The sequence below is a fragment of the Pipistrellus kuhlii genome, unplaced genomic scaffold (genome assembly GCF_014108245.1).
Source record: "Pipistrellus kuhlii isolate mPipKuh1 unplaced genomic scaffold, mPipKuh1.p scaffold_m20_p_8, whole genome shotgun sequence".
In the NCBI taxonomy this organism is placed as follows: Eukaryota; Metazoa; Chordata; class Mammalia; order Chiroptera; family Vespertilionidae; genus Pipistrellus; species Pipistrellus kuhlii.
In genome coordinates this window covers 55,392,383-55,464,471 of record NW_023425584.1, presented here as the reverse complement: position 1 = coordinate 55,464,471, position 72,089 = coordinate 55,392,383, and the positions used below count along the sequence as shown (strand labels likewise).

Sequence of the window (72,089 nt, the reverse complement as noted above, 5' to 3'; positions counted from 1 at the left end):
AAATGTAAGTGAACACACATTTGATTTTAAGAAATAAAAATAGCCCGGCCAGGTCACTCAGTGGTTGAGTGTTGACCTATGAACCAGGAGGTCAAGGTTCAGTTCCCAATTGGGCATATGTCTGGGGTGGAAGCTCAACCTCTAGTTTGGGGGGTGCAGGAGGCACTTGATCAATGAGTCTCTGTCATAACTGATGTTTCTACCTTTCTCTCCCTCTTCCTCTTCTCTGAAATCAATATATTCATAAAAGAAATAAAAATATTGTGCTGTGCCTAGAATGAAGGAAAAATATTCTGAAGAGAAAACATAAACCTGACATACTGCATAATCCAAACTAGAAGAATCTTACAATTAAAACAAAAGGAAAGAGTTTACATTAAGTTCATTTGTCTATGGAATATATCAAAGTATTGGCAATGATAAGAGCTATTTAAATGCTCACACACTTTAGTAAGTGTACAACGACTATGCTTTCAGAAATACAACCTATTTTACTATTTAAAAATCAAGGTAAATGAATGTTTCATATATTCAAAGCTCTTTTTCTTTTCATTTCTCAAGGATACTCAACATTAGTGAGTAATTTCTATAAATTATTCTAGTATCATGAATATAAATTAAATAAGCCCAGAAGGTGAATTAATTTTTAAAATAAATTGGGGTCTTTCCAAATGACTCTTCACCTTTCAGAGAGCAGTTCTCTCTTTGAACTGTATTTCCAGGATCGAAGGCAAGTTCTCTTGTATTTAGAGAATGAAACAAAATAGTTGAATTTTAGAAGGATTATTATTGTCTATCATATTAACAGCAGGATAAATTTATTTAGTCTCAAATATATTTGTTTTCTAGCCAAATTAAAATTAATTTTGAGGTGTCAAAATTAGTTTAGTAATTTATATTGATTTCACTAAAATAGCTTCAAATGATATATCCAGAGACTTTCTGATTTTTTTTTCCTTTAAAGTCAGAATAAGTATTCATTCTTTGAAGAAAATACATCAATTATGGATTGTGCTTTATCTTCTTTTAAAATAAGTGAGCACATTTTGTCTTAACCACTCTCTATTTGACATCTATCATCTTATCAAGTATAATGTCATTATTTCTCATTGTTTTTGCGATTTCTCCATCACATTTTTTTTCTTCATTGGAACACAGTATCCAGGTGTTACTCTTACACGGTTTTTTGGTCTTGAACACAACAGTATTCCTCATATGAGTTGCTTTTCCTATCAATTCATCTCTTTTTTCTACAAATAACATTCTGGGTCCATAAATAGTGAACATTAAGATACCAATACCAGGTTGTGGTTTTATCTGTTTGTTTGTTTTTACTTGTAGCAAGAGGTTTGATAGATCTAACTGCAAAGTTTTACATGGTTTCTCTTGTGACAAATGTATTTGGAAGCCAGGAGTTGGCTAAGTCTGCAATTGTGAATTATACCAATGTAATTAACCTTTATTTGGCTGCTTATTTTGTTATTTCATTCTCATGACAAACATCTAATAGGTATTACATGAAGCTGAATATGTTGCAGTCATTCTCTCCTCTCACATGCTTATTCTAGAAATCAAATTGTCTCCTGTGCATGTAAAATTGGAATGTGAAATAAAAAGTGAAATATCAGGCAGTAAGGTATTACACATACTCCATTATTATAATAAATCATCCCCTTTTATTCTAAAAGGTAAACAAATGTACCCTCAAACCAACTAATTTAAGGTGCCTTTGCTAATAAGAAAGGGGAGTTTGAATCATGTTGTGATTGTTGTAACAGTACTGCTATATATTTTCCCTAGAAGCAGCACTGATATATATTCATTCAAATAAATTAATATGTATTTTTCTTTTTATTTGGGACAGCAAGTTCATAATAAGAATGAATGGAATACTCTACATAAAGTGAACCAATATACATTTAGGGACAAATAATCACTGAGAAGAATTTCACTTCAGAAAATAAATGCAGAAAAACTAATAAACTTAGAATATAATTCATTTGTAAACCCCTAATGACATGGTATAGAGAGGCAATGATCTTCAATGGCTGTCAATAACTTTATATAAATTACTGCTGGGAAAATTTATATTATAAGAAAAAGACTGACAACATCCAGATCACTGATGAATCTAAACAGTACTGAGATACGAAAAAATCACGTCATAGGATACTCTAACATATACATGCTTCCACATATAAATATGTAGTATACTTTAAAGAAATGAACCTGAATTAGACCTATTTAAAAGTGTATAGTAAATATAGAATATAGAAAATAGGTATTTAAAAAAAGAAATTGGCAAAATCTGTAATAAAGGCAATTTTACAAAACAAAATTCCCAGTTTATTTTCAATAAATAGTTGTGTGTTTTTTTAACAGTGTCTTGGTTTTCAGAGAGAGTATACCTACAGATTAAATAGATACAATGAGTTATTAACCATATGGCAAGTATAGACCTTGTTTTTATCCTGAATGGAATATACTATGAAAATATAATATAATCTGGGAAATTTGAACAGTGATTGAACATTTGGTAATGTTAGGTGATTATTGGTAACTTTTAGAGTTGGAATGTGTTATTTTTATTGTTAAAAAACAAAATCCTTATCTTTTAGAAATATATACTAGAGCATTCATATATTAGAAGGTATGATGCAAAGTTTTTGCTTTAAAATAACCTAAATACATCATGTTATGAGAAGGAAATGTTTGGGCATATAAAGATTAAAATATAGGGTGGGGCAAAGTAAGTTTATAGTTGTGGGCACACAAAACACAGAATTTATTCTTGTATTATTTATTAATTCTTAACTTATTTTCCATACAAACAACTATACACCTACTTTTGCCCCATCATGTATTATTGGACATGAAACATTAATTGGTTAAATTTACTAATGGGTACATAGGTATTCACTATTTCTTTCCTTACTATGTACTTGAAACATTCCTTAATGAAAATTAAATCTCAAAAAAGAGAAAAAAGCTGAAAATATATCTGTTTAAAATTTTAAATCCTATTTTAAAAATAATTCATGGGGAGTAATTATAACTAAGTTAAAAGGAAACTATTAATGTAAATTATGTGAACTGTTATTGCATTTAGGGAATTTGATAGCTTACTTACATAGTAGAGAAATAAACTCAAGTAGTGTGGAAATAATGAGGCTAAATACAAAAAATTCAATTATGGGAATGGAAAACAATGATGCAATGGATATCAACAGCATAAAAACATAAGAATCTCAGTAGATGATTACAATTTCTTTGCAAATTGAGAATAGAAGGACATTTCTTTAATTTGATAAAGTGAATATGCCAAAAACATATAGCATGTGTTAATCTTAATAAGGATCATTAAAAGTGGTCCCTTTAAAGCCAGGACCTAGGTGAGCATACTTATTATCACTGTTTCCAGACAATATTGAGCTGGAAATTTATCACTATGCCTCTAGCAAAGACAAATAAACAGTAGGGGGTGTGTAGGAGGCAGTCAATTGATATTTCTCCCTCACTGATGTTTCTTTTTCTCTCTCTCCATCCCCCTCTCTGAAATCAATAAAAACATACTTTAAAAAGTATTTGAAAGTAAAAAACTAAATTAATTATTTGCAGATAACATACTTATGTAACAAAAAACAAAACAAAACATATACAGAAAATATTCTATATATGCCCAAACATTTTTTCTCTAAAGAGTATCATTTCTCATTGACTATTAGGTTATTATAATAGTCAATGAGAAATGATACTCATTTCTAAATAAATGTTTTATGTTTTCCCTTTGTTTAGCAGTTTCCAGAATAATTAATTGGTTTGCAGCAAACCCAAATATGTATATAATTTTATTATGATTATTTTATTTACTATCGTGTTTCCCCAAAAATAAGACATCCCCTGAAAATAAGACCTAGTGCAACTTTGGGAGAAAAAATTAATATAAGACACTGTCTTATTTTGGGGAAAACAGGGTACTAGAGGTCTGATGCATGAAATGCATGCATGAGGGTGTCCCTTCAGCTCAGCCTGCATCTTCTGCAACCCAGGACCCCTCAGGGGATGTCTGACTGCCAGTTTAGGTGGGGATTGGACCTAAACCGGCGGATGGACATCCCTCACATAATCCGAGACCATTGGATCCTAATTGCTCATCTGCCTGCCTACGTGATCTTCCCTAACCGTCCCCTTGCCAACCTCATCACCCCCTAACCTCCTTTGCCTGCTTGTCTGATTGCCCCTAACTGACGCCCCCCCCCCCAACCCCGCCAATCTGATCACCCCTAACCACCTCTGCCTGCCAGCCTGATCGCCACTAGCTATCCACCCTGCTGGTCTGGTCACCCCCAACTGTCCCCCTCTGTTGGCCTGGTCACCCCAACCCCCCCACCAGCCTGGTCACCCCCAATTGCTCTCCCTACCAGCCTGGTTGCCCGACACAGCCTGCTGTTCAGTTATTTGATCATCCCTCACTAACCCCCTGCCAGCCTTATCACCCCACACAGCCTGGGTTGTCCATCCAGTTGTTTCATTTGTGACAGCCCCTAGCTTTTTATATATTAGTACTATTAAGAATCCATAGATTTTTAACATATTTTCTACCTTTGATTCTATTATAGTCTTCATCCTTTTTAATGTTTACATTAGCCTATATTTTAGTAGTGGGAACCCTTTCAATATGGCTCATGTGTACTTTTAATATAATCCCATAGTTTTGATTTTTGCCTTTCTACTCATAAAATATTCCAAGCCCATCTAGCATACTTCCTATCCCAGATCTAACATTATATATTTCTTCTGTCTGCCTCCCTTTAGTGGAAAATAGCATTTACAGTATATAATCTCAGCACTTAAAGATGCTCATTATTATTGGTCACTTTTTCTAGGCCTATTTAGAAAAAGATACATGTGAGGTTATCAGTAATGTCAATTCAGATTGCAGTGCTTTGTTCTGACCAGTGTGGCTCAGTTGGTTGGAGCACTGGCCCAGGCATGAAAAGTGGTGAGTTTGATTCCTGACAAGAGCATAAGCCAGGTTGTGGGGTTTGATCCCTGCCAGGGTCATGTAGGGGAGGTAACGAATCAGTTACTCCCTCCCATTGATGCTTTTTATCTCTTAAAAAAATAATGAAAAACATATCCCCTAGAGAGGACTAAAAAAAAGATATTATAGTGCTTTTACTAAGTTATTTGTTTTGTTCCTCTTGACCTTACATTTGTGGTCCCAATAACTTTAATATAAATACTCAGTAGATTTATCCACATGCATTTTACATTGTATCATCTTATTCTTAAAAATTACATTTTTAGGGAGGCTGGGCAGGGGTGGTAATAGAGGAATTGAGAAAAAATGAAATAACTTTGAAAAAAAATTTTTATATATAGTTTTATATAAATATGTACAATTTGAAAATATTACTATTAATATTATTGAAAACAGCTCAACGTATTAATGCATTTTTAACATTAAGATATATTCAAATATTTATATTGAATAACTGCTGTGTCTTAAAGGCACTTGAAATAATTCCTTTATACAAAATTAAATCATTATATATTAATCATAGTTATGTTACAGTCTCTGATAGTACCATCTCTGGGTCAAATCTGAGTCTAATTCTGTTGATTGCTTTTTCTCTTGACAATGGGTAATTTTTTCATGTGTTTTGGTGTGTCTCATAATTTTTTCCTCCTATAGCTATGGCAGCTTTCTTTTAAAAGTGTAAAATTGGTAGGAGAAGGGTTTTTTCCCTTCCCACACAACCAGATGGGTTTTTTTTCAATTTCCTACTTGTATTTTAAACATGTGATCAGATGTTAGTCACACAGCTACTTCCAGTTGCAATTGTACCTGAGAAGTGTAGTCTTTTCTCTAAGCAGCTAAAAAGTCAGATTTTATAATTAACAAAAAAGGGAGAAATTAATATTGGAGTAGTCAATTACCAGTCCCTGAAAAAAAAAAAAAAAAAATACCCTGCTAAGCACCTGTAAACATAACACAAAATAATTTTATTTCATTTTAATTTTGTTAAAATCTTTTGAGTAATTGTTACTTAATTCTTAATAACATTGTGGAACAGAAAAACAAATCCTTAACCTTAGTTTTATTTGTCATAAACCTCAGGCTTAAAAATTCTATGAGATGCCTAAGATGATACCATTTTTAAAGGTAAAATTACATAATCTTTATCTAGAGTTATATATAAAGAGAACTAAATCAGCGTTTATAAAAGCTGAATTTTTTTCAGTTTTTTCCTTATAATAGTTTAACGACCTCATGCTTCTCTGAGCTTCAATATTTGCATCTAAAAATAAGTATTATAAGTCTTGAAATTTTGAATTATAGATGAGAAAATGCAAGAAAAATGCTATGACAGGTAGAGAGTTCTGGAAAACAGTAAGCAATAGAATGGTAGGATGGAAGTTAATAAAATAAGCAAAATATGTGAAATACTGTGCAGATATTGTCAAGAGTGCTTTGGCAATTGATAAACATTTGTTAAAATATCAAAAATATGAATATTTGTAATAGGAACAATATTTTGTTTTTATTAATGTGCTTTTCGCTGCATTTTATGTGCATGGACTGTTAAATCTCTGGTATCCACCTGGCCCAGGGTTGTGGATAGGTGCTGTTAAATTAATTAAACAGGAGACCATTAGACTGAGGTGGCTCTAATGCTTTACCAGTCTGTGGATACACACAGAAATTTAAGCCAGAGTTGAGTTCCATAAATTCCTCAACATTAAAAAATTAAAACTTAAGAACAACCAATCACAAACAGCCAACTAGGTTTCTCAAATATGGTAACTGCTTAAGTTGTTAGCTAATCAACTAATTTCCTTGCTATGCTTCTGTCTGCCCTACAAAAGCCTTTTCCTTATCTCTTCCCGGCAGAGAACTGCTAACCATTTTTGGTTTGGTGCTGCTCAGTTTTAATCAATCTTTATACAAAATTTCAATGTACTCCAGTTATCTTTCAACAGCATATGAATTCAGTTTTTAAGATAAACTGGAAAAAGAAATAAAAAGAAACTTAAAATTCAGTTTCTAAACTAAAAATAATAAACAATAAATGAAATAAATGCCAGTATTTCTCTAGAATAGTGGTCGGCAAACTCATTAGTAAACAGAGCCAAATATCAACAGTACAACAATTGAAATTTCTTTTAAGAGCCACATTTTTTTTAATTTTAAACTTCTTCTAATGCCACTTGTTCAAAATAGACTCACCCAGGCTGTGGTATTTTGTGGAAGAGGCACACTCAAGGGGCCAAAGAGCTGCATGTGGCTCGTGAACCACAGTTTGTCAACCAAGGCTCTAGAAGAATAAGCTTTTATATTTCTTAACTTTCCATTTTACATATTGACAGCTAGTGTAGGCCACTAGTCCACAGCGTTTCTCCCATGGAATGGTTAGGATATCACTTCCTCTGATGACTGTTAGCCCGTGAAATTCATTATGCTAAATGGGAAGGGATTTGCAGAGAGAAAGCAGAAAACCTGAAACTCTCAACTTCCAACTGAGGAGTGTGGGAAAATGTGCCCAGATGTATGCGCTGCTCTTCTCTTACCCAAGTGCCAGATGGCAAATTATGCTAGTTAAGCCTAGAACAGTGGATCTCAAAGTATGGTTCCTACTCTCACAGCATTTTATTATGCATGGCATTTAAGAAACAGGCATAGCCCTAGCCTGCTTGGCTCAGTGGATAGAGAATTAGGCTGCGGACAAAAGGGTCCTAGGTTCAATTCCAGCCAAGGGCACATGTCTGGGTTGCAGGTTCGATCCTCAGGGGGGGACGTGCAGGAGGCAACCAATCAATGATTCTCTTTCATCATTGATATTTCTGTCTCTCCCTTTTCCTTCCTTTCTGAAATCAATAAAAGAATTATACTTTAAAATAAAAAGAAATATCTACATTTCTAATGAAGAGGGATGCAAAGAGCTGAAATCTCTCAGAGGAGTATGTCAGAAGTGGTTACTTCTCCACAGAAAAGCAGCCTGTGGCTGAGGGCTGCAAGATGGGCCTCCTGCACCAGGACTGGGTACTCCAATCGGATTTCAGGAATTAAGTACAGCTGACAAAAATCAGACGACGGAGGCTCCTACTGAGTTAAATAGTGTCCTCCAAAAATTCATGTCCACTCAGAACCTCAGAATGTGCCCTTGTTTAAAAAGTGGTTGTTTGTGTTATAATAATAGTTAAGATAAAGTCATAGTAGATTAAAGTGGCCCTAACTCCAATGACTGCTGTTTTATAAGAAGGCAATATGAAGAGACAGAGACATATAGAGAATTCAGTTACTTCAGGTAAAAAGTACTCTCAAAACCTGACAGACCTAGATTTTCAAGACAGACAGGAATGAATACCAAAGCATATCTTGTCAGAAGCAGTCATGTCTGACTAAATTAAAAAGAAACTAAGTACCAAATAGTATAGATAGCCTGGCTTGTGTGGCTCAGTGATTGAGCAATGCACCAATAAGTTACAGGTTCAATTCCCAGTCAGGGCACATGCTTAGGTTGTGAGCTCAATCCTCAGTAGGGGCATGCAGGAAGTAGCCAATCAATGATACTTTCTCATCATTGATGTTTCTAACTTTCCCTTTCCTTCCTCTCTGAAATCAATAAAAACACAATACTTTAAAATATGTTAATACTAAAGATCCAGTGCATGAAATTCATGCATGGGGGGAGGGGTGTTTGGGTCCCTCAGCCCAGCCTGCACCTTCTCCAATCTGGGATCCCTTTTACAATCCAGGACTGCTAGTTCCCAACTGCTTACCTGCCTTCCTGATTGCCCCTAACTGCTTCTGCCTGCCAGCCTGATCACCTCCTAACCACTCCCCTGCTAGCCTGATTGATGCCTAACTGCTCCCTTGCCAGCCTCTTTGACCCTAACTGTCCTCCCCTGCAAACCTGGTCACTCCCATTGACCTCCCTTGCTGGCCTGATCACCCACACTTCCTTCCCTTGCAGGCCTGGTCCCTCCCAACTGCCCTCCCCTGCTGGCCATCTTGTGGCAGCCATCTTGTGTCCACATGGGGGCAGCAATCTTTGACCATATGGTGGCAGCCATCTTGTGAGTTGCAGTGATGGAGTAATTTGCATATTACTCTTTAATTAGATAAGATATCCCAAATGTATGAAGCTTTCATGTATTGCCATTTGAAAAATCTGCATTGAGAATATATTCTTCATGATCACTTTTCTTTGCATGCACTGAGCTCTTATCAGGCCATGCATAGGAATTTTATAAAAGCAACTTCACAGGAATTCTCATATTTGTGGACTAAGTATTTCTTGACAATGTTTCAGTATCAAAATTCTTTGTGTAAGAAAATATATCTTGGCTATTGTCAAGCATTTGACTAGTGCAGCTTATGAAACTTGCAATCTCTCTTTTTTTTTTTTTAATGAGAGGAAAATAGCAGACTCATTAATTCTATGCTATGACTTCTCCCAGAAAATAACTTCCAGGTCCCTAAAGAATCAGTCTAGTTCTAGAAAGAAAGAAAAAATACACATAATTACTGTGAGACCTTATTAAGTTAGAATTTGTCACTGCATGAACTTAAAAAATTATTTCTTCAGAAAATTACATTAATTATACAGACTTCTAAATGGCCTTTAAGAGATTATAAAGCTGTTCTATAAATATCAATATTTGATAAATTCAGCACTTTACATTTCTCATTTGGCCAAATATATCAAATTGATAGGAATTTGGTGGATAGGAAACCATCAATTGATGAGTAGGTAACCATCCTCTTTAAATTATTTATAGACTCTCTCCTCCCTTTTGTTTCTGGAGAATTCATAATGCAGTAAATATTTTGGAGATTATTGGAAGTAATGGAAGGACCAAATATACTATAGACAGATAAACAGGAGCTCAAAAAGGAGAAAGCATGCATTAGTCTATAAAAAAACAAAACAAAAAACAAAAACAAAAAACTTAGGAAAGCCTCGATTGTGATATTCAGAGAATCTCAAATAACTATAAAAGACAATAATCAACTGTCACAATTTTGTACGGATTTAGTTTTTAACATTGAATGTTATTTATGTATACATTATGTTTCTTTCCTGCCTGGTGAGTTATTCCTGCATTCTGCCTGCAGAGTTCCTCTGCAGCCTCATGTTTTCCTCTTTCCCATAAATTCAGTAATCAGAGCCACCCCTCTTCATCGGACACACCATACGCAGCTCTCCATTTGTGTGCATGTAGTTTCTTTGCCTTGAAGGTACCATCACCTTCATCAAGTCAGCTGGATATACTTATTTTATTCTTCTAAAAGTACTCAAATACCACCTAGTCCATCATCCATCCCCTTACTTCTGGCTCTCCTTGATAAAATAGTTTAATTTCCAACCCTTACTTGTTTTCCATAACCATAATGTACGTGTGCTTTGTTTGCATTTATTTGTTACACATTTGTCTTTCTTATGCTAATTGAACAGTAATTATGTTTTGTATTCCATTTATATCTATACAGCCCTGTTTATTGTCTGACAAATGTTGCTGAACTAAAATGAAGAGTGCCAAAAATACATATTTAATTCTTAATGGTGGATAGGACACCATCCTTCTTAAATTACTGAGCAAGAGGGAGACTGCTATACTAGCTTTCTTATAGCATATGCTTCTGCATGAGTGTCCCTGGCTCCTTCCACCCACATCAGGCTTCAGGGAAGGGAGTGGTAACCACCACCAGTGGTTCTCAACCTTTCTAATGCTGGGATCCTTTCATACAGTTCCTCATGTTGTGGTAGCCCCCAACCATAAAATTATCTTCATTGCTACTTCATAACTGTAATTTTGCTACTGTTAATGAATCGTAATGTAAATACCTGTGTTTTCTGATGGTCTTAGGTGACCCTCTAGCATAGCTGTTCTCAACCATCGGAAAACAGAGATATTTGCATTACGATTCATTAACAGTAGCAAAATTACAGCTATGAAGTAGCAACAAAAAATAATTTTATGGTCGGGGGTTACCACAACATGAGGTACTGTATTAAAGCGTCGCGGCATTAAAAAGGTTGAGAACTGCAGTAGGCAGAGAGTCTTGCTCCCTCACCTTCCACCTTCTTCACAGATAATTTTATTAATTTTCTCTCTGGAATGCATAATCTCTCACAAGTATTCATCCTCTAAGAGCTTGACTAAAGTACTCCCCACTTTATCAATCAGATCACTTGTGAAAGTTAGAATGATTCATCTAGGAAAGATATGATACAGCCATACTTAACTCGCAGTTGACACTGTAAAGTGAAATTTCCATTGCTTTGTCTGCAGTCATTCTGCCATCCTAGCCAACAACAAACTGCAACCCTCCAGCTTCTTTTGAAAATGTCGTGTCGATCTTCATCAAATGTCACTCTTAATTCATGTAGCCAATGCTTGTTTTTTTCTTAAAAAGTATGTTGACCTTTTACCAACTTTTGAAAAAAAATTTTAGAAGTGATCTTAGAAAGGTATTGCTTTTAATTATTTTGCCTTTTATGTGTAAAGTACAGATAGTTTATTATGCAGTCTAATCCAGTCAAAAGGACACACTATTAGTTCTCATATTTACTTCCATTATTTATTCTGCTCTAGATATTTTACTGACCTTGTCCTAACTAAGCTTTATGGGAGAAAACTGTGAGTGATGATGAGGATGATGATGATGATAACTCAAAGGGAGAAAGGGAGGATGATGAACCACACATAACACTTTGCCTTTTACAAAGTAATTTCACATATATGCCCCTTAACCTTACAAATTGAGAGGTAGATGTTATTCTTCTCACTTCCTAATTAAAACAAAATCATTTCAGCAAGTTTGTGACACCTTTCAGAGCCCAGAGTGCTAGATGCAAAATTTGAATCTAAGTAAGTGTTACTGTGTTGGTGAGCTTTTTTTTTCTCTCCACTTCATGGTTCTTATTGCTTCAGAGTAAAAAACATAAATGAGTATCACTCTATTTTAATGTTCTTACTGGCAGCCCTCATGATATTTTACCACTAGATATTTCAGAATGCATCTCCTAAGAATAACCAAATACCTAACACACAGTCCAAGTTAAAATTCTTCTAATTGTACAAGTGATATTCTTTATTGCTTTACTTTCTAAAATCAAGGACCTAAAAATAAACACATGTGGGTCAAAAAATGTGAAGACATCTGGCAAAGCCACAGAATTGCCTCCCAATACAATTTATTTTGGAAGAAAATCTCATCTGACTTCAAATTAAAAAACTAAGCCACGTTCTGCAGACCAGTTTTTGTTCTTTTTTTTACTTATAATGTTAATATTTAACATATATGATACCTATGTTTATTTCTCAATTTTATCAAAAATTAGAGAAGGTAAAATAATATTACTGTTCAAATTGGATGAAAGCAATGTGTAAGTTTGATTTTCAAGTTATTGGTAAGTGTTATGAATTTTGAAATAAGAACAGTTGTGGTAGGACAAATTCTGTTTTTTAAAAATGCTGTTGACTAAATCTTATGATTATCTACTAATTTCCTTTTTTCAAAGACCAAATTTTTCAGTGAGAGTCAGTGGGAAAATATGAGATGCCTAAAAGCAAGTAGTTTTGCTTCTGAGCCACTAGCTCATCAAGACAGAAAGTAAGAGTTAGTATATAAGTCTCTCCTTTCAATGAAGCCATAACTAAGATTTCTCAGCACATGGAAAAGTAGAACCAGGCCTAGGCCCTGACATCTTGGAAAAAACTATCCAGTGTTTAGGAGATTAAAGAAGCCAACACCACTCCCCTTGCCATTGGCATACAGGCAAACTGGCCATGGGACTATATGATAACTTCTTATAACAAAGTGTGGCCTTCTACAAACATGTTATTTTCTGTTGTTTTCATTTTTCCTTTACATCTGTGACCTCAGTGTTTCTTGTTCTTTGCGACATCCATGAACTGATCTCTCAAATGGCTGCCCAGTAATTGGATTCTCCATTCCTATCCCTCCTCAAAAATTACTGGCAGGAAACATTTAAATTAATATCTGCATAAAAATGTAAAATGACTGACAAGTTTTAGATGCTAAGCCTAACTTTGGTGCAATTAATTGGAAATTGAAATCAAAGATTAGTCAACCCATAGCAAAGGTTTATTGGATAAGTAATTGTTATGACTTGCTGAGATCTTCATAGATCTTATACAATTCTAAATATTTTCCATGTTACTGTGTTAACTCCTGTCATCCTCATAACACTCGTGGGGTAGATACTATTGGAATTCACATTTTCAAGAAGATGTGATTAACATATTAAAAACAAAGGCAGAGCAAGGTTAAGTAATTTGCTGAAGATTCTTTTCAGAGCTAGCTAATGGCTGAGCCAGAATTCCAAGCCATTTTCTTCAGCATCTGTTTACTACAATATAATAACTATAATATACTGACTTTGGAAAGGCAAGAAGGAAAAATAATTTTTTCTTGCTTCTCCAGAAATGATATAATTTAAGCATTGTATTGTCTACTTCTAATTCCACCCCAGCCTTGTATTGGTATGTGTTTCTGTGTTCATATTAGGAAATTCAATAAATCTTCATCACATCCTTTGCTCATACTGACAATCATTCACAGAATAGACAATCACCAAGGTTTATCTACATGTCCTAGAATAAAATTTTTCTACACTATTAATGTGTACTAGCTTTAACTGGAGAATAACTGGATACAGTCATGAATTATGAAAGGCATTTATAGATTGAAAGTCATTATTTTAGTATTCAATGGCAGTAATCCCCTCCTGGATTTGTTCTCCCACTTTCTCAAAAAAAAAATTCTCATTTATCTGCACTTGATATAGAATGCAAAGTTGTTCTGAAAATAAAAAGTTCCAAAATAACACATAGCTGTTATATTATCCATATCATTACTACCACATTTATTTTCTAAAAATGTCACAATACATATTTCTAAAATAAAATATGTACTTATCAAATGAGCATATTTTAAAATATATCAGTATTAGAGATTTAAAAAATAATATTAAAATAATTTAAGAGTATATAAAGTATGTAAGCTATCTTTAAAATTTTGACACTTGAAGCTTATATAATCTTTCACTATTCCTCAACTAGAAGTGCAGGCATCAGAAAAGTAATTATTATATAAATATAGAAAAAGCTAATATTATCTAACTAGAAACCAATTTTAATACTTTTCCGTAGAAATAAGTAGTTCTGGAGAATATTAGCTCATTCACTAAGATAACTGGAGGACATGGGATGATTAACTAATGTAACCATTTTAGCATTTCTATCTTTTTTCTTTGTATTCTTATAAAAATGTCACTAGCAAAAATATATTATATGGTCAAACTGTATGTGTAAGTAACACAACTCTGGCTGACAATCAGAAACACTTTCAAAATGTTTTAAATGCAGAACCTCAGGCCGAAACCTGTTTGGCTCAGTGGACAGAGCTTTGGTCTGTGGACTGAGAGGTCCCGGGTTCGATTCTGGTCAGGGGCATGTGCCTTGGTTGCCAGCAAATCCCTAGGAGGTATGAAGGAGGCAGCTCATTGATGTTTCTAACTCTCTATCCTTCTCTCTTCCTCTCTGTAAAAAAAAATCAATAAAAATATATTTTTTTAAAAATGTAGAACCTCAGGATCTCTTCTATTCATACAGCAGTAGGCCAGAAAACTTAAATGTATAAGAAATCCTCATAGATGACTAATGATCAGCAAAACTGGAAGGCACTCTGTAAGTAGGCTAATACACTATAGAGGAATTTTATTAAGTTGTTTAATTCAATTCATGTTTAATATTTCAGTTATAAAAATATACATTTATCAATTAATTGTTGTTCTCTAATAACTACTGCCAGGAAAAGACTTTCAAAGTTTGTCACCATACTAAATATAAGAGACCTCAAAATGCACTCATTTTTATTAATTTTAAACACATCAAAATTTACTGATAGGCAGGCAGAATTAGGGGATGCCATTTTTAACTAATACTGTGCACACTTTCAATAGTATACATATAGATCACATCTAACAGATATACTGGCAGGCCTTTGGTATCTTCCCATTATTGGACCATATCTAGCCTTTAGCTCTTGCATACATGGGGGGGCTTGGGGAGGAGTATATCTGATTTTTTGCAGGAACATATATTCACAGAAATTAGAACTTAAAAATAAAAAGGTGACAGGCCATGGAAGTAGACATCACTAAAACTAGTTAACAGAATACTGTATATTTAATGAAACTGGCACAATAGAAACAAGGCTGTAATTGAAGTTCTAGAAGCATGGAGATATTTATTGGAAGATTAACTCAGGAGAGCATTGTGTTTGTAGAAGGAACACTGGGGATGGGACAGTGGTGGGTGCCCTGGCTCCTGCCACTGAGTGGGGAATTAGGTCACAGCTCTTGACTTGTTTATTAAATGCACTTTTGTGGATAGACATACTATAAGAAATAAAGTAGACAAGGGAAAATATATGTGAAATCTGATAAAAGATATAAAACTATCTCATTATAGTTGTTATTTATATAGATGTAAACCTCATATGGCTATAAGGTCATAAAATTACATCTTATCAAAAACTATTGGATACATTTATCAGACCCATCCTATATATTAAAAGGCTAATATGCAAATTGTCTCCTCGACCAGGAGTTCGACCAGGGGTTGGGTAGGCCAGCCAACCACACCCAGCCCCTCCCCCTGGCTGGCCTCAAACCCAATCAGCCCCTCCCACCACACGATCAGGGGTGAGACCAGTTAGCCAACCTCCAGCATCCCCGCCCCTTGGCCAGCCCAGCCCAATCAGCCCCGATTGGGGCAGGCTAGCTAGATCCCACCTGTGCATGAATTCATGCACTGCACCTCTAGTTTTTTAATAATCACATTTGTTTGTATTTAGGTATGTTAGCCTAACTCAAAAACAGTTGATACAAACTACTACTTTATCATATTTGTTCATTCTATCAATCAAAAAGAAGAAAACTATACTGAATACTGATATGTAACAAGAAACGTGCTAATGCAGCACATAAAACAAGCAGGGTGCCTATCTTTGATAACTAAATACCAAGTTTGAGAGATAAAAGTAAAACCAATAATTACCAAGCAATTAAAAGTGTGACAAGTGCTACAAAGGAAAAGAATAGAAGAATAGTTGCTATGAAGGTGTCAAGAGAGGATAGAAAGAGCTATAAGAAGTTGAAGAACATCTCCATGGTAAATGGCATTCAAATTAATAAATTGAGACTGTGAAGAGGCACAGGAGTTAATCAACCAGGGGATAAGAGGAGAGAAAGCACTGCAGAGAGATGAAACAACACATGTAAAGAATGAGAAGTGGGAAGGTTTAGATGGAGACTCAAAACAACTGGCTTACAATTGATTTGAACATCACTTGCCAATAGTGGATGTCAAAATCAATTATGTATGTTCTTAATGGCCTTCCAATTTTTCTCCTTACTCTCTCCTCCCTCATTTCTGCTTCCTTTAATACCTTCTCATATAAATTTTTTGTCTCAGGCTCCGCTTTCAGGGAAACACAGATTTTAAGCTATATTATCAAAGCCTCAGGGAATAAATTGGTAAGTATTTACATAGGCACAACCATTTAGCATATAGCATGTCAGAACATTCATATTAGAAAATTATTTTAACTATTTCCTTTCTATCATATGAATGAATTTTTACAGTATGTTAGCCAGTAGGAACAAAAATCACCAGAATGATAAAATGCATGAAGAGTTTAAATTTTATTGTTATTGAGATACACTTGGAGTAATTATAAAAGATTAAAGTGTTACTCTAACCATCTGCAATAAATATGTAACTCAGACAATGTTGCAATATGTATGCCACTCATATAGGAGCTAAATCAATATTTCGAATGAAGAAAATCCAAATCAGATCAACAATCACCTGCTGTTCTAGCCAACAGTGCCTAGATGCTTTCGGAGAATCCTATTACATAATGGCCTAACATTACAAAGCTCAATTATATTTATATCCTTTTAGTAGTGTCTTTTATTGCTTAAAGTCAAATAGAGACAATCCATTACCAGAAATAAAATCTTCTTAACTATATGATTAAGCATATTTAAACCTTAGTGAAAATAATGCAAAATCGTTTCTTGTTTATTGCTCTTTGACACCAATAAATCTCTCTTAAATGGTGTTAGGGAAGACCTGGTGTTTTTCTCCCCCATCTCTCCCCATACTGTTTCCCTGGATTTTATGTCCCTTTACTCTACAACACAAACACTCTTTTGTTGTCTTGCTTTTAGCCACTGGTTAGGGTTTCAACTCCAAGATTAGAGCAGATTTTTTTGGATAAAGATTGGTGTTGTGAAGACAGGTCTTTCCGCGCCCTGTCCATAGATAGTACATGAGGAACACAGCCTGCCTCATCCAGCTTAGGAAAGACATCCACCATGCTCAGTAATATACTTTATATCACTTTCTGTGTATTAATTCCAAAATATCTACTAGTGCGTAATTGTCAAACACTGAAACCTCAAATTAGATTCTGGGTAAGTGGCTCTCCCATTTGAATGAAAGATATTTAAAAGACAAAGATAAATTTCTTACTAACATTGTTTGCCTTGTAACAAAACTCTATCAGTCTATCAAGTAATGACCATTTTATTATAGCACTAGAGGCCTGGTACATGAAAATTCATGCACTGGAGAGTGGGTCCCTCAGTCTAGCCTTCCCCCTCTCAAATCTGGGAGCCCTCAGAGATGGGAGGCAACCCAGCAATCAGGGGAAGGTGATGCCCCCATCACACCTCTGCTGCTACTACTGGCAGCACAAGCCTCTGCCAGCCCTATTACCTGAGCCTTGGGCAGTCCTGGGTGGCTGGGCAGCCTCTATTCAAGGCTTGCCTGCACCTCGTGCCAGCCCTGGGCAATTGAGGGGCTGAAGGGACTGAGGTACTCTGGAGGCAGGTGCAAGGCAAGGCCAGGCCTACCTCAGGGCAGGTCTGGCCTTGCTGCATGCCTGCCACCCCAGCGGGGCTGAGGGAACTGGCTGCCACCATCTTTGAGGCTGTGGGCACCACCATCTTGGCATAGGAGTCAATTAGCTTATTCCCTCTTTATTAGATAGGATCAATAAAAATTTCCCAGCTCCTGGAAGAGAAAGAGGGAAAATAAAATCATACCCTAATATAACTTTCCCCAAGTGTACCAACCCTTTGGATGATTACAAAATGCATTGATTTCCTTAAATAACCTCTTTAAATATTAGAGAGGCTCTGGAGATAACCCCTGATATATCTAGATTGTCTTTACAGGATATATCTGCTCATTACAGATTAATGAGATATTGGATTGGTCTCCTGGTGGCCTCAGTTTGGAACTGATACTTGTTCCTTTATTTTATTATCCAAAATGTACCTCCATCCTCAGTAATACGCTGTATCCATAAAACTGTCCATGTCCTAATTCCTAGGGCTTAAGTGTCTAACACTGAAACCTGAGGAAGGGGGCTTGCCTGAGTGAAGTCAGGTGTGTTACACAGCTTAAGGTCTAAAAACACAAGGTTTCTGCCTCAAATAATTCTCTCAACCTCTTATCTACTACCCAGCTTAGGGAAGACATTCACCATGTTCTCTACCAGAAGGGACCATTAGCTCTTTTTTATGTCCTTGCTTGAGCAATAAGGGCTAATATGTAGAGTGTCCCAAAAAAATGTATACACATACTTGGAATAACTATAAAGGCTGTGTTTATTAAAATGCATTTCATTTCATTTCTAAAATTGAACTATCAGCTGTTAAAAGTGTATATACATTTTTTTTTGGAACATCTTGTAGTTAAGACTGTGCAAGGCAGATGGAATTCCCAATGTCAGCCAGATATCCTGGAGAAAAGTTGCTGATAATTTTGCATAAACTTAAAAAAAAAACATTTAAGAAAGGGTCTTGCCCTAACCAGTTTGGCTTAGTAGATAGAACGTCGGCCTGGGGACTGAAGGGTCCCAGGTTCAATTCCAATCAAGGGCATGTACCTTGGTTGCAGGCACATCCCCAATAAAGGGTGTGCAAGAGGCAGCTGATCGATATTTCTAATTGTCTATCTCTCTCCATTTTCCTCTATAAAAAAAAATCAATAAAATATATTTTTAAAAGAAAAAGAAAGGGTCTTACTCTTCAAATCTATTTATCTTTGTAAAGTTGGTGGGTCAAGGCCAGAGGGTAAGAATATCTTTCTGGATCTGTGTTTAATATATCTCCTCAATGATAGTAGAGGAGATTGGAGGAAGATCATTCTTTTAGAGATACAGACAGTTGGAATCTATGTGTACAGGTAGAAGAAAGATGACTTGCTCTGAAGAACACCAGAGATTCAGGATGTGGAGACTGTCACTATGTAGAGAATTGGGGTTAATGACAGTATGAAAAAATGCAAGGAAGTGGAGGCTGAAGGTCCATACTGAATTAGTTGACCTTTTTTCTACTCAGTTTACAGGTGCCCAATCTCATTCCCTCTCCACCCTTCACCTTCCCCCATCCCACAGGCAAGAAAGAGTATGTCTAGGGATAGAGAATCTAAGAAAGAGTAATACCTATTCTGAGAACTTACAGCTATCAGAAATGAAGAAGATAAATGTGGAATAGGATATTAAAATGGAAATAGTGGTATGTGCATAAAGAAAGAATATTCAAATATTAAACCTACTATGCTAACCAGAAAACATCTAAAAGCAGCCACCTTAGCCGAAACTGGTTTGGCTCAGGGGATAGAGTGCAGGCTGTGGACTCAAGGGTCCCGGATTTGATTCCGGTCAAGGGCATGTACCTTGGTTGCAGGCATATCCCCAGTAGGGGGTGTGCAAGAGGCAGCTGATCGATGACTCTCATCAATCTTTCTAACTCTCTATCTCTCTCCCTTCCTCCCTGAAAAAAAAATCAATAAAATATATTTTAAAATAATAAAAAATAAATAAAAGCAGCCATCTTGGAGAACCACCTTCTACTTCAATTGATGGATTCAACAGGGCAAAGGAACTGTGACTTTTTGTTTTTATTAGCAAGGCTGTCCTCAACAACCTGATGATCCTTTCTTAATTTTGATTGTACATATTAAGCAATATGCTTGTTAATTGCTTGAGGAATGCCAGGCACTATTCACCATCTCCCTATATCTCCATAATTCTTTGTAGGTCAAACATCCTTGGCTTTGACCTTGTAGTGAATTGCAATGATTTCCTCCACAGTTAAATGCTGTTACCAGCCTCTGTTTAGGGTATCTAACCATCTCCTACTTCTTAAGTCTAGGCCCGTGGTTGGCAAACTGTGGCTAATAAGCCATATGCAGCTCTTTGGCCTCTTGAATGTGGCTCTTCCACAAAATGCCATGGCCCGGGAGAGTCACTTTTGAAGAAGTGGCATTAGAATAAGTTTAAGTTTAAAAAGTCTGGCTCTCAAAAGAAATTTCAATCGCTGTACTGTTGATATTTGGCTCTGTTGACTAATGAGTTTGCCAGCCACTGGTCTAGGCTTCCAATTGCTTTTATTGTCAGCCCTGGCCTAGAAAGCAGGCCACTACAGAACTTAGTGATGCTGGTGTCCTCAGCACTAACTCATCATTGCTTTGGAAAAGGATGCAGAGTGAAACATAATCTTTTTGGATTTTCTAACTTTCATACCATATGAATTCCTAATACATGCAGGCCTATCTACACCTCCTTTCTTCTATAGTCTGTCACATCAAATCTACTATTTTTATCTTGATTTCCCTATTCACTCCAACTTATCCTTTAGCTCTTCCCACAAATGCCAATTACTCAAGGAAATGTGTTAGACAGTGTTCAGTTCTTCTTCCACAGGATTATACATATCCAGTACTGTAGTGCCCAAAAGCAACTTGAGGTTAGGCTCTATGTCTGCCTTATTCATTGTTAGTTATGGTTCTAAAAGAGAGCACAGTGCCAGAGACCTAATAAATAATAAAGATTTGTTTACAGAATTAGTTAATACAGTTTGACACTATGACTTTTGTCTAGTAAACCTGCACATGAATCAATGTGCCAGTAGGTCATGGCTTCCCTCCTGTAGCTCTCTGCCCACTGACCCACCCACCCCCATCTCATAGCTTGCTGCCCTAACCCCTCCTGAAGCTCTCTGCTACCACTTGTATTGTAGTTCACTGCCCCACTCTCCTGCAGACCTGTGATCTGGTTGTTAGGTGGTAGGTTGTTACACCTCACAGGGTAATGGATAATTAACATATTCCTCTCTTATTATATAGGATATTCCTTAATACAATGTAATAGCCTCATCAGAAAACAAAACAAGAGGTAACTTAAATATATATTCAGTAGATTTAGTGACAAATTTTCATGCATCTGTAGTGTGACTAGACACTACAACATCCTCTAACACTACTTTTGAGAGCTAGCTATATATATCATATAAACGTCATCTGTTATTTTATTAAGTTTACAGGCTTTTAATTTAGGATATGACAGCATTGTCACCATTGCTTAAAAGTGTACAACTCCTCACATTATCTAAAATGACACTGTGATGAACTGGCTGTCTTACTCATTTTCTATGACTGTCCAATGAGTCATAATATTTCCTGTAAAAAATCTTTTGTCTCATTTTTACTAACTAAATGCTTAAACAGCTGATTTTTTATGGAAATGAAAACATGCTGAAAGTGGTTTGAAAGTCTGTGTAAACCTAGTCTATTTTATAAGGTACAATTATTTAGGGTGAATTTTCCATAGTATTATGTCAACAGAACAAATTATTTCATTTTATTTAATACAGTTATACTCTGCCTAAATATGTGCTTATGTATGTACCACTATGTATACATATACACACATACAGTTGTAATTATATATTCAAAATAACATTATTTTCTTTCTTTTAGCATCCACTCTGAAAATCCTATGCAAACATTGAATCTATCCTTCAATTTGTGGAGAGAATATTCATTCTGGTGTTTCTCTTTGAAACTATTAACTGGAAATCTAGTGCCCACCCTTTTTTCACTTATCTTAGGTCAATTCAACCTATAATAAAGAGATGGCCTCTGGAATTTGCCTTCTTTTGTTTTATATATATGTCCTATGGTGAATCTCCAAGTTTATTGCATTTGAAATATTATTTTCCAGGACTTTATAATTACAAATACAGGCAAACCATGTACAACTGCATACAAATTATGGCTTAGATCATTGATTTGTTCCAGCATCAGCCATATCATCACATTGTGCTATTATCCCAAAGGGCATGCTGACCTATCTGATTTAATTTTCTATTCTGATTTAAATTTCTATTCTGAAAGGGCTTTTTTAGCCAATATTTAACAAAATTTTCAATTAGGAGTTAAAAAATATGTTTTAGTATTTATTTCTTCATGAATGTAACTGTACAATCTAGTTTTAGTTTAGTTTGTTTTTCTTCAGGCATATCAATGATCCAGTTAGAAATCCATAAAAAAGCAATCTGTTGGAAGGTTGATTATCCTGTGTGAAATTTGACTGTCATGGTTATTTAGTAGGTCATCCGTGCTTATCTAGAAGAACACTGAAGATAAAATTGGCTGTGTTATTTCAAATTGTTCCCAAAGGTCAAGAATAATATTTTCAACTGAGTATTTAAGTCTATCATTTTAAAAGCATTACTTACTCATTTGAATTAATAATACACGTTGATAGATACATATATATGTAATATTTATCATTGACATAAAGTAGAGCTGTCACAGATTTTTGTGTGTTTTCTAACTATTTCTGACACCTCTGGAAACTACTTAGGATGATAGCAGTCAGAGCAGATAATGGAACTCTAAATTTTATAGTCAAAGACTATATTATTTAAAAAGAGAAAATAAATTTTTAGAGGATGTATTAAGATAAAATTATCAGTGAAGTTGCACATAGTGATAAGTAAAAGTTAACAAAGGCCTGTTCTTCCTTATGTTGATTGACCTGAATCTTCCTAAAATTTCCCATGTAAAACAGACATAGTCTTATATATCATAATGAAAATTATTGATCTAAAATCTCTATTTTAAAATGATTCCCATTAGAGACTCCGTTCCCAGTAGTTTTATTGAGGGCTGGTCATGTAGATGCTCACTGTCTAGCATGTACCAAAATCCCAGACTCCCAAAGGAAAGCAGGTGCTTAATGTATATATAACAACAGAGTGTTGATAGCCAGAGCGAAAGGGAAGTGGGAGTAAGTGGAGGTGAACACAGGGGGAGCAATAGGGATGGAAGAGACTTTGCTTTGATTGATGGGCACATGATGCAGTGTGAAGATGAAGTTTTGTTGAGTTGTACAGTTGAACCCTGCATGGTTTTGTGAACCACTGTCACCTCCCCCAAAAAAATTCAATTTAAAAATGTCATCAGGAATAAAACAAGGATGCCCATTCTTGCTACTTCTATTCAACAGAGTATTAGAAATCCTAGTACAGCAATTAAACATAAAATAAATCCAAATCAGAAAGAAAGTAGTGAAACTGTCACTATTTGCAAATGACACAATACTGTAGACATCCCTAAGACTTCAGCAAAAATCTGCTAGAACTATATAAATGAATTTAGCAAAGTTTCAGGTTATAACATAAATATATATATAACCTATATATACAGATAATCAATTTATAAAAAAGGAGCCAAGAGCAAGCAATGGAGAAAGGAAATAATGTTAGAAAAACTGGACAGCTACATGCAAAGAATGAAACTACACCATTGTCTTACACTATACACACACACAAAAAAAATAACAAGAGGGATTAAAGATTTGAATATAAAACCTGAAATCTTAAAATTTATAGAAGCAAATATGGACAGTAATTTCCTTGGCATCTGTTTTAGTAATGTTTTTGTTGATCTGTGTGCCAATCCTGAGTAATTTAACTTTCTTTTTTGTTTGTTCGTCTATAAATCTATACACTCAAGGTCTCACCTTCTAAGCCAAGCATCTTATAAAGATGTTTTTCTAAACAAAAAACAATTTGGTGCTACCTACTGAGATACATTTTTTGTGAGTGTTCAGATTTTGTAGGATTTAAAAAAAAATACATTTTATTGATTTTTACAGAGAGGAAGGGAGAGAGTTAGAAACATCAATGAAAGAGAAACATCGACCAGCTGCCTCTTGCACAACCCCTACTGGGGATGTGCCTGCAACCAAGGTACATGCCCTTGACCAGAATCGAACCAGGGACCCTTCAGTCCACAGGCTGACACTCTAGCCACTGAGCCAAACCGGTTAGGGCATAAGTAGGATTCTTAAGATAGAACTTGTTTCTGCCTTTCATGCATGTCTTTATTTCCTTTCTTTTCCTTTTCCTATGAAAACTGCTAGAGATAAATACCATTTTATAAAATTCTTTACCTGTGGTTTGATTGCAAATTCAATGATAAGAGCTATTAATTATTATGTATTTTTTAAAAGGAAAAAGAATATAGTCAGGAGTTTTGAAACAGAATGACATATCCAAGTAATTGGCAATTTGGGCCTAAATCACTGTATTGAGTAGAATTCTTGGGACAAGTCTGATATAGTGGCAAAATATGTCAAGATCTATTAGTGCTGTTGTAGAAATGAAAATGCCCTTAAGCCAGGCATTTTGCTCTTATTGACATAAAAAGGCTATAAAAAGTATGTGTTTTCATTATATCTTGTCCACTTACTATGTGGTTAAGGTAAATTGCTTATCTCCATTGAACCTCACTATCTTCATTTGTAAAACCAAAACAATATCTACTTCAGAAGATTCAATCATATAATGTATATAAATAGTGCCTGGTAGAATTTTTACTATATACCTAAATCCAATTAAAGTTAACTGAACCTAACATTTTTTTTTCCTCCTCAGGGGCAAATAACCCAGGAAAATGCTCTGATAGTGCATGGTCCCAATTTTAACAACTCAAAGTTATGCCATCAAGCATATATTAGTCACCTGCTATGGACAAATAATTGCACTAAACAATATAGGCAATCACAAAGAAATCAGTCATTGACTTACTTATTTTTAAAAAATTGTTTTCTAAGGTAAGCCTTTTCTACTTTAAAATAGTTGCACTTCTGTTCAAATATCTCTTCAAACAACTTGTATTTTGAGGATGGTCTTGAATCATTTTTTTATTGTACAATTAAGCTTTTATGTTTTGCACTGCAGGGTCAATGATATACAAACTATTTCTACTTTAATTTCAACTTCAGAAACACTTTTCAAGTAACAGCAGATACATTTAGTTACTTTTTAGGACAATATAATTCTTAACATCTTGTAACACAGTGAACTGAATTTTTGTTCTACAATATTATGTTTAGTATTGCTATGCTTCTACTCTTTAAAACTATCACCACTACTTTTTATTTTTCTTTGCCTACATGCTGTATGCCATTGTTAATAGTACTCTTGCTATACAAATCTGTAAGATGCTAACAAAATTTTACCTTGGATGTTTTTGTATACTAGTATTTAAACTTTTGAATTGTTGAAGGGCCATAAATATTAAGAAAATATCACTTAAATATTTTATTAATTATCACACATAGTCCTGTCCTTCAAAGATCCAATCTAGTAAAACATCTAGGCATTTAAAAGCAAGGAGACCTGATATGGGACTTAAAAATTAAGTGCAACCATATGCCATATTAGTCAGATTATTTAGTGTGTTATCCTTCATCTGACTTTTGGCCCTGAGACCCACAATCTATCAATAGTATGTACTCTCATGACCTCTTCATCAATCCTTATATTTTCAGTGTAGTGTATAAAACTCACTGATTATCTGGGCTTCAATGTCTTCCAAACTATGGTTAGACTTTATTCTGGCCAAATCACTCCCTTCCAGCTAAGTAATTACCCTTTCAAGAATTGAAATGCCAATCAAATTTCTACTCTCAGCTGACTGCTTCTACATTCTAGTCTTCAGTGTTAGCTCTGACTCCACACTCACCACCTCATCCCTTACCCCTTCCCCCCATACCACACCATTCCACGTGGGCATTTTTAAAATGTGTTGTTTGTAAAAATATGGATATATGAATTTTAAAAAGCGATCCTTATTTGATTTTGAAATTAAAGGTTTAATCTTTAACAGAGTCACATGCTCCTGATTATCTTGGCATACATACTATTATATCTAGGACTAAAGGCCTAGTGCACCAATTTGTGCCCCTTGAAAGGAACTGCGACTGCCAGTCTGTGATGGGCACAGGGGTGGGTCTGAGCCCATCCTCCATGCCCATGCCCATCTCCTCCTGCCACAGATGTGAGTGGGGCTGGTGCTGTCAGTGGGTATGAGCTGCAGCTGCTACCCCAACTGCCTCTTAGGAGCTGGGGGAGGTGGAGAAGCCCTCAGAGGTGATAAAGGATGGCAGCTGCCACTCACACCCACTGATGGCACTAAGCAATCAGGACCGGCGCTGGGCACCAGCAGTAGGTGGGGTGGTGGCTCCAGTTCCAGAAGCAGGTGCGAGTGGGGCCAGCACCAGCAACAGGTGTGGGTGCTGGCAGCAGATTCAAGTGCCCGGCAGAACCATTGTATGTGTGTGCAAAAAATTTTTAGTAACCATCAGAGATTCACCCCAATGACAGAGTCCGGCACCCTGCCTGGGTCTGGCACCCCTACTCACATGCTCTATCATCCCACCATGGCCGATGCCCACCTAGTTCCATGCTCTGCCATCTGCTGACAATGCTTGCACATGCCCCCTGACAGTCAGCGCCCATCATATCAACCAGTTGTTCAGCTGTTCAATCTATTTGCATACTAGGGTTTTAGATAGAGATAGATAGATAGATAGATAGATAGATAGATAGATATAATTTTAAGCTTCACCATACTGACAAAATGGAATCACAACAATACAGTTTTCTTCTTTGTCACATCTTGATTGGCAGCTACTCCAATGCAAATACTGCTGACTTTACTTCTAAATTATTGTACTACTTTTTAGCTCAAATTTAAATTATCAAAAAGTTATAATCAGCTGAGTAGCATTGACATGCTAATGGGAGGTTAGTTATAACAAGGCACTTTAATCTGAATAAGCATTTTATGAAGTAAGGGTATAGCATTGGATTAATATGCTTTGATTTGGCTCACAGGATTGAGGCCAAAAACCAATGTGATGTGGGTGGGAGGCTAGGAAGCTACTTTAGGCTCCATCTCAAGCTTGACTCACCTCTATGGACAAAGCGGAATATTACTAATAGAACCAAGGTACATACTGTTTCATCCTTTTATAAAACTACTAGATGCCCCTTGCACAAAATTTGTGCACCGAGTGGGGGTTCCTTCAGCCCAGCCTGCACCCACTCCAATCGGGGACCCCTTGCGGATGTCCAACTGCCAGTTTAGGCAGATCCCTCTGGTCTCGCAACCTGGGAACACTGGCTTCTATCTACTCACCTGCCTGCCTGTCTGATTGCCCCTAACTGCCCTCTCCTGCCATCCTGGTGCCCCCAACTACCCGCCCCTGCTGACCTGATCTCGGCCACAATGGCCGGCCAATCTTGCCTCCCAACTGCCCTCCTCTCCTGGCCAATTTGATTCTGATTGGTCGGTTTCTATGCTAGTCAGCGTCAAAAGCTCCGCCACCTAGGCAGCCATTGGCTCTTCTCAGCACCCACATTTGGTTCTGATTGGTGAGTTCCTATGCCAGTCAGCATCTCTGGGCCTATCAATGGGGCCTGATCAGAAAGGCAGGGCTGATCAGCAGTTCTAGTGGAGGCCTGGAAAGAAATGGAGGCGGCTGCTGGCCAGACTAGGAGAAAAAGAGAGAGACAAGTGCTAATCAAAAGCTGCCTCAGAGGGAATGAATCAGTCCCTGCTTCTCTCTTCAGGCCTCTCTCTGGCCCTGATTTGTAGCCCCCTCAGCAGTCAATGTTGGGCACAGCACTTGCAGTGGAAGCAGTTGGTGCTGGGTTGCTATGGCAACCCAGCATTGACTGTAGGACTGACTTCGGGTTGGTCAAGCTTTGGTTGTTACTGGTCATTACAATCCAGCGTTTTTATATATTAGGATAGAATAAGTCAGTACCCAATAATATGCACTTATGGTAGCTATTATTTATTTATAATCCAAACGTCAACTATGTTCTTCTTGCTTCTAATGATTAAGATGAAGTCGCCTCTAGAAACTTGCCTTTCATTTTTTAGCAGAAAATCCAACCCATGTTCTTGCAAAACTTTCTCTGAATCCATAAAGATTTTGTGACCTCAAGACCTCCTCAGGATCTGATTTCCTGATTCTGCCAATATCTTATTTTCAGTTCCGGGTTTTGCAGTTGTTTATCTCTATCCTGGCATTAACTCAGATATGAAACTGAAATTCTGACTTTGATTTTCACAAAGGGGAAATGTGTAAGATTTATTAAAGATGTGCAGAAGATTCATGCCATAGCAAAGACCTAGGGTTTATAAAGTGGTTTTGTTCTTTCTCTTACAGAGTTAGTATTTAATACTTTCAGTGAGTTTTGTGCCAATTTTCAAATTGTATATCATCCTGAGATCTACATTCTTTGGTAGCTCTGAGCCCCAGGACACTATGAACTAATACATCACTCAGGTTCTTTCATCCACTTGCTCCTTGTTGCATTTGGCCAATAGAAGGCACAAGCCAGAGAATTCAGAGCATAGTAGAAAGAGAGCCGATAATTCATTCCCCTGCTCACTCTCCATCTTCCGGCAAATGCTACAATACTCTACCAAAGCCCACAGGTCCAGCTACACAGCCCTTTTAAGCAAGGGTGCTAAAAGCTTAATGTTGCTACTACATTCTGGGTGTTTTACCACCCCTGATGAATTCTCTTGATCAAAGTTTTGAAAATAGTCCCTTCATTAAGCAATTTTTAATTTTTTTAGTGTATCAACCATTTCCTTCTAGTAACCTTCCTAATAACTACAAGCACTAAAAAGACTTAAACTTATTTCTAATTCCAGTTTTCCAGGGAAGAAGCTGAAGCTCAGAGAATTTAGTGCCTTGTCCAAATCATTCAACCCCTAAAAAGAAGATTCAGAATATAATTGTGTAAGTGTGTATGTGTGTGTTGTTTCCAAAGTCTACACGGTTTCTTATCATAGCAGGCTTCCTCTTACTGTTGTATAATGCAGACAATTGTCTTCAATAATACACATGCCCTAATAGCAAGTGTTTATGCTTTTAAATAATTTTCTAAAACACTGTCCTATTGCTTCTACAAACTTTTTTTTAAATATATTGTATTAATTTTTACAGAGGGGAAGGGAGAGGGATAGAGAATTAGAAATATCAATGAGAGAGAAACATTGATCAGGTGCCTCCTGCACACCTCCTACTGGGGATGTGCCTGCAAGCAAGGTACATGCCCTTGGCCAGAATCAAACCTGGGACCTTTCAGTTTGCAAGCCTATGCTCTATCCACTGAACCAAACCAGTTAGGGTTGCTTCTACAAACTTCTTGATATGTAAAAGTTGAATAACAATGAAAGATCCATGCGAAGTTTCTATAACCATGAGGCAGCCACACAATTTATACTGAAGAAATAAGAAATAAATAATTTAAGTTTTTTTTTAAATACATAAAGTCTGGGCCAGAGTATATATATCTCTATCTGAATGGAGCTAATTCTAAAGACAGGATTCTGTAAAGCTTTCTCAGTCAATCAATAACTGGCATTGAAAACAAAAATCTGTTTGTAAAAATTATTTCTAGCTGCCCATCACTTTACCAAGAAAAATTTAGAAATAAGTGTTGAAATTAAATGCAAATACAAGTACTAGAATGTCAATAAAAGACATTCTTGAAGATGATATCAAATTTGCTTTTATTAGGATCCGCCAAGGAAATCAAGCATAATGCTACATAATAAAAGCCCAGTGACCAAAACGGCAGAACAACCAGAATGACCAAAGATCAGAGCGACACAACAACCCCTTACCTGGGCTGGCCCTGTCCCCTAGCAAGCAGGTAGGGGCTATCACACAGGCAGGCAGAGTGGTTAGGGGTAATGAGGCAGGCAGGCAGTGGTTAGGAGCAATGAGGCAGACAGGCAGAGCCCCTCGATCAATGATCTCAAAGAGAGAGACCCAGGCCGCCTGTCACAGCCTGCAGGAGGGACACTTGGTGGCTGTGACATGAGGTGCTGGCAGCTATGAACGCTGGTGCCATGGCAAATCCTGAACAGGCACAGTGCCTGCAGCCTGGCCCAGGCCCTGCACCACTTCTACACCCGGCTTCTGCAGGCAAAACTGCCACTCCTCCTGCTATGATGCCTGGGCAGATCCCAGACCCTTCCATGACTGCAGGCTCCCTCTCCCCAGCTCAGCCCTGACTGCAGAGGAGCTCCACAACACTGGGGTCATGATGGCCCCTTTGCACTTCCTGGAGGTGAAATAAGGCAGGAGGTCTCAATCTGTGAAAAGTGAGCTAGACAAGGAAGAGGAGCGGAGGAAAAGGTGCCAGGAAAAGAACAAATGGCAGCAGCCTGATGCTGAAACAAGAAGAAGGAGCAGAAGGAGTGTCTGCAGCGGGAATCTGAGTGGCTGGAGCTCATGAATGCGGAGCTAAAAACCCAGATGGAGAAGCTGAAGCAGGAGCAGCAGCAGCTCAACCTGATGCTCAACCGGCATCACCCCACCTGCATTGACAGGACTGACAGCATTAAGACCCCCCAACTCAGAAGTCAACCCACTGCTGAGCAGCTGGAGAAGAAGTGGCCATGGGTTGGGAAGAGGAAGAGGAGGAGGAGATGAGGACAAGGAGGAGGAGGAGTGTCCCAGAGGGCTCTTCCTTGCTGCATGAAAAACTCTTCAATGAGGCTCGGCACAGCCAGCATTGACCAACTATTTTGTGAAACTCAGATCAGCCGCACCAGGGGAAGAAACCCAGGCTGATGAAACCCAGAACCAAGTGCTGAGACAAGCAGTCCAGTGGGGAGTGTGTTCTGCCTGGGACCAGGCTTTCAGGAGGCAGGACAGAGGCTCTGGTCTGGAGAGACGCCCAACCAGGCAGCTGTGGGCACTACTCTGGCCTCTCTGTCAGGGCACCCACCCAAAGGAATTTTGAGTTGCCAGGAAAAGCCACAAGTTGTAATCAAAATTAAGCTGAGTATAAAATTCAGAATAATGAAACTGCAATCTGTCTGCCCCTATCCCTGTCCCTGACCCTGACCCTGATTCTAACCCTGACCCTGATCCTGATGCAAGGTTGGAGAAGGGCACAGTGCCAGGCCCTGCTGTACCCACCCACTGTGGTTCAGCTCAGTTCTACCCGGAGTGGCAGCTGCGGCACACCTCACTGGAGTTGCTGTGGGCACGAGACACGGGCGCCCTTCCAAAGCACATACTCACTGAATGTTTACAGACTGGTGGTCCTGGTAGAGCTTTCAATTGCACATGTTTTTATACTTGCTTTTTTAAAAATATTTTTCACACACAAAAAAAAGATTTTATAGAAGCAATATATAAATGGATTTCTACAATCACTCAATGTGATAGAGTATAAATTATGCTATGGTTTGTTACAAACAGATAGTCATCAATTATGGCTGTTGCATGTAACTTCTAAATATTGTAATCTCTGGGTGTTGGGGGTGGCAGGGGCAGAGGTGCAGGGCACTTCCATCCTGGTAAACCCTTCATAGTACTCAGTTCTGTATTGCTCAGTAAACATTACTCTTACTAAAAAAAAAAAAAAAAAAAAAGGAGGCTCAGGCTACCTGGCTGGTGGCGCTGAGCGGGTGGGTGGGGCCTCCCTCTGTGGGGTAATTGGTCTGTGGGCCCCACCATTGATCGCCCCACAGGAGGCCCACACCACTGGCCAGCGATGCTATGGCGGGTGTGCAGAGACAGCCAGTGATCACCTAACAGAGGGAGGCTCAGGCCAGCCAAGCAATTACACCCCATGCCTGTCACTTGCAGAGGGAGGCAACCAGTGGCAGGAGAGAGGAGGGAGGCAGTGGAGGGGTAGGGCAAACAGACAGCAGCCAGGGGAAAAAGACCCGATAGGCTCTGCTCTCAGGCCAGTCCTAGGAATCCAGCCTGAGGGGTCCCAGATTGTGAGAGGGTACAGGCCAGGCTGAGGAAGCCCCCCAAGTGCACGAATTTTCATACACTGGGCCCCTACTTTAAAAAAAAATTAAAATAAAGTCATCAAGGTTGATTTCAGGAGTGTGAAATGAAACTTGGTCTACTTAATTGTCCAAGAACACAGGCTAGGTCACCATTCTTCACACAACTATTGAACAAATAAATGTCTTGCTAACAAACTACCAAAGCCAGATTTTAGAAATGTGTAAAATTAAAACTGGTTTCTTCAGATTTTCTCAGTCAAACTGAGTGTCCCCCAGTGCCGTGGTCAGCAAACTGCCCCTTGTGAGCAACTTGTGGCTCTTTGGCCCCTTGAGTGTGTCTCTCCCACAAAATATGACATCCTGGGTCTGTTTTGAAGAAGTGGTATTAGAAGTAGTTTAAAAAATTTGGCTCTCAAAAGAAATTTCATTTGTTGTACTGTTGATATTTGGCTTTGCTAATTAGTTTGCTGACCACTGCCCCAGTGTATTAATGTTCTCACTTTTCTCTAACTTCCATGTTTAATTTTACATAAAGTGGTTTAATTTATAAATTTAGTTGATAAATTAGCCATTTTACTATGTCCATTTTTGTTACTTTACATATATCACATGAAAATACTGTTTCTTAATACTTTTAGAGGAAAAATGAATTCCTCCTCTTTTGCTGATAGTTCCAGTTACCAATATATATGTACCTTTCAATATATACAAATACCTTTAAAAAATTCACCTAACTGATTTTAATAGCAGCTCTTGATTAGATAGTTAGTTCTCTATATAGATTTCAGTGACTTTTAGATATTTGTTTTTAGTAAATATATTTTTAGACATTTGGGGGGAAATAGAAATTTAAAGATAACTAAATGGATTTTGTCTGAATTTCCTGCCACAACTGATGGGAAATCTGAAAACCAAAATAGTCAACAATAACAAAACATTTTCCGTAAGAAAATGGTCAAAAAGCATGGTAAATTTAGGAAACATAAAAAGATCACTTGAAATGCCATTAAAGAACTAAGAAGTATCTGTACCCAGAGCAGCTGGAGTGAGTCATACCCAAGTCTTTCTTAAAGACCAACTTACCTTGCCCAGCACACATTTTCCTGATTTAAGCAGCTCAACTTCACAGTGGTGCTTGGCAACATTGAGATGCTATTAGGTCAATATGACAGAAAGTGAAAAGCATTCATTTTTAAAAAGGACAACTCAGCTCCCTCTTTTCTAGCTTTTGATGCTCCTAACAGGACTAAAAGGTCATGATGTTCCTTCCATACAAGTATCTGGAGACTATAACTCTGTACCATCTCTGCTTTCTTGTTAGAGCACATTATGACCTTCTCTTTCCTTTTATCCTATGAGCGGATAGCTATCTGAGTGACTTTGTATAGAAGAATGTGTGAAAGAGTGCTTACTAACGTGCATGTCTGTATAGTTGTCTTTGTATATTAGACAGCAAGATGAAAGATTGATAGAGATAGACAGGTAGATAGATGATAGATAGATAGATAGATAGATAGATAGATAGATAGATAGATAATAGACCATTAGATGATTTTAAAATATGGATACATTTTATTTTTATTTTTATTATTTTTAAATCAATCTTTATTGTTCATATTATTACAAAGGTTCCTCATTTCTTCCCCCCCATCCACCAGGTTCCCACTCCACCCTCAGCCCCCTCCCCACCCCCCCATTGTCCTCATCCATAGGTGCACAGTTTATGTTCAGTTGGAACTGGAGCCCAGCATGGCCTGAGCTCTTGTTTCCTTCCCACCAGGGCAATCTAGCATCAGAGTCATTTCTTCCTTTGCGCGCAATGTGCGCTACCCCGGGGGCTCTGCCTTTCGCCGCTCCCCTGGGATTCTGCCTTACAGCCCCATCTCCCTCTGCTTGAGCCTGGGTCCCCAGGGATTGGCCAAGAACTGGGGTTCAGAGCAGTTGGAACTGGGGCTCAGCACAGCCGGAGGTTTTGTTTCCTTCCCTCCAGGGCAATCCAGCATCAGAGTCAACATTCCGTCCTCTGCGAGCGACTCTGGGGGCTTCGCTTTTTGCCGCTGCCCTGGGATTCCGCCTCACAGCCCCGTCTCCCCCTGCACGAGCCTGGGTCCTCAGGGTCTGGCCCAGAACTGGGGCTCAGCGCTGCCAGTTCTGGGGTTTAGCCCAGTCCGGGGCTTTTATTTCCTTCCTGCTAGGGAACGCCAGGCAGGCACACAGCCTTCTCCTCCTCTCCGGCTGTGACCTCTCCACGCGCAGGTGCACGTGCAGCATGTCTCTGTACCTTAGGCTTTTTCAGCTCCTCTGATTTTCCTTCTGGTTTTCTCTTTCCTTCTTGTTGTAGAATTTTCAGTCAATCGACTACCTGTAGCTCTGGGCAATGTCCATTTTATATTTTAGTTGTATTCCATTGAAATTGTTGTGTGCAGCTGCGGTTAGGTGTTTACCTGTGCAGCCATCTTGGGTCCTCCCTGGATACATTTTAATAGGCTTCAGAAACTCTGGTTTAAATACAAGTGAGTGTCAATTAGCATATTCCCTCTTTATTAGATAGGATAAGATGGGAAACCATCGGAGGGTATTGAAAACTGGAGTGACATTATCTTATTCATATTTTAAAAAATATATTTTATTGATGTTAGAGAGAGAGGAAAGGAGAAAAAGAAAAACATGTATGAGAGAGAAACATTGATCGGCTGCCTCCTCCTGCTCTCTCCTGATAATTGAGCCTATAACATGGGCATATGCCCTAACAGGGAATCCAATGGTGACATCTAAGCCATACCAGCCATGGCTGACTCACATTTTTAAAAGTTATTTTAAAAACTGGGACGTAGGTTCAAGTGTAAGAAGGGAGACCAATGAGTAATTTAATGCAATGGTAATTCATGCATGAGATGACAGTGCTTATACCAAAATGACAGCAGTAAAGATGATTTTTTAAAATAAGCATCTGAATATATTTTAATAATAGAGCAATATAATTTGCTAGTAAGTTTTTTGCAAACTGTGATAGAAAGCAAGAGGAGTGAAGAATTATCCCTCTATATTCTCAAAAAGAATTGCTACTTATAATTGAAAAAAGCTAAAACCTAAATTAATTATAATCTTGGCCAACAAAATACAATTAATTTGTAGTGCAACTGGAATCAAAGAATCTGAACCAAAATCTTTACCTGAGTTGCTTTTCAGTATGATGTTTATATTATTTACCTTAAATCATGAGCATTTGGCCAATACAGTCATATGAAATCAGAATTTCTGGATTCAGCTGACTAACAGCTGCCCTCCACAGTTTACTATTTTTGCATAAGCTAGTGAGATTAGTAAAGGTCTGAAAGAATGTAATTTTACAACTTACAACGCATTTGCTCAAATGCTAAGGCTGAGGAATAACTATTATGACAAAGTGGGAATGAACTGATTCCTTTTTTGAATGAAAAGAACTATTATGAGCGAAAATGCATTCATTCCTCCCCGCAGCTTTTTTATAAGCTCCATGACCATGTGAAACTAATGAAAAATGCTGTGGAAAAGCTGAAATAAAAAACTATATTAGCACAGCTATGTGAATTTCTGCACTAATGGCTTCATACCCAGCTCATGTTCCCTGAGAGGATAAAACTTCTCGTTTAATACAAGAAAATAATTTGTCCTAAGTGTCCTTGAATTAAGCTTTCAGAATAAAAGGAAATTTGGCACTATTTGATGAGTCTTAGAAGCAATGAAAGTCACACTCAGTTCTATGTCAATTGATGTGGCAATAAATTCCCAAGAACTTTCTCCTATGGTATCCTCTGATTGCAGGCAGCATTCTGAGTTGAAGGATGATAACAAACTATAGTTATAAGCATTCTAGAAAGATGGGGCAAGCTCTTTGGCAGCAAAATGCACCCATAAGGTCCAGTTAATGATGAACTGACTAAACCCACTTAAGGCTTTCTCTAGTCAGGTTTGGTAGGGGAAAAGTGGTACACTAAAGCTAGTTTCAGGAAAACTGCCAGGTCCAAAATAAGAGGGATTATTTGGACTACATCTTACAAGTTAACTATAGTGTTTCCTCTCCCATATATAACCACTTCGATCATTTATATGTGCATCATAATAAGGCAACCTTGTACAGCCTACTATTGGGTCTAGTAATAATTAATGTCGTTTTTAAACATTCGTTTAAAATCTTGCTTGGCGTTGACTTGTATTGACATAACCTTCAAACACGTGGTATCTACAGAACGTGTGAAGTGCAATTAACAAGTTTTGCTTGAAAAAGTTTGTGTTTGGTTTGGTTTTTGTTGCAAAACTAGGGCTAAGAAGATGGCGGATGAAGAGCATATTCGGCACTGCATGCTTTACGAGTTCCAATTGGAAGAAAAGCAAGTGAGGCTGCAAAAAACATCTGTAGTGCTCTTGGTCAAGATGCAGTTAGCGCCAGAAAATGCCAGCGTTGGTTTGAGAAATTTCGCGAGGGAAATTTTTCATTAGATGACAAGAGTGGTCGAGGCCGTGTGTCCAATTTTGACCAAGAAGCTCTTCAAGCTCTTTTGGTGCAAAATCCTCAAATTACCCAACAAGAGCTTGCGACAACTTTAAATTGTTCACAAAAAAACAATTTCCAATCAATTGCGTGCACTTGGCAAAGTCCAAAAGTTTGGAAAATGGGTTCCTCATGAGTTGACCTACAACAACCGTAATCAAAGAGTCACAATTTGCAGTTCGCTCCTCTCTCATCAAAACCGTTTGCCGTTTTTAGAGCAAATTGTTAACGGAGATGAAGAATGGGTGCTGTATGTTAATTTGAAAAGGCGTCCTCAATGGTTGGACAAAAATGAGACTCCGCAGCCCACACCAAAACCTGACTTGCATGCGAAAAAAGTGATGTTGTGTGTTTGGTGGAATTTTAAAGGAATTCTTCATTATGAACTTTTACCATCTAACCAAACCATTACAAGTGCAGTGTATAGTGCCCAATTGGAAAGGTTAGCCCAAGCTTTAAGAGAAAAAGAACCCGCGCTGATTAATCGGAAGGGCGTAATTCTTCACCACGATAACGCACGACCGCATACTGCAAGAATCACTGCTGAAAAACTGCGCCAGTTGGAATGGGAAGTTCTCCCTCAACCTGCATATTCTCCTGATATTGCCCCTTCTGATTACCATTTGTTTCGTTCTTTGCAAAACTTTCTTCTTGGAAAAAAAATTTAATAATGAAGAATGCCTCAAAAATGCATTAACCGAATTTTTTGCATCAAAATCACAAGAATTTTACAACAGAGGGATTAAAATGCTTCCTGAGCATTGGGCACAAGTAGTAGAAAACAACGGCAACTATATTGTTGATTAAATTTTGTTGTATTGTTTAAATAAATTCGATTTTAAAAAAAGTATTAGAAAATGACATTAATTATTACTAGACCTAATATAAACATATACTAACATACCAACAAGAGGAATAAATACTTTTTGTGGTGAGAATGAGAGTGGCAAAAAAGTAATAGGATTGATTTTTGTATGATGTATATAAGGATCTGTTGAAAGATCATACATTCTAAATCAGAATCAATAAAGAGACAGCACATGCCATGGGGGCCACCAATTTGCAATGTGCCTGTGGGATGGCTAATAAGTATGTATTAGGAAATGTATTCAATTTAGTTCAAGTGATAAACTCATTTATGGTCAAATAAGTCACATGATGCCAAGTCATTGATAATTGAAAGCAATTTCCAGTCCATCTTCTAAGAATCATAAACAGTTGTTTGGTTAATTGCTCCATGTATAAGATGACAGGCAAATAAAATATTCTATCATAGCATACTATCTTAAATGTAATATAAATTATTTGATAGTGTCATTAAGATGTCAGCACAACTCTGCTGAGCCCATAACATTAAATAATTTTAAATATGCAAAAACCTCATATTATATACCTTTCTAGAATGATAAAAATATAAGCAGACATATAGCAAATACCATGAGAGAAAAAAAAATCACATTTGAAGTGAATCTGATATAATTCAGCTATAAAGGAATGGAGATGCTGCGCATGAGAACACGAGCAGGAGGGAGACTTGAGAATAATGCTATTGCTTGTTGAGAGAGAAAGGAAGGTTTAAATCCATTTCCTGCCACTATGTGATGCTAGGAACCAAGTGGGGAAAAGGACAAAGAGGCTAGTGCCATCCATCAGGTCAACAGATTTAAAAAGTTGAACTCTCCAGGAAGGAATTTTAACATGGCAAGAGTATACAAATACAAAAGGGGATGCAAATAAACCAAGACCTGCTTCTCGGAAATATGGCTGCCCTGAAAGAAACAGAATGAAGAGGCCGCGATAGCTACAGCAAGTCACTCTGGGCAGCTTGGGGGACTTGGATACCAGCCTCAGTGGAAATAGGTGCATACAATCACAACATCATGGGATACTAAAGAACGGGTAGGATATGAAGAATAGTAGTTTGTAGGGCTCCTTGGGAATCTTCCCCACTGAACTAACATTCCCAAAGGAATGAGAGGAAGTAGAGCAATACAAACCAGTCCTTTGGATCCTAGATATGAATCACAAGATACTATCAAAATAGACGGCTTGTATCTTGCTACTCTCCTAACCTCCTAAGAGTGCATTTGATTGGTGTACCTCTCACCAAGAATGCAAGCAAGAAGGAAATCTGAGAAATGTATCATTTGCCTTTCTGATCTCTGGCTGGAAGTTAATAGGAATACATGTTGAACTAGTCCAAAATTCACCTGTAAATATGCAATACTTTTGCAAATACCAAGTACTTTTGTGCCTTGACAACTTAATAAATAATTGTATATTTGTGTGTGCATATACATACCTTGCTTCAGCAGTACGGTTGATGTAAGTACCTAGTCCAAAATTTCTCAACATGAAACATTCATACAAGTGTGTGGAATAGTAAAATACCAGTGTTAAGTTCTCATTTTTGCAACAGCATATGTTAATGATTAACTGTATCAATGATCAAATTCTTCATTCTATAAATAATTATAACATTTTATATATAAAAAGATGAGGACATTTACATCTGAGAAAACATTAATCATAAAGATACATTCAGGTTGTAAGTTAGAAATTTTCAATAGCTATGCTTTAATTTGGTTTGTCCTGAAACCAGCCCAGATTTCTCTTAATTTCCATAATCCATTAAAACTCTAAATGATGATTATTTAGTCTACAGAGTAGGCAGTCTCTTTCTGAGTCAGCATTGTTTTTAATAGCCAACTTATTTAAATTTATTTTAAACTCAGGGGGAAATACACACATCAAATTAAAAGGAAACAAATAAAAAATAGCTTGTTTCAGGCAAGTAATTGAGATATTAAAAACCTTCCATAAGCATTTTATCGCTCATTCAAAAGTTTGGACAATAGTATAACTAAACATGCTCCTCACTGACTATATAATCTCACTTGAATTTAGAGATGCCCAAGATAATGTTTCTGCTTTTTCTTTTAAAAGCATCTCAACAGAGACAACCCTGGTAGTCCTATCAAAAAAAAAAAGGAACAGATTATTAGGATCAATATGAACAAGGATTGCTTCAGAGATAATTCTGGCATATTTCTGAAAAATATTTATCTCTCACTTCCTACTAAATTAATTAGTAGTTGCATGTTGTTTTCAAATAGCCATTCTTAATTTTATCACAAATTATAATTTTGTAAATTATTGATTTAGTGTAACTTTATTGACTTGAAAATTAATGATGGTTCCCAAGGTACTAAAGTTCTTTTCACATTAGCACTCGGGGGAAAAAATCTACCTAACTAAATTTGTCAGAAGCTTTAATTTTTAAAATTGCATAGAAATGAAACGAAATGACTAAAGAACATCAAAGATACCTCAAAATGTAAAATTCTGTGATACAATTTTAAAAATCACATAGGAATCTCAAAGGAATAAGGATTACTAACAAAAAGTAATATGTTTGCTGTTTTAAGACTTATTTGTAATAAATTATTTAAAAAATATAGTTCATATAATATGCTTAGCATTTGAAAATAATAATGACTGAAAATCACTTAGCTATTATGTCCAAGACAAAGAATATAGAATGCATTGTCAAACTTAATCCTCATAAAATTATTAGAAGGTAAAAATATAATGCTCATACATGTATAAAAACTGTATATACATCAGCTTGTGTCTGTCTGGGGTGGGGGAGGAAAAGAAAGGAAGAGGAGACAAAAAATCTAAAAACAAGTACTTTGAACAATGTTCGTTCTGGGAAAACACATAAAAAATAATTAATGATAAAATCATTGATCCCTACCATGTGCCTACCATAGAAAGTGAGAAAATGTCTCCAAGTTTATCTTTATTCAACCCTTAAGTTGTGGAGCAGAAAATCAATTGTTGATCTGTCTGGCACAGAAATCAAGTTACTTTATTGCTATGATACCTTGCTTTTTATTCAATTTCACATTGGAAGGTACCTGATATATATTGTAACTGTGTTTATTTTTTTAAAAAATTTTAAAAACTGGTAAAAAAAAAATAATAATAATAATAATAATAATAAGGTCAACATTGGATGTAGTATATCCTGTAAAGCTTAATTTGATTTCAAACCAACACTAAAAATGTAGGTTAAATAAATAAAAACCTAATGCCTACTTCAAGTAAGAAATTAATCCAATAGCTAGTGTTCAAACTGGTATAATAATACAATCTAATCCCAGGAATATTAGATGCCTTCTGTAAGTGAGATGGTCTACTTTATGGGCTTTAGTGATTACTTGTTCTATCGTATATATATATATATATATTGGTTCTAAAGACATGATTTTATTAAGAGCCCTGCATCATGCTTAGCAATAAACAAATTCCTATAACTCATTCCTCTGCTATTGCTCTAAATACACTTTTAACTGAGCTTAAGTCATTTTAGCAATAATGACATTTTGGAGGTTTAATTCATATTTTATAACTCTTTTTAACCAGGAATAAGTTACTATCATTTACCCTGGAATATAGATAGTAGAAATTTTAGGGTCAATCTTACTTTTTTTCAGAAAGGTGGGTGGCAAACTAGCATTTAACAAATGATCTATCCTGGAATGAGAAAAATGCACCTCATGCTAGAAAATGAATTAAAAAGTATCATCATACAGAGGAAATATATTATTAGGCAGAAATATATTATTAGGTGGAAGCAAATTTCAAATGTAAATACTAACATTTTAGAAATATAAATTCCAATGAAAATATTAAAATTTATCTTCAATGAGGAGAAACCAAGATGAAGGCATAAGTAAACACCTAAACTGCTGCCTCACCCAGCAATTTAAAAACTACAACGAAAAGACAAAACAGACATCATCCATAACCATAGGAAGGCAGGCAGAGTGGAAATTCTACAACTAGAAGGAAAGAGAACAGCACACTGAGACTCACAGGAGCTGCAGAAGGCAGAGGTACAGAGGCACGTGCACAGAGAGGATTGGCAAATGAGTATGCGGCTTGCTTTCTCAATCGGGAGGGAGACAAAAGCTCCCGACTGCTCTGAACTCCAGTTCCGGGAGAGACTCTGGGGACCCAGCCTCATACTGGGAAAAAGTGGACTATCTGGCAGCAGGAGAAACTTGAGGGCAGCTTTCTCTCAGAGGTGCTTGCAGCAATTACCACAGTACACTGAGACCCAGGGGCCTCTTAGGGCAGAGCTGATGGGAAATCATTGGTTTGCTCCACCCTTAGTCCTTTTTTGTCTGTGAAGTTCCTGATTTCAACCTCAATTTTGATTGATAGCCTTGCTGGGTATAGTATTCTTGGATTCAGACCCTTCCTTTGCATGACTTTGTATATTTCATTCCATTCCCTTCTGGCCTGATGTGTTTCTATTGAGAAATCAGTGGTTAGTCTGCTGGGGGATCCTTTATATGTAACTTTCTGTCTCTGTCTGGCTACTTTTAAGATTCTTACTTTGTCATTGGTGCTTGCCAATTTAATTATAATGTGCCTTGGCATTAGTCTTTTGGGGTTTATTTTGCTTGGGACTCTTTGAGCTTCTTGGATTTGTGTAGATTTTTTCTTCCCTATATCAGGGAAGTTTTCTGTCATTATTTCTTGAAACAGGTTTTCTATTCCTTTCTCAGTTCCCTCTCCTCTGACACCCCTATTATGTGCATGTTGTTTCATTTCATGTTGTCCCGAAGTTCCCTTAGACTCTCCTCCTGCTTTTTAATTGTTTTCTAGAAGCTGTTCTACTTGGTTATTTTTTCCTACTTTGTCTTCTAGCTCACTGATGCAGTCCTCTGCTTCTTCTAGTCTACTGTTGATGCTTTCTATTGAATTCTTTATATCAGCAATGTCATTTTTTTATTTCTTCTTGGTTCTTCATTTCCTTTTGGTTCTTCTTCATTTCCTCTTGGTTCTTACACATATTGTTGCATTTGTCTTCCATTCTTTTTATCCACCTTATGACCATTTCTCTGAATTCTTTCTCTAACAAGTTGCTTGCCTCCATTTCTAATGATGCCTGTTCTTCTTTTATATGCAGACTAATTTTTTTAATCTCCCCATGATCTCTCTTCTCTGGGTGTCTGGTTATGTATTTCTCTTTCTCCTGTTTTGATTTAAAGGCACAACATACAACACAACAAAACAAGGCACAATGCACAAGACACTAAACACAAATGTATTCACGATATTAATAATCCTGATCAGCAAGAAAGGCGAATTAGAGGATAAGAAAGAAAGAAAAGAAAAAGAAAAGGAGTGCAAAAAATGAAATTAGGTAAAGAAAAAAAAAGAGAGAAAAAAAAGATAAGGAAGGGGGGGGTTATTTATATGGGGAGAAAACTCCAATAGAACAGCCACTAATCCCCCCAAAAAAGACAGCAACAAATACATAGAGATGAATGCAAACTACAAACAACAACTAATATCAAGTGAGGTGAGGGAAAACAGAAGCAAAATGCAAACAAAACAAAAAAACAAAAAGAAGCGAAACAATCCCACAAACAAGCATAAAAATATGATATAATCAACAATCAAGCAAAAAACAATAAGAGGGCAGAGAGAGAAAATAAATTCTGGAAAGTGAAGAAAGAGAAGAAAGAGGTGTGTATGTACTTGGAGCAGGGGATTGGAAATTGGATATATTAAGTAGGATGAAATTTTAACAGGCAGTAAAAAAGAAGGAATAGGGAAAATCTAAAGCAGGAGTAGGGTAAAAGAAACAGGACAACAAATGGGAAAAAGTGAGGAAGAGAGTATTAGCATAAAGGTAAAGTTGAGATAAGTGTAAAATGATGTTAAAAGAAAGATGAAAATAGAATGTAGAACACTAATCCCAAAGTAAACTAAAGAAAGAATAAAATGACACTTAAAAAAAAAAAGGTAAAATAGTAGTAGTAATAATACTGATTGAAAATAAAAATGTAATAATTAAAAAGGCAAAACCAAGTGAGAAAAAAAGAAAAAAAATTATTTTATTTAGTAAAAGATGAAAAAAATAAATAAAAATGTGCAGTAGTGAAGGTCATTCACTTCCTCTACTCTTCTGTTCGGCATGCCTGTTTCCAGTCAGGACAGTACTGAAGTTCGCTGCATTCCACTGCTCCTCAGTTATAGGTCAGAGTCCTGATTTTCAAGCAGGCAGTACATCTTTATTTCTTATATTCCTTTATTTGTGTTTACACAGAGTCAATTTGTGATTCAACCCCTGGGTGGCAGTGTTTCTGGACTGACTTCCGGGTCTATGGGTCCGCTCTAGCTAGTGTTCTGTTTTGTTTTCCCTGTGGCACTTATTACCGGTTTGGGGGAATGGGTTGCCCCAGAGCTGGTTCTCTGATCTTTATTCCCCACTCTGATCCCCAGGTTCCAGAAAAACAACTTTCCGCTGCAGTCTCTTAGAGTGTCCCCAAATTTTTAAATTTTCTTTTTGCACCCAGTTCAGCTATGCTTTTTAGAGTTCTCTTCTGTTAGCAGCTCTGTGGACCCCCTTCCACATTCACAGATCACGTCAGCCCCCGATGGCTGCAGATTTTTCTGGGTGCAGACTTCCCCAGGTCTTCCAGATCCCCCTGTGTTTCTCTCTCCTGCCCAGGACCACAGACCGCATCTTATCCCAGGCGAAATCTGACCTTTCCCTGAGAGAGTGCAGAGCTCCTCTGAATCTGCTTGCTGGCACCACTTGGGGACCAGTGTTCTTGGGTTTGCAGCTGTTTGCTGGGTGCCCTAGTTGTAGATTTCCAGGATTTTCTGGCTTCCAATAACATCCACTTTCCCCTTCAAGATGGCGAGGTCTCCATGTCAGAGCCAGTCACTTCAGGAGGGAACCCAGTAGCAGTGGGGGCTGTCTGATCAGTCCCCCAGAGTCTCCTGGAGTATAGCTGTCCCTCAACTCACTAACAAACACTCCCCGTATGACCACACACTCTCCCTTTTATTTTCTCTCACACACTATCTTGCAGTCTGCCTTCCAGTAGGCAGACATCTTCCCAAGAATCTCTTATTTTATCTTAAAACAGTGTTTCTCAACATCAGCACTACTGACAATTTGGTCCAGATAATTCTTGTTGTGGTAGCCTGTCTGGTTCATTGTAGGATGTTTAGTATGTATCATTCTTGCTTCTGCCCATTGGAAGCTAAATGCACTTTCCCTCCACCCCCAGTGTGAGAACCAAAATGTCTCTAGACATTTTTAAATGTCCCTATTGAGAACCATGTCTTAGAGAAAGGAATTACTGGCTAATTTTCACGGAAAAGAGCAATATATATAAGTAGTCTGCTACTGATAACCAGCTGATAAAACTGAGTTGGGGATCCACCCTTTTTCAAAGGCACTTTGTCTCTTTTCCTTTTACCACTTTTATCCCCATCCCACTTCCTCCACATATTATGGAGACATTAAAGGAATTTCCTGATTTTATGAAAACCTTTCCTCATCAAAGGGATTTAAAATATCAACCTTTGTGTGTACATGTAGCTTAAGTACTCTTTCCAAACTTTGACCATTGTATGTTTTTTTGTTTTCACTGATTTCCCCCCTCAGGCACTATGTCCAGTAAATGCTTTCATGTAGTTTTTGACGTCAGGTTTTTAAAAAAATATATTTTATTGATTTTTTACAGAGAGGAAGGGAGAGAGATAGAGAGCTAAAAACATCAATGAGAGAGAAAAATTGACCAGCTGCCTCCTGCACACCCCCTACCAGGGATGTGCCCGCAACCAATGTACATGCCCTTGACCGGAATCGAACCTGGGACCTTTCAGTCCGCAGACCAACGCTCTACCACTGAGCCAAACCGGTTTCGGCTGACATAAGGTTTTTAAAAATATATATTTTATTGATTTTTTACAGAGAGGAAGGGAGAGAGATAGCTAAAAACATCAATGAGAGAGAAAAATCTAACAGCTGCCTCCTGCACACCCCCTACCAGGGATGTGCCCGCAACCAATGTACAATACATACACTTGACCGGAATCGAACCTGGGACCCATCAGTCCACAGACTGATTCTCTCTATCCACTGAGCCAAACCGGTTTGGGCAAGATTTTTTTCTTTTTAATAAATGCCAAGCTGAAGTAAAATTATTATAAAACCACATATTGGGCATAGAAATTCTGAGATTAAAACAAGCAGACCATAGATTTCTATAGAATTATGGATCAGAATTAAGAAATACCAATAATTATAATATTTAGAAATGAACTTTCATTCATACTTCAGTTCTAATTATTCTGAAGTAATATAATTTTGTTCATTTTGAAGAGGTATCATTTTGTTTCATTTCTGTGTAATTTCAAAAATTAAAATTTCTGAAAAATTTAATTAGGTAGATTATTTTTCAAGTGCTAATGTGAAAAGAAAGGTAGTACTTTGGGAATCTTCATTACTTTTCAAGTCAATAAAATTACGCTAAAGGAATAATTTACAAAATTATCATTTGTGATAAAATTAAGAATGGCAATTTGAAAACACTTAACATGCAACTTATGATTAATTTAGTATTAGTAATTTTTAAAAATCCTTTATACTGACTATAAGCAGTATCATAATTGAATTACAAAATGTTATAAAAACCTATTATATTTTCATTAATTATATAATGCACAGGTTGACTCACATGTATTTGAGAAAAATGAAATGTAGAATGATCATGTCTTCTCTAACAATTCACACTAAATAGTATACCATAAACTGGTTTTTCAATAGTTTCCAGAACAAACTAACAAAATTAGACCCTGCAGACACCTCTAAGGAATCAAACTATTTTCCAAGAAGACATAGCTCTCTCTTACTGACTGAGAATGAAACTTGGAGCTTACCTAACCCTTGAAGGCCCCCCTAGGTACTTGCGAATTAGATCCGGGATTACTCACAGTTAGGATCATTCCCAGGGAGTTGAGACACTAGCAGTTCTCATCAGTGCACTATGTGAATTTCTGCCTCAATTGTGTATGTAGGTAAAATTTGTGTAAATACAATTTTATTTAAGTGAGCAATGATATTTAAAAAAAAAAGCCATTCATATAAAAAAGGTTTTAGAGAACATAAAAATGTTATTTATTATGTGTAATTTTGCTTTAAAAAATGTGTTTTTTCTCTTGATGTGTGTGCATCCTAGCAAATTATCTTCCATACCATTTCATGGTAAAATTAAAGCTATTAGGCTCAATAATTTAATTCCAAAAAAAAAAAAAGATTTTAATTTCTTCCCATTAATCTTTTAATACATATTTACCACATCTTTTTATTTTGTCCAAAGAGAATGAGTAATTTATCTGTCCATAGATTCAGCCTTTTACATAGGTTTTATAGATTCCTGCCTCATTCACAAAAAGTAAAACCTAATTTCAAATATGGATTTTGGTTAAAAATAATGAATAAATATTTCCTCATCAATAGTAATATCTGTAAGAGCCTAAGCTACCATTATGACCAGAATGACTAGTCGACCAGGCTATGATGCACACTGACCAACAAGGGGCAGATGCTCAACGTAGGAGTTGCCCTCTGGTGGTCAGTGCACTCCCACACCCAACCTCCTACCAGTGCCTCCCCCTCTGGCAAACCTCCTGTAGTCCCTCCCCCTATCCCTCCCCCACTCCTAAAGGTCCCGTCCAGCAGCCAGCAGGCCCCAGCTGGCAATCAGCAGACCCTCAGTCCCCTGCTGGCAGGCCCCAGTCGGCAGCAGGGCTGGCCCTGATAGGGATTGGGCAAGACAGTCCCTATAGGCCCTGATAACCAGCCAGGCCTAGGGACTCCACACATGCACAAATTTCATGCACTAGATGTCTGGTCCTACCTAATAAAAGAGTGATATGCAAATTAGCCATCACTCTGCTATACTTACAAGCCACGCACACCAGCCAATCAAAGCAAGTATGCAAATAGACCCAATGAAGATGGCTATGGCCACAGAGAGAAGGAGGGAGGCTTGGGTTTCCCAGGCAACATCCTCCAGACCCAGGCTGCTCCTAACCTGTAGGCCCTTTGTGGCAGGGGTCCCAGAACAATCCCTGGCCACTCAGAGCCTATGAGCTCAGGCACCAAGCAGCTGGCGGGGGAGGCGGTTGTGGGCGCGAGAACGTTCCAGCACCAAGCTGTGGTTTGGGTCCATGCCCCCAGCCTGGGCTCTCAGGCTGGCAGAGGCGCTCGGACCCACCCAGAGATCCCTCCCGGCCCAGCCTGGGTTCTCAGCCACTGAGTCACACCAGCCAGGCAGATATGGAGGAATCTTAAATGTTTCTTTTTTATATATATATTTTATTGATGTTTTACAGAGAGGAAGGGAAAGGGATAGAGAGCAAGAAACATCTATGAGATCACATTGATCAGTTGCCTTCTACACAGTTCCCACTGGGTAAGTGCCGCCAACCAAGGTACATGGCCTTGACTAAAATTGAACCTGGGACCCTTGAGTTTGCAGGCCATTAATCCATTCACTGATCCAAACCAGTTAGGGCTATCCAATATGTTAAAGAAAAACCCTATCTAATGAAGAGGGAATATGCAGTTGCGGGCATTTGGGGGTGACCGGGCTATCAGGGGAGGGCAGTTGGGGATGATCAGGTCGGCAGGAGAGCAGTTAGGCATTGATCAGGCTGGCAGGGGAGTGGTAAAGGGGTGATCATGCTGGCAGGCAGAAGCCGTTAGGGGCAATCAGGCAGGCAGGTGAGCAATTGGGAGCCAGCAGTCCAGGACTGTGAGAGGGATGTCCGACTGCCTGTTGAGGCACAGCAGTCAAACATCCACCGAGGGGTCCTAGATTGGAGATGGTGCAGGTTGGCTGAGGGACACACACACCCGTGCACGAATTCTGTGCACTGGGCCTCTAGTATCATATAAATGCAAAATGTTAATAAAAGGGAAAAACTGAGGTGAGAGAGGTGTATGTGTATACTTATATACTTTATGCTCAATTTTCTTGTAAACAAAATTTCCTTTAAAATAAATATTTTCTAAATTTAAAATATTAAGAAGAAAGAAGATGGGGAAATTATTCTGAATATTCAAAAGAAAAGTATAACTGAAAAAAGTTTAATAGAAGAAATAGGTCATTTTTGAAAAACAAGTGCAAGATGGAAAATATAAGGAAGATCAGAAAATTTTACAAAATCATGAGGATTATACAAAAAGGAATCAGAATAAGATAAAGAAAAAATTCAAATGCATTAATGAAAATTAAAAAGCTAACTTGAGAAAAAATGGGTGATCAAAATATATGTAAAGATTTTAGAAAAAAAAAGATAAAAAGCTCATAGAGTCTCTTCAAATTTCAGTTATACAGTAATTCCCTCGTTTTCTGCTGGAAATACATTCCAAAATTTCCAGTGGATGCCTGAAACCAAATATTTTTCCTACACATATATAAACTATGATGAAGTTTAACTTATAAATTAGGAAGAATAACAGATTAATAACAATCCTACCTAATAAAGAGAAGCATGCAAATTGACTGCATCTTCACTGCACCCATTAGCCCTGTCCACCAGCCAATCAGGGTGAGTATTCAAATTAACCCAATTAAGACAGCAGTTAATTTGCATATCCAGGCCAGAGGGAAAACTGAAGACATGTATTGTAGAAAGAAGCCAAGTGCTACAGAGAAGCAAGCAAGCAGGGTTGGGGAGAAGAAGGAAAGCAGGTTGGGCAGGGAGAAGGGAGGAAAGAAGGTGGGCTGAGGGAGAAGGGAGGAAAGCAGGTGGGCAGGGAGAAGGCAGAGAAGCAGGCCAGACCTGGAGAAGGGAGGAAAGCAGGCGGGACAGTGACCACAGCAGGAAATCCTATTGCAGGAATCTTCCTCCAAGGGGCATCTATTTCTATCTAATATAGGGGTGTCGAACTCAATCAGAGAAGGGGCCAAAATCTAAAATCCAGCCTAAATCGCAGGCCGAATGGTTTACTGAACAGTCATAAACTGTCATTGTGATGGAAACACAGTGGAGTGCAGTGATGACAGCACGGTGCGGGCCACATTGCAAGGCCTGGAGGGACAGATTTGGCCCGCGGGCCTTGTGTTTGACACATGTGATCTAATAAAATAGTAATATGCAAAATAATATAGATCAACCGAAGGACTTGTATACATGCATATAAGTACAACCAATGGACATAAAACTATGGGGAGGGAGGGGATATGGGGGAGGGAGGGAGGGGGGCAAAAAAAAATCATTAAAATATGTAAAATAAATAAATAAATAAATAAAAAAATAAAAAAAAAATAAAAGTACCCTAAAAAAAAAAAAAATAAAAATAAAAAAAAAATAACCATCACTCTGCTACACCCAGAAGCCACACCCATCAGCCAATCAGAGCGAGTATGCAAATTAACCCAACCAAGATGGCTCCAGCCATGGAGAAAGCAAAAGGGAGGCTTGGGTTTCCCAGATGACAGAGGAAGCCAAGCTTTCCGCACACCCTGGCAGGCCCAGGCCTCCACTTAACCCTATAAAGTTTCAATTATAGAAGGTAAATAAATCCCTGCCCCCAACAAGGAAGCAGAAGGCTTGGCTCCACTCCGGCTACAAAGTTTCAATTGTAGAAGATAAATAAACCAGGGCCCCTACTTGGTTGGCAGAGGGGCGTGGCTGGCCTGCAAACCACCACAGGCCCCTCGCCAGGGACATCATTTAGGCAAACCAGCTGGCCCCCACCCATGCACCAGGCCTCTATATTATCTAATAAAAGAGTAATATGCAGATTGATCATCACTCAAACACACAAGATGGCTGCCTCCATGTGGTCAAAAATCCTGCCCCCATGTGGACACAAGATGGCCACAAGATGGGCAGCAAGAGAGGGCAGTTGGGAGGGACTAGGCCCGTAAGGGAGGGCAGCTGTGGGCAATCAGACCAGCAGGGGAGGGCAGTTAGGAGGGACCAGGCCTGCAAGTGAGGGCAGTTGGGGGCAATCAAGCCTGCAGGGAAGGGCAGTTAGGGATGACCAGGCTGGCAGAGGAGGAAAGTTGGGGCAAACAGGCTGAAACAGGAGCACTTAGGCATCAATCAGGCTGGCAGGGGAGTCGTTAGGGGGTGATCAGGTTGGCAGGCAAAAGCGATTAGGGACAATCAGGAAGGCAGGCAGGCCAGCAGTTGGGAGCCAGCAGTCCTAGATTGTGAGAGGGATGTCAGACTGCCTGTTGGATCAGGCCTAAAAAGGCAGTTAGACTTCCCTTGAGGGGTCCCAGATTGGAGAGAGTATAGGCTGGGCAAAGGGACACCCCCTCTCCCCGTGCCCTCCCTCTCCCCTCCCCTCACGTACAAATATTGTGCACTGGGCCTCTAGTAGCTAATAATAAAATAGAACAGTTATAACAATATACTATAATAAAAGTTATGTGAATGTCATCTTTCCCTCTCTGTCTCAAAGTATCTTATTTTACATCACCATTGATTTTTGTGATGATATGAGATTATAAAATAACTATTACGTTGAGAATGTTTATTTACCTTTTCACTTAAAGAAAGCACTTTAAGTCTTCATTGGTATATCTGAATTATGAACATCACTACTGTTAGGCTTTAGGGCCATTTTTAAGTAAAATAAGGTTTACTTCAACACAAGCATGGTGATACCAGGATAGTCAATCTGATAACCCAGAGGGGGAACATGAGATGAAAATACATGTAATTTTGTGAACAATGCTATAATTTTTGCTGGTGGTTAAAAGCATTTAAAAATTTAAACATCTATACCCTCTCTTCAGTGCTTTGTTTATTGGTGAGTTTCTATGCTATCCTGGAAGTACTACAGATGCCCGGAGTGTCTATCATTAACATTGCATACAATGGCATGCTTTGCAAACAGAATTGCTTACAGGTCCTCACAGGTGATTTCTGCTCCCTGTTTACTTGATATTGTACATTTTATTCCCATGATGACATCTTTAATAGTGGCACCTCTGTCTGGAACAGTGTTATCAGCACTTGTTATTTGGCAAACAAATGATAATCTGCATATTAATTATACATAACCACTCCCCTTGCCTAGGAAAGTGGAAAAGGAATTTAGAGACTGCCAAGCAATTCCAACTGCCTGGAATATATTTACATAAATTTATTACTCTTGATAGAATTGTTATCGGGAATTGCTTGGACTGCCTTTTTCCATTGCTAGGTTATTTGGGGCGCTGCTGGAATAAGAATTACCAGAGGCCCCACTGGAGGAAGAGATATGGTAGGAAGCTTTGTTTGCATGGACTTATGTCCCTCAGTTTCCAAAGCCCCAATTCCCTTACACCAGTCCTAGAAAAGTTGCAGTTAGGGATCCAGCAGTGATAAAAGCAAATGGTCCAAAGGGTCTGATCCATGGCAGAGTTGAATCCAACACAGGATCAGGCTAATTTTAGTCCTGTTGTACCGTGATTCCGTGATCCCCAAAGACCACCAGGGAGCCAAGTTCGATGCAATTAACAAGAGAGCCTCTTCCATGTTAACATGGGCTCTGTCCCACTCACGCCAACTGCATGGTGGACAAGAGCGTAAACTTCGCCAAGCCCTGGGGTTTTACACTGGTGGTGATGTCACTGCTTTGGCTGACCCTGATTGGTTGGGTGAGGGCTAGGGTCCAGTTACACAAAATGGAGGATAACTCCGCCCTCCCCCACAGTGGAGTCCTCCTGCCCTCTCAGTCCATCAGTCCATTTTGTGTGAGGTCAAAGTGGCCATGAGCTGTGTTGGCGAGTATGGACTGTAAAAGCCCTGCAAGCCAGGAGTCAGCAAGGAAGAGAGAGAGAGAAAGAACCCCCCCTTGTTTAGGAGTTTAAGCATCTCAGATTTTATGCCCTTCCAGTGGCCAAGCCATTCTGGCCAATGACCTGCTCCCAGATGTGACTGACAGAAAATCACCCTTCCCTATGTCACCTACACTTTCTTAAGCATATGTCTATTCATTCTTTGTCCAGTCCCTCCCCTTCTGTGGGGGATAGAACTGGAGAGTGTTAAACAAATGGCATGCCCATATTGTCCAGCCTTCCCTTTGCTCCTTTCCTGTTAATTAATAATTAGGTTAACTATAATGGTATCAGAACTGGTGTATAACATGCTCTCAAAGACTAAAGTAAACAATATTTTTAAAACAAGAATTTAGCTTACATATACTTTCTCAGTTAGAGAAATACTACAAAATAAAAGTCTCAAAGTCACCATGAAAAATAGCCATGACATATTTTTTTGTTGTTTTGTTTTGTTTATAAAGTCTTTTAAACCTTTTAACCTTTTTGGTGTTTGGTCACTTTGACTTAATAGGTTGTAAATTAAAAGTCACATTTAACTTATACACTTTAGAACTCCATATCTCAACAGTTTAAGATCTATTGATTTATATTGATTTAGTCTTCAAAATGTCTCAAACCCATTCTATTCTTGCCATTCTCACAGGCTGTATTCTAATTACTCTTAACAGCTGGCTAGCGTAATGCTATGGAAGAGATCAACTTTTAAAAAGCATAGCCCAAGCTAACCTTGGAAGTTAAATTAAAAAATACACGGTAAGAGAAACTGCCAATGAAAAGAAGACACTCTTAGAGAGAACATGATAGTAGGGGATTAAAAATGTAAATGAGAATAAGCACAATTGGAAAAACACAGGAAAGTGACACTCTAGGAGGCGATGGTTTTCAAAAGAAACGATGTTCATCAATTTTATCACGCTGCTCCGGTAGATGTCTTTCACTTATAAATCACCTTCTTCAGTTATTCAGGTCAGCTGCTTCTACCTCATTTCATTAACAGTTCCTTAGATTTGAGGGGATATTTGTGAGATCTCATGTCAATAAATCAGGTGTTAAATTCTCAGGTACTGATGTTGCTTTGTGTCTTCTGCACAAAGGAAATGGAAAAGCCCATATACAGCTGGAATATGCAACAGCAGCAATGGTTATCTAATTTGTGGGATACAATACAAATTGAAAATGCAGGGTCCTTTGTTCAAAAGCTATTAAGAATGTCACATCCATGACATCAGAGCATTAATCCTAGCATGCAGCCTTGTGCACAGGTCATATACCCAATGAAGCTGCTGGCCTTTTGTATCAGTTCTGATAAGAATTAATTTCTGCCCACTCTAGGTTTCAAAAGGGTGTGATATACAATAATGAACTTGCTTTCAAAGGTTAGCTGGTATCCTTGAAAGATGGTGCTCATTGGAGGCTCTCTGCTATTGGCCAGTAATCTCACTGCTATCCCCATAGCCACTAAGTTCATGATCCCATGGTGTGAGCACCAGGGGGTCAATGAGGTAGCCTGGTGACATGCTACCTTAGAATTTCTCTTCAGCAACAGATGCTTTCTGGTGGCTATTACCATGAAACCCACAGATCTGCATGCTTTATGCTTTCTCCCACAGGTATAGCCACAGGCTACTCCCAAGACTGCCCATTCACAAGATTTTTTTTTTAAATGTTTTTTTTTGTTTTAATCCAATAAATTTGGATTAATTTACAATGCAACAATAGATAATTAATGGAGGGAGGAAAGAGATTTTTCTTACTAACACCTTCAGTCCCCTTACCTGACTCAAAATAAGCCCATCAGGTCAATTGGAAAAAATAATTGGCAGCAGAATAAAAGTCCCTACCCTCCTGGAGGGAGATATAAATTTAGAAAATAATTAAGTAAAATATGCTTTTTTATTGAGCTACAATTGATGTAAGACATTATATGTTTCAGGTATGCCACATAATGTATAATTTTTGTATTTGCTGTGAAATAGTCAGCACAATAAGTCTAATTAACATTCATCACCATACATAGTTACAAAAATATTTTTCTTATAGTGAGAACTTTTAAGATCTACTTTTTTTTTTTTAGCAACTATCAAGTGTAATATAAAATTATTAACTACTAGAGACCAGGTGCATGAAAATTCATATGCCCCTCCCAGTTCGGGAGTCATCAGGAGATGTTCTTTTTTTTTTCTTTTATTTTTTTTTTTTTTTTTAAATATATTGTATTTTATTGATTTTTTTACAGAGAGAAAGAGAGAAGGATAGAGAGTTAGAAACATCGATGAGAGAGAATCATCGATCAGCTGCTTCTTGCACATCCCCTACTGGGGATGTGCCTGCAACCAAGGTACATGCCCTTGACCAGAATAGAACCTGGGACTTTTCAGACTGCAGGCCGAGGTTCTATCCACTGAGCCAAAGGGGTTTCGGCAGGAGATGTTCTACTGATGGCTTAGGCCCCCTCCCCCCAGGAAGCAGGAGAGACAGGGCCGATCAGGGGAAGGAACTGTCCCAAACACCCCACTGCTGCTGCTCCTGCCACCGCGGCTGCCTGCCCTGGGCCCTCACAGCCACCACGGCTGCCTGCAGCTTTGTCTGGAAGGATGTCAGCCCTTGCAGCTGCCATGGCTTTGTCTGGAAGGACATCTGGCTGTCTGGTCTAATTAGCATATTACCCTTTTTTATTATCGAGTAGAGGGTGAGGGTGTTTTATTATTATAGCAGGGAGGGTGTCCCTCAGTTCAGTGTGCACCCTTTCTAATCTAGGATCCCTCTCACAATCCAGGACAGCTATTTCCCAAGTGCTTGTCTGCCTGCCTTCCTAATTGCCACTAATGGCTTCTGCCTGCCAACCTGATCACCCCCTAACCATTCCCCTGACAGCCTGATTGATGCCCAACTGCTCCCCTACCAGCCAGTTTGCCCCCAACTTCCCTCCTCGGCCAGCCTGGTCACCCCTAACTGCCCTCCCCTGCAGGCTTGATCGCCCCCAACTGCCCTCCCTTAAGGCCTGATCCCTCACAACTGCCCTCGCTGCGAACTCTGGGCCTAATATTTTACCCACTAGATCTTATAGTTTCTTGTAACATTTCAACTTATATGTTAGAAATCTGTTATTGCTATTGTTCAAAACTGAACAATTTGAACATATTTTGTATCTATAGGCTAAGTGTCAAAATAGAACCTACATATATGGAAAGGCGGGGAGGGGAGGAAAGTGGTAGAAAACAAAATGGATTCACCCTCCAGCTTTCCAGGATCTCCTGTTTTCAATAAGTTCTGACATTTAATATACCCAGTTTTTATATTCTCACCAAGTAAAATTTATCTGTCTTAGGTCCTATTACTAAGATATTTAAATCTTTACTAACAACCAAAAACCTAAATATAATACATAATTAATGAATACTTATAGCTTAATGGATTCACATCCTCATGTTGATTTCTGTTAAGGGCTTAATCCAAATTAGGAGAACTTTAGACCTTCTTGTGATGGAGTTTAAAGATATGTTATGTTGATGGGAGATCATTCCATCAAAAATACCACTTGAGTTGGTAGTATCATTACTATCATGAGATATATGCTGATGGTAATAATTATAATATACCCCTTCTTTTAATCAGCAAAATTAATCAATATAAAATCTCCAAAACTGCTCTATATATCCAATACTAACATTAGATATCACCATGAGATTTCAGAGCTTTCAGAAACCTCATGTATTATTTCCCAATTTTGTATCACAGAGTTAATAGGCAATAAAATATACTAACACACTCAGGACAGTTCCTGGCACATATGATAAATGCGTACATATTAGAAGATTTGGAATGTGAAAATTCTGAGACTGAAAGTAATGCAGTTATCTTACCAAGCTTACAAAGTAGGTGATGGAAAATTTGGAAAACAAACATGTGTCTCTAAGAGATTGCTGCAAAATTCTATTAGACCATGTTGCATTTCATTATTGCAATACTATTACTTTCTCTCTGACTACCCCATATATTGCAGCATAATCCTGATTTATTTACTAATACTCCTCTAAGTTTTTGAGTATTAAGTATCTCCCATATTGAGGAAAATCATTGTATACTTCAACTTTTTATTAAATAGCTTTCATCTCTAATCTAATCAAACAGAGGCTTTTAAATGTTTAATGAGAACATTAAAAAACAGAAATATGGCACTTCTATTTATTTTAATTAACTTTAACTATTACCTTATGAACTTGTTCTTGCTGTGCATAAATTTTAAATAAATATAAGTCCATTAACCTGATATTTGTGGTCAGTTCTATCAATAGATCAGTGACCTTTTTACTTTTCTTCACTTCTATTAAATAGGAAACAAGATGCTATGATGAACACGCAAAGGATTAAAAAAAAAATAGGAGCTAAGGAGACTTTTTAAAAAAGTAATTTCTCTCAAGAGAAAATTTTTAAATATTTTTAACTAAATTAAAATGAAAATACAACTTATCAAAATTTATCTGATTCAGTGAAAGCTGCACTTAGTAGTTTACAATGGGCCAATGCTCTAACCACTGAGCATGCTCTAACCACCAGGAAAACCTGCAGGGTTTTTATAATTTTAAAGGGCAGAAGGTTGGTAGCAGCAATTTTATAGCACATATTAATTGTTGCTGACCTACTGATTTACCTCACTGGCATGAAGCAACAACTAGACCAGATGGTTGTGCCTGACTTTGTGACACAAGGCCTCAGCTTCTGCAGGATGTCCTTGTCATCAAGGAAAGGGACACTAAGAATGTACATAAGTGTCAGCCCATCCATGTGATTTAAGCTTGTGCTCATAGGATTCCAACCTGCTCCTGATCTCCTCTTCCTCCTAACCTACTAAGTGAACTTTAGGCTCCATCAATCAGAAGCCGAGACAGTCTTGCAAGGACTATTAACTATCCTTCTCAGTGGTGCTGCAAATGTGATAAATCTATATCCTGCTGCTTTTATTTATCTGGTAGACTCTGCTTGATGTAAGCAGTGATCTCAATAGGAGATAGAAGGGAATACCAAAGTTAAGTGGAAATCAATGTAAAACTTCTTATGAAATCCTTTTAAAATGTTATTAGGAAAAAAGTTTGTGGAGAACCAAACCATTTATTTTTGGAAGCCAAGGAAGAAGAGACTTTAAATATCAACAATGTTAAATGTCCTTGCAGCTCTATCAAGATGAAGATTAGATGGTATACCTTAGATTTAGTAATTATAGAATAATTCTGCACCTTAAAGAAGTTCCAGAAAAGGTATAAGAATAGTAAGCAGATTGCAATTGATTTGAAAAATATATAGGATCTCTGAATTTGGAACTAGCAATTATTTATGCCTAATTCAAGAAAGTGAGAAAATTTAAATAGTAACTATAAAGGATAAAGAATTAATTTGTGTCTTTGAGAGACTTGTGCATGTATATAGGCTGAATGAAAAAAAATCAGATAAGCAATATTGAAGATACATGAGAATGTGTGATGGAACAAGCAATACCTTGGTGGAAGAGAAAGAATATTAAGTCTGAGTATACATTAAAGTTAGCCTTCAACACAAGTATCTTCTGACATTGATGAAAAGATATACCTGGCAGGGGTGGGGGGGAGAGCAGTCCATAGAAGGGAAAGCCTAATCTCCCACCAAAAGTGCCTCTGATGCTTAAGCAAGATTCTGTCATTTTCATAAGTCACATTAGGTTTTTCCTAAAATGTTTACACATGTGAAATCAGGTGAAAACAAATACCAAGTTCAGCCTAAAAGGGGGGAAAAAATTGCAATAAGAGAACTACTAAGGGTTAATACCACTTATTTTTCCTAAATAAGATTATGATTTATAAACAAAAGACTTTAAATCTTCTGTTTTCCCTGTTCTTTATCACTAGCAGGAGGGAATATCCCTCTCTAGAACTCTATCCTTGTCTCAGCCTAATTTAATCAACTGACCTTGTTATTCAAATGATGTGAGTCTGCCTGGCTAGTGTGGCTTATGGGTGAGTGTCACGGTTTGATTGCTGGTCAGTACACATTCCAGGGATGTGGTTCAATCCCCAGTGGGGGGCATGCAGGAGGCAGCCAATCAATGATCCTCATCATTGATGTTTCTCTCTCTCCCCTCTTCTCCCTTCCTCTCTGAAATCAATTAAACCCAGAACATTCAAATAATACTCTGTTGTACCCTCATGCTTCTCACCACACACACACACACACACACACACACACACACACACACACACAGTCATGTGTTTATTAAAACATTTATAAGAACATCTTCAATTAGATATTTGTTGCCTGGGGTTATTATGAAAATATCACCTATCCTAATAAGGTTGATCTTGCTGATTCTTGCTACTGCTATGGAAAACTACTTGCTTCTGAGTATAGTCAATTCATTTTCTCCTTGATGTACAGCATTTGGATTTGTAATACAGGGTTACTTACAATCTACAGCCTGGCTGAAAAACATGGATGGGGCAAGATTCCCTTCCCTGGAATATGAGCGAAGTGATTCTAAACAATAAATTTAATTAATAGGGAGTGCTGGAGTTGGAAAGGTAAGTCCCAAATCAAAGCTACAACTGCAAACCCTGTAAATAGCTTGAGGAGGTCAATCAGTAAGAGAGAAAAATGGAGGGAATGACTGATGGGAATGGAGCAGCCTTGAAAGAGAATGGCAATGTTGTCAACATAAGAAACTTTCAAACCTATAGAGAATTTTTGTGAGTTTATTTGAGCCAAAACCAGGAAACAAAATCTCAAGAGATTAATATAATGCTTCACAGAATGATAGTTTTCCACCTTGTTTTATACATTGCAATCAAAAGAGAAGATGTAAGTGAGTTATATGAAATCCATTGGTGATAGATGAGGGAGGCAAAGAAAGCAAAGGGTTAGCTGAAAGATTAGTCTGAGGCCAAAAGCCAGGTGAAACAGGCTTTATTAGAGGAAAGGCCTGCCTGGCTGTCTCTAAGGGAGAGCAGCAGCCTGTGCAGTGGTTAGAACTCTTTTTAAGGAGAATGAAGAAGGCACCAGGGCTTGGGGTACTTGGCGAGAGCTGGTTGGTTAGTCAATACAAGGTGTTCCTTCTAGGTTGGGACCATATCACATTTACAGTAAGTCATCGCTATTCCAGAGGCAGGTGAGTTTAATAATCACATTCCAGGGAAAGGTAAGCCTGTCAGTAGGGAGAGGGTGAAACATCTGGGAATGAATGAGCAGTAAAATATTAGACACACATCTTTTACAGAGGTGGGTACAGGATAGTTAACAGTCAACAATTAACATGATAACAACAGCAATAAGAGGATATATGGTCTCTACACAGGTGCATTGGTTGTGTGCTGAGGGGTCTGAAAAAGGGGGAGTTACCCTTACATCCAAAGATATGTTATGGTAGATGCAAGACAGTAGACAGACTCAGTTAAGGTAAAGGTTTCTTATTACCTAAATAGTCTACCTAAAGCTTTCTACAAATCTATTCCAACTCTTCATTACTGGAAGCCAAAAGAGAAAGGAAAGGAAAGGAGGAAGGGAAGGGAAGGGAAGGGAAGGAAAGGAGGAAGGAAAGGAAAGGAGGAAGGGAAGGGAAGAGAAGGAAAGGAGGAAGGGAAGGGAAGGAAAGGAGGAAGGGAAGGGAAGGAAAGGAGGAAGGGAAGGGAAGGAAAGGAGGAAGAGCGAGGGGAGAGGGAGGGAAGAGAGAAGCAAAGGAAAGAAGAAAGAAAGAAAGAAGAAAGAAAGAACAAAAGAAAGAAAGAAAGAAAGAAAGAAAGAAAGAAAGAAAGAAAGAAAGAAAGAAAGAAGAAAGAAAGAAAGAAAGAAAGAAAAAAAGAAAGAAAGAAAGAAAGAAAAGAAAAAGAAAAGAAAGAAAGAAGAAAAGAAAGAAAGAACAGAAAAGGCAGGCAGCAGGAAGGAAGGAAGGAAGGAAGGAAGGAAGGAAGGAAGGAAGGAAGGAAGGAAGGAAGGAAGGAAGGTAGGTTACCAAACCCCATTCTCAGATGCACACTAGAAGATGAGGGGACACTGCTATCCCTGGTCCCAACTGATGGTAGGATAGGATACTAAGCCTCTGTTTAAATTAAATGTGTTCAACTTATAGCTATTATCTATAACTCTTCATTTACAACATAAAATTAGTTCTGAATCTCTATGTAGTTTCTAGAGGAAATGGACAATTTATTCCATATTCTATACCTACTTGTTTTCACTTGAAACAGGTTAACTCTTTATTATCTGAGCAAAAAGACAAAGAAAAAACACATAGATATTTTCCAGACACAGCAGCAGTATGTCTGACGATTAGAACAAAATCAAGAAATATTATTAATCCCATCATAACCTGAGAAAACAAGCAACATCTCCTGGAGGTTGAGGGCCTGCTGTTTTCAGGTATCTTTATATCATAAATCATCCTAGGAGATTTTGGGCCTCCCTCTGGGAATTCTAGAAACATTTCTGAGAGGACATTTGCATGACATTAAAATGCAAAACAATTCTGGTTTGACTGAATCAGCAAACTGGGACTATGTTAATGAGGGAGAAACTGTCATCAAAGCAGAGTTTAGAAGACTAATTCTAAATCTACTAAGTATGGAACATTCTTATGACAGATCTTTTCATTAGAACACAGAGAAGAAAATTAAACTGTCAACAGTACATGTATGTTTATAATATATTTCATTTATAACAAATATAAATGTCTATAATATGAAGAACTAAAATATAACTTGTATGGGAAATGGGGATTAAAATTACTTTATCATTTCAAATGGGATATTCACCCTTTAGTGAGAAGCGATTAAAATATCCACTCATAAGAGTTCAGCAATATTTACTATTGATGGTTAATTTTATACATCAGCTTACTGAGTCATGGGATGCCCAGTTATCTAATTAAATGTTGTTTCTGAGTGTGTGTGCCTGTGTGTGTGTGTGTGTGTGTGTGTATGTGTGTGTTTCTGAAAAGAAATTATCGTTTGAATTGAGTACAGTCCAATGTGGGTGGGCATCATGCAATCTATTTAGGACCTGAATAGAACTCTCTAGCTGTACCTGATTGCTTGAGCTGGAACACTGGTATTTTGTCCTGGTACTGGGGACTAAGGCCATTGGTGCTCCATGTTCTTAGACTTTAGGACTATCACTGGAACTATACAACCAGCTCTTTTGGGTCTCTAGATTCCAGAGTTCTTTACCAATTCCTCATAATAAATCTGTTTTTCTGGAGAATCCTGACTATACATTTACCTTTGATGAAAATTGGTATATTAATATTTAACAATGTTCACATTTACCAACATTCCCTCTCTTTAGTCCTATGTGACTACTAGCAAAACAAATGATATCAGATATCCAATAATAATGCTAAATTATATCCATAATATAGCTGTACTAAAGAAAATTGTTCTTTTATAGCAGACTTCTTATTCTTTCTTTCAGTTAGCTGATAATTCCTTTATGGATGGGTTTCTTAGAAGTTTTCTAGAAACTTGAGCGTTTATATAGATTATATTTCCATCTCTACTTAAAGCTATGGTTCTAAATATATCAAAGAAAATAAGTAATATCTGTTCTTGAATTATCAAAACTGCCTGATTTTATTTAATTTGGCACATTTCAATCTACATAAAACAAAGTTGTTGTTTAAAGTTTATTTAAAATAGAAAGAGCATGTGCTTAAGTTTTTAGGGAAAAAATATATAAAGAGTAGTTGGGGGCAACAGTGAGAAACATTGGATTATGACATTCTGGTTGCAGAGGTAGAACTCAAATATTTTAAAAAGTCATCTTTGCCATATACACTGAGTGGCCAGATTATTATGATATCTGAAGGCATAATAATCTGGCCACTCAGTGTGTGTGTATATATATATTAGAGACCCGGTGCATGATTCATGTATGGGTGGGAGTCCAGCCAGCCTGGCCATGGGGAAGGGACATGGGCGATTGGCAAGCTGCCTGATGGTAAGCTCCTGGTCAAGGGGACAATTTGCATATTAGCCTTTTATTATATAGAATATAAACTGAGTGGCTAGATTATTATGTGTTCATAGATCATAATAATCTGGCCACTCAGTGTATATCAGACATATTTAAATTGCTATTAAATTCACCTGAACAAATTAAGTCTCGTGCAAGAATTTATTGGCACCTGTAACTAATCTTTGTCAATGGCAGGAGTCTACCTGCACTACAGGATGACTGGATCAAAGTGAACATTGATCTTGAAAGTTGCCAAGACCCATTTCTTCCACTTGTTGTCCTTGGTTCTCTGCATGCAGAAATTTTATTTAGTCCAGCTGGTTTCTTCTACAGACTTAGTTTAAGAACACTAAAGAGCTTATTAATATTGCTAATTATCATTTAGGGGGGGGGGACCCCAATAGGCTTTTTGTCTGGTGTTAACTCTAAAAATGCCCAAGAATTGTTGTTATTGGCACAAATTGAATAAACTCTGCATCATTAGACAAATAATAGCAATCAGGGAAGTTGATTATCATAATGGAGCAAACTTGGGTAAGGTACTGCCTCCTATACCAATCACTGTAGCCATCTGAGACTATACCATGATTAGAGTGACAACAGTAATATATCCAAGAATTAAAGGAAGGAGTGTGAGCAGAAAATCATTAGGTGTCTACTTCATTGTTTTAAGAAGTTAAAATAATTGAATTTCCACATCACAGACACACTACTAACTTTTAGATTGAACACTAAGCTGTCAATTAGCTTTCTAATATAAAATTTGTTTTGAACACATCTAAGAACGTATTTCAGGAATGGGAATAAAATGAATCATATCCAATGTGCAGAGACCAATTAGAACTGTGCCCTGAGAGTGCTGAATTGCTTATATTCAGTGAAATAATTGCCATTTTCTCAAGACATCCAATTTGATAATTCACAAAGCTCTACTGCACCTGCTGTTTATGATTCTAATTATGATTGCAGTGCAGAAATGCAAACTTACAACACATTCAGATATATCATAGACTAACAAAATGAAATGTTTAATACAATAAAATATAAAATGCTTATATGAAAACCAAAGTAGTGGCATCTAAAATGGCACAATAATTTCCCCTGAATTATGTCCCAGAACATAAATAACACTTAAAAAGAAACACAGCATTGCCTGCAGAGTTTGAAATTGCTGCCTCCAACAGCATTATTTCCTGTTGATATCAATTTGCCTCAGGGACAAGATGTCTAACTAGCAGTCCATCCCCAACTGAGTACCAACATTGTCTGCTGATGACCAAGTCTCTGTACACATGGTCTAATTTTGTGTGGGGACTTTGTTCCATAGCCCAGGGACTCTGTTCTGCTAGCAGGAACTGGCATGGTCACTAAATAAGTATCCAACATTGTGCTCTTGTACATAAGCTGACATTATTCATGCTGCTTCCAATTGTTTTTATATTCCTCACATGACCCACACTGTTAAATACTTAAATGAGGAGTTACCAATGTCTAGAGGTCAGAACTGATGATCATGGGTGCAGTATTTGGGACTTAGCCACATTCACTGACCCTCAAGAAAATCAGAAATACTCTTGCATCATGTTTTATGGATGCTCTAACTATCCCATATGAGCTAGCTACCAGAGACCAACCTCACAGAGGATAATGAATGTGAATTATTAATTTTGTTTTTTCCCCAGCACAGATCATACTGAATAGTAAGCATTTGATAAAGGTTTGCTGATTAAATAAATAAACTAAGGAAAAATAACCCCAGTAGAGTTTCAGAGAATAGGCTTCCACAGTTTAATGGCAACTGTACCCATCTATGTGATTAAATATTTATTGTATAAAAAAACATAATGGTACCATCTGTGCATGGAAGTCCTTTCCTATATCAACACCTGGAAAGACTCAGCCAGCTGAGATAGCCGGCAGGTCACTAAGCACACAAGGAGTCTTCCCTCCAAGTAGTCCTGGGCCCCCCAAAGAAACACGCCACAAACTTTGTTATGGGTTCAATCACTATAGCTTGCTGTATCAGAACCACTTCCTAGAATTGTAATATGATTCCAGAATTAATATTCTTCCCCTCCAAGAAAAAAATATTTGTGCTTGTATTTGATACTTGTGTGATGGACTTTTTGAATGAAAAAAATGGAAAGGGCTTGGTATCATTCCTATGGGTGTTAGGATGTGTTATTTTTCATGTCACAGCTTGTGAATTTTAATTGTGGTTTCCTATTTAATTGTAACTGGGCAGAAATAAAAAAAAGTTCAATAAAAATACAATGTTTAAGCAATTATTTAAAAAAAAATGTAGTGATAGATGCTATTTAACATTTTTCTTTCATTACCTCGACCATTAATAAAATAAAATAGCAGATGGAAGTCGAGCTGGAGTGCAAATTATGATAAATTAGATAAAGTGGGTCAGACTATAAGTGGCCTTCAAATAAGTGAAGCAGGACAATTTGTTAAGATATGAAAGTGTATTTTGTTTGCAGTTTTCCTTTGTCAATATATAAATTAAAAAAAAAAAAAAAGGAAGCCATGCTATTATGAAATAAAAATTATGGCAAATACCCTGGGGTAAGGACCTACCAGATTAATTCCCCTCACACCCATATCTGACTACAAAAAAAAAAAAAAAAAGACCTTGGATTGCTTTCCAACACAGTGAGTGGCCAGAGGAATGCCCACTGATGATGGATATTAAATTTTTCACATCATGTGTGTTAGCTCAGAGCAGAACACACAGCTAGTGGAATACAATGATTCTGATGTTTGCTACTATATTTGCTATACAGCAAATTTCATATCCAACAGACAAGATAAAGCTTTTGCTTCTTCAGTAAACTTCACTTAGTTCTCAAGTTATTCAAACAAAGATAGTTCAATAATGCCACATATAATACTGACACAAAAGCCAGTGGCTTTCTAGTCCCTAGCAATAATCAAATTGTAAATACAATAAAAAAATATCTTAATCACAAATTCAGAAAAACTATAAAATGTAGGCATCAACTCCAAATATCCTACAGAAAGAAAATTACATATAGAAATATTAAAGAAATAGAAAATAGAGAGTGACAAAATCAAGGATTTAAAAAGCACATACACTTTTTAATCCAGTAAGTCTACTTCTAGACATTCATCATCCAAATGATCTATGATATTCATTTTGGCTTTGTTTATAATAAAGAAAAACTAGAAACACAGATGTGCATCAATAATGAAATAGTAAATTCATAATAAATTCATACTAGAAAATACAAGCATTTTAAAAGTATGAATTAATTCTACAAATCTTACTTATGAATTGTTGTGTTTAAATACTTGGAAAATAACATGTATAGTATGATATTAATTGTGTAATAAATGAAAAGCAACACTGCAAAAAAACATGTGTTTGTAAAATATGGTTTAAAAAAATTAAAGAAAACTAAAGTAAATGGGGTGATATTACTTGTTCATGAATTGGGGGACTTGATCTTTTTAAAAAAATAGTAATTTTTACCAAATCTATTGTTTACATTTATATAATTCTAATCAATATTTTAAAGTGATTTGTGAAAATTTACAAATTGAATACTAAAATGTACAACAAAGCATATAGGGCCTAGAATAATCCACTTGAGCTTCATATAGTTGATCAGAAAACAAACTGCAGTTGTAAATCAATGTTATTCAGGGCTGTGTGTCACTTGCAGACAAACTGAGATAATCCATAGAGCCGTCTTATCCAAATGCCCTCATACCTATCATCCATATTCACTAAATATGTCTCTTGACAATAAACCTCAGCCCAAATTACCAAATTTGTTTTTTACAAAAGCCTTTCCAATATCCTTGGGTTAGAAAGTTGTCTCTGTAGCAGTATCTATGACTCATAATTTGTAAATCTTTTCATAGAGGGATGATCTCCTTCCATTAATCTTCTAAGTGCCAGGATGTGTGCTAACACTAGTTTCTCCATTATTATCCTCTACATTGTATCAGTATAATTTGTGATGAAGACTCTTTGAATCCACACTTACTAATGTTCTCAGCATGAAACTGGGGAGTATAATTTTTTTTTACTTGTGTCAGACTCAATTTTTCCCAAACTAGTATTCAAAAGGTGTACACATTATCTAGGATGGTTTTTAGGTATTATTTCATGGCAAAATAGAGATAAGAAGCTCAAAAAAAAAATAGGTCACCTATCAGTCATGCATGTTACAGCATAGCCAATTCCTTTGGTTGTAGATTTTGGGTCCATTTTAGGCAAAAATGGCATGTGAAACTTGGTAAGTTTCACAGCTACACAATGCATTTTGAAATGTACACTTTATATTTCTTCAAATAAGGTAAATATGTTTTAATTACAGCATGGTTTAGGACTAGTGATTGCTGGCTCTACAGCAGCATCAGGTAATCCTATATAATAAATTGGTAATATGCAAATTGACCCTCATACCCTCACAAGAATGCTGCTTATGACCAGGCCGGCAGGATGGTTAGTGAGGGATGACCAAATGACTGAACAAGCAGGCTGTGTAGGGTGACCAGGCCAGCAGGGGAGTTTGTGAGGGATGATCAAACGACTGAACAAGCAGGCTACATGGGGCAACCAGGCCAGCAGCGGGGTAAGTGAGCGATGATCAAATGACTGAACTACAGGCTGCATGGGGTGACCAGGCCAGAAGGGAGAGGCAGTTAGGAACAATCAGATTGGAAGGAGGGGGGCAGTTAGGGGCAACCAGGGAGACAGGCAGGTGAGCAACTAGGAGCCAGTGGTACAGGATTGTGTCTGACTGTCTGTTTAGACTGTCTGTTTAGACAGGCAGTCAGACATCCTCTGAGGGGTCCCGGATTGGAGAGGGTGTAGGCTGGGCTGAGGGACCCCTCCCCCATGCACCAATTTCATCCAGGCCTCTAGTCTAATGAATAAAGTAAACTGATCAACAACATAAATCCAGAGACATGGAAGCATGGAACAGACTGACAAATCTAAGAGGGAAGGGGATGGGTGGAAAGAGATTAAGCAAGAATTTATATGCATATATGCATAACTCATGAACACAGACAATAGTGCAGTGAAGGCATGAGGGGGAGGGCGGAAGAGGGGTTTGGTGGTCAATGGGGGGGGGGGAAAGAGGGACATCTATAATACTTTCAAAAATAAAGACAAATTAAAAAAATAATAATAATAAATAAACCATTTTTTAAAAGTTTGGAAATTTTAGTTCAGCTCCCACACTGATCCTTCCATGGGAAATACAGGATCCCTAATAGGTCAGTGAATTTGTCCCATGTTAGTCAACAAAACACTTAGGTTTTAACCCTGAAACTTTCAGTTGGGTTTCCTCCCAGGTAGTATACTATAAGCTTCTGAATTTTTTATTTTAAAGTTCATAGAAATCTTTTGTACTGGGAGTCTTCATCAAGCTTTTTTAAACAGTGATAGCTTGTCACATCCAATCATTAACAACATGCAAATAATAAATGGTAAAATCATTCTGAACAACTTACAAATAAACCATAAGATCCTTCTGAAGAAGTTTAAACAATTTCTCTGTGTATCATGGAGTAGGTTAATTGAGAGATATAGTTTTGGTAATTTCTGACTGATCAAGGACATATGTTTTATCTGTTTATGCCTGAAAATATACTGCTAATCATTCCCTCATTAATCCAGGAAGTTAATCCCATAGGATGAAAGTAGCCAGTTTACACTTATTTCAGGCACCCTAGAAAGTGACCATTGTGGGTCTTTAAAAATCTAGTGTTTTCGGTTGAGCACAGTCACGGGTGGATGCCCTTTGTGTTATGAGAACTGACCCTCGTGAGACTCCTTCACCATGAGATCCAATGTAAATATCATATTTTTACATAACTTAGACAAAGTAGTGGACAAAATAATAAAAATCTGGCCTAAATTGAACCAATTCTAGAATCTCACTTTTCTGGTCACAATGATTAACATAGGAAATTGGTGTGCAGTATGTGATAAGCCAGTCAGAATCCATCACCAGAATTTTTAAAAACAATGAAAGGAGGGAGTCAAAGTTATGATATGCAAATATGCAGCTACTAGTTCCAGATCCCCTGCAATATGGAGACTGTCATTCAGTCACCAGTTCTGATTCTGAAGGGTCCTAGAACTTCCCTGGCTCTTGTTTTACCACAGTAGTTAGTGTATGCATCAAACCGCTATAACAAAGAGTAACACAAATCCAATGTCCATCCTTCCTTCCTTTCTTTTCCTCTCCTCTCCTCTCCTCTCCTCTCCTCTCCTCTCCTCTCCTCTCCTCTCCTCTCCTCTCCTCTCCTCTCCTCTCCTTTCCTTTTTATTTTCTTTTTTTTTCTTTCTAGCTTTTTTTTCTACTCCATTTCACTTTATTATACCATCCAATATATAGTAGTGTCTAGCCATAGGCAAGTAATGCAAAGTGATAAGAAGATTCTGTTCCTCTAAGTTATATTTCTATCATAAGTTTATGTGCAACTGCAGCCAAAGCCATGTGCAAGTCAATTTTTAGGAAATCAGATATAATCTTGAGGGGAAAAGCTAGTCTAAAAGTTTTAAAATAGAACAGAATGACAGAGGGAAGGAAGTACATTATGGCCAAGAGAGCAATCTGCACATTGACATTTCAGTTTGCAAGGTCACTCAATTGCACTTCCTATGGTGGATTCCATGAAATGATCCTGTATCTTGACAACCGGAACCCTTCTTGCAGAAACCTCTTTGAATGTTCTATGTTCATTAAAATCAAGTGACCTCAGCTCTGGGATTTGATTTTCTTGCCTTTCCCCCCTTCAAATCATCCAGCTACCAGTACAAACCCATGGTTCTGAGTGTCTAAATTTAGGATTTCCTATGGATATCGTCTACAGGGATTAGGACCAGAGAATGCTAGCACTGGACAGGACCTTTCCTTCACTTATTTTTTTTTTACTCCTCTCATTTGCAAAAAGAGAAACAGACCTATAGAACCGAAGTGATACAGTGTGAATGAAAGAAGACAGTGACATAGATAAAACCTTTCCATTTAGAATAACCAATCATGTGATTCAGGTATATTTTAATTTCTCTATAAACCTGGAGGGTGCAATACAATCTCTTCTTTACAATTCTTTGGCCATCAGCAGCAGCCACTGATCATGGGACCACACACCTGCTGCTAGTAATGCTGTACCTTTGACTGAGTCAGTTCAGTGAGCCAGAAACACCCCAAGAGCTGACATCCTATTTGTAATGCCTGTAGCTATCACTTCCAAGCCTTAGTGAGCTGGCACTGTGCTTTATATTGTGCTGCCCTTGAAGTGTTGCTCTGTTGTTCTATTTTGTTGTTTTCATGTGTGGCTGATTGCTCTACATTAGCTCACTGCACAGCTTCTGCTTTGGTTTATGCTGTTGGCATTTCTGTCCTTTTCATGGTCAGCCTAGAAAGATGAAAGAAAATCAGTTGAACTGGCTTCATCTTCTATATAGTATTCCTACAGGATTGATTGGTTAGCATCATTGAACCTTGTTATGTTGGATGTTTCATTGAGATTTAGGTTTAGTAAATAGTGAGTAAAGTTTCTGAATATCTTTACTCTAGGTGAATATGAATATTTCCATATGTAAAAGTTAATCCTATTAAATTGTTCAGTTTTATTTTAATTCATTTTCTCCTGCCAAATACAGACACATGCATGAACAATAAGCACATGCGTGCACAAATGTGAATACACACATAGTCTGTGCACAAAATCTGGGTCAAATGTGTTTTGGACAACCCTAACTGATTTGGCTTAGTGGACAGAGCATCGGCCTACAGACTGAAAGGTCCCAGGTTTGATTCCGGTCAAGGGCATGTACCTTGGTTGTGGGCACATCCCCAGTAGGAGGTGTGTAGGAGGTAGTTGATCAATGTCTCTCTCTCATTGATGTTTCTAACTCTCTATCCTCTGTAAAAAGTCAATAAAATATATTTTTTGAATGTGTTTTGAACAAAGGACAAAAAAAAAAATAGCAATCATTTAATATATCTGTTTCCACTTTCAAAATGAGAAAGAAAGTGACTCTGACAACAGTTGCCCAAAAGAACTCACCAACTGTCTTCAGAACTTGAGAGGTGAGGAGGAGACAAAGGACTCTCTGCTCACATGTGCCTCTAATCGCTGGAAAAGATACTAAGTTCTTTCTACCAAGAACCCTCTTACAGCACTACTGGCAGCACCAAGCAAGCCTCCCTATCTGCTGCTCACCAAACCGCACCGAGAGTGAGATGGACAGGACCTTTCCTTCACTTATTTTTTTGTACTCCTCTCATTTTCAAATATAGAAACAGACCTTACCAGTCCCCTCATCACAGAGAGCATCCCTTCCCCAAAGGACTTCTTGTGGCCACACCCCCACCCCCATATGATTTCAGGTGGGCAAGATGAAGCTCTTCTCTCTTCCTCTCTATAGGAAAGGGAGGGAATAAACACCCTAGTGTTTCTTCTCAAATGAATTCCCTTTAAAGATTCTCCAAAGTGAATCCATAGCCTTCTGTGATAGAAGCTTGAGGTTTAAGTTGGGGATCATTCCTATAGGAACTGTTCTTCCTGCCTCTTGACAAGTCTTGCATGGACATGTCTAGCACCTCTCTTCAGAATGTGGATGTCCTTGGCCACTTCCACTACCATTGCTTTCAACTTGTATGTTTTAGCTATAATTACAAGATGAAAAGTCTCCTTTCACATCCTGCCACAATATAATTTAAAGCAATCATACATTAACATAAAACTTAGCTATAGTTTCCTTTTAAAATTATTAGATTTATAAGTAAATATTGAACTTTGTAGAAAATCTGGAAGAATCCAATGTTAAAGGGAAATTAAACATATAATGAATTTATGATAATTTCTAAATCTTTATTTTAAAAATCAGCAGTTAACAAGTTACCACGGAAAGTTTATAAGCTCTTCCTTCATGAAACAGAAAGGGGGTAGGAGGAGGTAGAAGAGGGTAAACCAAGGATAAATGGTGACAGAGAGATCTGACCTGAGGTGCTAAATGCACAAAACAATAGACATATGATGTATTGTAGAATTGTACACCTGAAACCTATGGAATTTCATTAACCAATGGCACCCCAATAAATTCAATTAAAAAATAAATCTTATAATAATAAAAGTGTAATATGCAAAGCCAACCGAATGGCAGAACAGCAGAACGACCATCCAGATGACCTTCTGGATGAAGCTGGGGCTGCAAGGGCTGAGACAGCCTGACAGCCCAAGCTACGAGGGCCAAGCCCCTTGCACAAATGTTGTGCATCGGGCCTCTAGTAGAACTATAAGTACTTCTCATACACACATCTATTAACTGTTTTATTCTTTCCTTTGCCTCACATCTCAAGAGCTTCCCACTCTTCGTTCCTTCTTAGGGCACTGCTTTCCTCCCTTCCCCCACAGCTTAGCATTAATAGGGAACTCTGTATCCCCAAAGCACTCCATCCTTGTTCTTGCTGAAGGCAAGTATATTCTTCAATTGTGTCTTGAAACAAAATAGTCAAATGATAATGATTACAGACAGAAGCTTCAATTTTTAAGACCTCCTCTGTACAGACCCTGAGTCCCATTCTCATAACCTAACTAAACCATTCCTTAGACTTCTGATCTCTGCTTTTATCCTGAAAATGGACCTCATGCACAAAACAACCACAATACAAACAACAGTTGGGAAAAAATTTTCTTTTTATCCTAAATTCTTTTAAGGGAAGGGCATTGTTCTCTTGCAATTTTTCTATAAAACTGGAGAGTGCAAAAGGAAGAGCCCAAATTTCAGAGTGGGATAGCTTTGTTAATTCCTGGTGAGGTGCACTTGGAAAACTGCCTAACTGTCTGAGCCTCCTTTCTTCCTT

At 37.6% G+C, this 72,089-nt stretch overlaps 1 pseudogene; it reads left to right on the top strand.

Moving 5' to 3' along the window:
• Nucleotides 1-30,237: 30,237 nt before the first annotated feature.
• On the top strand, nucleotides 30,238-33,364 carry LOC118711342 (annotated as a pseudogene).
• The last annotated feature ends 38,725 nt before the right edge of the window (nucleotides 33,365-72,089 follow it).